The 60,948-nt window shown below is 30.6% G+C and overlaps 4 protein-coding genes across 4 annotated transcripts; 2 read left to right on the top strand and 2 right to left on the bottom strand.

Annotated features, from left to right (window-relative positions):
* Positions 1 to 1,384: 1,384 nt before the first annotated feature.
* LOC148305762 (uncharacterized) lies at positions 1,385 to 30,298 on the bottom strand. Its single transcript, XM_088266180.1, has 2 exons — positions 30,093 to 30,298; positions 1,385 to 2,612 (listed from the first exon to the last, which is right to left on the bottom strand). Exon 2 carries the CDS (start codon positions 2,555 to 2,557, stop codon positions 2,363 to 2,365), a length of 195 nt encoding a protein of 64 aa, XP_088122306.1. The 5' UTR covers positions 2,558 to 2,612; positions 30,093 to 30,298; the 3' UTR covers positions 1,385 to 2,362.
* Positions 30,299 to 37,759: 7,461 nt separating this feature from the next.
* Positions 37,760 to 39,187, top strand: LOC148305761 (whirlin-like). Its single transcript, XM_088266179.1, has 2 exons — positions 37,760 to 38,034; positions 38,842 to 39,187. Exons 1-2 carry the CDS (start codon positions 37,789 to 37,791, stop codon positions 39,061 to 39,063), a joined length of 468 nt encoding a protein of 155 aa, XP_088122305.1. The 5' UTR covers positions 37,760 to 37,788; the 3' UTR covers positions 39,064 to 39,187.
* An 8,817-nt stretch (positions 39,188 to 48,004) lies between these two features.
* Positions 48,005 to 54,383, top strand: LOC148305760 (serine/threonine-protein kinase Nek7-like). The gene is made up of 5 exons (XM_088266193.1): positions 48,005 to 48,259; positions 48,673 to 48,892; positions 50,584 to 50,786; positions 51,915 to 52,028; positions 52,972 to 54,383. Exons 1-5 carry the CDS (start codon positions 48,005 to 48,007, stop codon positions 53,155 to 53,157), a joined length of 978 nt encoding a protein of 325 aa, XP_088122319.1. The 3' UTR covers positions 53,158 to 54,383.
* Positions 54,384 to 55,103: 720 nt separating this feature from the next.
* LOC148305759 (uncharacterized) lies at positions 55,104 to 57,838 on the bottom strand. Its single transcript, XM_088266264.1, has 3 exons — positions 57,262 to 57,838; positions 57,043 to 57,114; positions 55,104 to 55,922 (listed from the first exon to the last, which is right to left on the bottom strand). The coding sequence occupies exons 1-3, from the start codon at positions 57,383 to 57,385 to the stop codon at positions 55,219 to 55,221; spliced, it is 900 nt and encodes a 299-aa protein (XP_088122390.1). The 5' UTR covers positions 57,386 to 57,838; the 3' UTR covers positions 55,104 to 55,218.
* Positions 57,839 to 60,948: the final 3,110 nt, after the last annotated feature.

Genomic DNA, 60,948 nt, shown 5'->3' with positions numbered 1-60,948 from the left:
ACCAGTACACTGCGGACTAAATAATAAGAACCAAAAACAATCAAAATAGAAATTATTTTGATTAATTCAATTATCATTCTTTAATTTTTTTAAATGTGTATACAAATACGACTAAAACTATTTTAGTTTAAGTTACTAGTTTCGAAGTACGCAGTGCATCTAAGAAAAGAGATCTAGGTAAAAATATTAATATATAAATAGGTATTATTAGATTGATTGTTTATCATGTCCGCCTCCGTAGTGTAATGGTCAGCACGCTCGGATACCATGATAGAGGTCCCGGGTTCGATTCCCAGGGAGGGTGAAAATAAATATTAGTGATTTTTTCACTCTAATATTTATTCAATATTACACTGGACTGGTACCTGAAGCGGAGGGCTGATCACCCTTCCTTCATGTGTTAACGATCAAGATAACACTGCGTTTATATGATGCAGTGCCCTATGCACCATCGGGGTGTGGATAATGGTTTGAAGAATGAAGATTGTATATCATTAAATATAATTAAACAAAGCAACAACAAAAAAGATTTTATTTTTACTTTTGCAATCATTGAATAATAAAAAAATATTTGAAATTATCCTCTTACTCAACGTGTACAATATACTCTATAGTATTTTTTAACTTCCCCATCAATTTTTCAAATCAATTCAAACCTACGTACAATATCTAAGGGATAAGAAGGTAAAAAATAAAAACCATGTGAATTTTGTTACAAAAACAATAATTGTACATTTATTTTTTAAAAATATCTTTTTACTACTTTTTAATATATAATTCTTGGATTTTATTCTACATTGCGATTTTCTTTATAAAAAAACTTACTATTTACTTTGTCCACTCGCTCCATTCATATTACCATATATACCTACAAGTAAAGTGACCTATTCACAGATTAAATACGTTTATAATATTAACTAATAGTTGTTGAAATGATAACATTAGACATTCGTGGCAGTTATCAATAAGTTTATAATCTAATTGAATCTATCCGTGCATAACACACGCAATCATAATGGATATTTATTCAATTCAAAACAAAATTTGATATGATTTTGATCTCTAAATTAAATATTCCATCAAGCATAAAATTTGTTTATTATCAAACGCTAAATGTGAAATTCAAGGCTTTTCAATAAGATATTTTTATAAATACACTCTGAAATTCATGGCTACTCAATCATATATTTTTATACATACATTGCCACACTAGTTTTCTTTTTAAATAATTTTCAATAAAAATGTGTTTTTTCTTTTCCGAATCACGTCTCAGTGCAATCTTTCGATTATGGAAGATTATTATTTAAGTTACTTAGTAAATATACGGAAAGTAAACTAATTTCACATTATGACTACTATCATAAAACCTGCCGCAGAAGGAATATTTGTTTTTTTTTCTTCATATTTGTTAGAGGTTTTTACAATACACTCATTTAATACATTTTAGGAAGAAATTAAGTTCTCAACATTTGTAATTAAGTTTTTTTTTTAAATTATAACAATGATTTTTTTTAATCGTGTCAGTGAAATGATTAATTTTGATGAAATTACGTTTAAACAAAAATTAACCCTGCTGCTCTTTTTTCAATAATAAACACTGATAAGACCATTTTTTGAGTCTATTAATGTAAACACTAGTTTGAAGAACTATGGATGTTCTTACAACAGATGAAAATACAAACTGTTAATGGTATTATTAAAAAGTTTGTATTTTCACCTATTGATGAGAAGATCTGTAGTTCTCAAAACTAGTCGTGTTTACATTAATAAATTCTAAAAAGGATATTAAACAGGGCGGCACAAAATTAATCACCCTATTGGAAGATGTTATAATTTTAGCAAATGGCGTCGTACGTCAATCATATTTGATATTTGTGAACTAGACAACTGCAGTATACAAGCAGATTGATAAAACAGGCACAAATGTGTTTCAACACTGGCGGCATCCACATGACGGATATCACTATTTTTTATCTTTTCCACTTAACAGAAAAAAATGGTTAAGCTTTAAATAAAGATTTCCAATGCTCAATTTTTTTATTCAGTAAAAAAGTTATACAAAAACAAAACCGAATGATTAATTTTGTGCCACCCTAAATTTGTTTGTACACTGTAGCCGTCCAATTTACAAATGTCAAATATGTTTGGCGTACGACGTCATTTGAAAAGAAATATAACATCTTCTGATTATCTGGTGATTAATTTACCGCCAACCTGTACAAGTGTTTTAATTTGTTAATATAATTCATCATGTTATTCCATTTCATTAATGCCAATGCATTAATCAATAAATAATACTCTAAGAGTCTCAATTTTTCTTAAATTATACAGTTTAAAAAAATACAAGTTGACGTTTGTGATATCAAAGCTTTTCCTGTAGAGTTCGTCTGATTTCTTCGGTCGCTTTGAGGATATCCTTTTCCATATCTGTCACGATTTTCTTCTTCATGTCGTCTCCTTCGTCGGTATAGTCCTTGGGGGGTTCTGAGGGATACCTGGACCCGAACTTGGGGCGGGGAATCTTCACTCTCTTGACGTCAACAAACCAGGTCTCCATGTCGTCCGGAAGAGTGTGGGCAGATACACTTGACAAACTGTCGCTGATCCCTCACCTGGAAAGATAAAAGTACCGTTTTTAATTACCGTTGCATTAACCTTTTTTTATTTACTATATAGGTTCATACATTATTATTCGAAATTTTATAAACCTTAAAGGGTAATTCTATTCCCAGTCCTTTCCTTTTAAAAAATATATATAAATTTATATATATATATATATATATATATATATATATATATATATATATATATATATATATATATATATACATATATATATATATATATATATATATATATATATATATATATATATATATATATATATATATATATTTTTTTTTTTTTAAATTTTTATTAGAAGGAAAAACAACAGTTACAATACATGATAAATCAGAATACAAAAAAAAATATGAAAACCAATTACAGTTTTTCACATTTATATATATATATATATATATATATATATATATATATATATATATATATATATATATATATATATATATATATATATATATATATATATATATATATATATATATATATATATATATATATATATATATATATATATATATATATATATATATATATATACAGATACTTTGGCACATTTTATAAACTTTATAAAATAACTTTGTTTTCAACCACATCTTTTATTGGTACATTTTTTCACAGACCGGTTTTGACAAGAACCTTGTCATCATCAGTCCCTTTTTTACCCCGATGATGACAAGGGTCTTTTTAAAACCGATTAAAGAAAAAATGTACTAATAAAAAAGTGGTTAAAAACAAAGTCATTTTATTTTATAAAGTTAAAAAAAAATAAAAAATTACATCATGATATAAAAAATAGGATAAATGGTATGTTAACATGGAATACAATGAATATAGATGTCTCACCAATAGATGTCTCTAGTGAAGTTCTAGTGATTCAAGAACAATGTTTCAAAATTGGTTCATATATATAGAACTTCCAAGAATTTGAGTAGTTAGGTTGTCAATAATGGGTAAAATTGGTGAATGTTACACGTGTGTAAAGTGATCACTTAAACCAGCTTTTGTCAGCTGGTTTAAGTTTAAACCAGCTTTTGTCCGCCTCCGCAGTGTAATGGTTAGCACGCTCGGCTACCGTTCTGGAGGTCCCGGGTTCGATTCTCAAGGGGGGTAAAATAAATATAAGTGATTTATTCACTGTGATATTTATTCAATACTACCATGGACTGGTACCTGAAGCGGAGGCCTGATCACCTTTCCGTCATGTGTAAACGATCAAGATAACACTGCGTTTATATGACACAGTGCCCTATGCATTATTGGGGTGCGGATAAGGGTTTAAAAAAAAAAAAAAAATGACGGTCGTCAGCCCCGTAAATGCCCAGACTTCCATATTCTTCTTCATCTTTGATGAGATGTCAAAAAATAACTTTTTTTAAATTACCTATCGTCCAAATGACTCTGAAGTGTAGCTACGGCTTGTGCAACACCGCTTATCATGACGCTACTCAGGCTTCAACTTTTAAAGTTTGGTTCCGACCCTAATGGCAGTGAAGCATGGAGGCAAAACAAGGATGAACGTAGACTGATTTTTAAGATTTATAATTAAAAAAAAGAATAACTCGCAAAGCCTCTAGACGCTTGTCTGCAGGTAGGATAGTAAGAATAGGGAAGGTAAATGTGACAAAATACATTACGAATATCCAGACCAATTGAAAATAAATATTTCTCGATTTTATTTTACACTTGGCGGGAAACAAACCCGCGACGCCAGTTTCGCAGCCGAGCGTCTTCCCAACCACGCCACGGCGCCTGAATGCAATCGAAAAGCGATTTCTTAGAGTAATGTGCGGCAAAACGAAGTATGATGCTCGAAGGGCGATATAAGAAAATAATGCAAGGTTGAGATAACCATGATAGATAAAATTATGAAAGGTGTGTTGAAATTATTTATGCATTTGAATCGAATTTGTAAAGAAAGAATAGTAAAGAATGAATGGAGTTGGAAATAGAAGAAGAGGAAGACCGAAGAAAAATAGGTACGATCAAGTATTTCAAATATTTAAAAGTGGTCAGGTCAAGAGTCGGGAGTAATCGGCGGGTGCGTATTAGAAGATGCATGCGGAAGAGGCAAAGATTGTTTTGCAAAGACAGATTGGTGTGGCGTTCTATTCTCCCTGCTCACCCCTGCTGAAAAACTGGTCAGTAAGTTAGTTATTTGTCTAAACAAATAATTGCTCAACAAATAAATTGCAGTCACTCAAGTGGTATTATAAAGGCCATTTCACTCCGTGTCACTGTGACCGCATTCGAATGAGTTTTTTTTTGTAATGCGGTAAATTTCTATATACATACTAAAACATTCGCATATTTCAATGACAAAAATAATATTAAATATTTTTTGACAATAATTTGTTTTCGTAGCAAATAATATTCTCAATGCCGCAATGGCTATTGGAAACGTGATACCGTTTTTTTTAATTACACCGTAATATTGGTATTTTTTTTCAAGATGTATTATATTTAGCATTATGCATGTGTATTATATAGAGTGCTCAAATGAGAGTAATTGGTTTTCCATTAGCCTCATTTGTCTCACAAGCAAATATGGAAATCGTTTTTTTTTTAAATATATATAAAACAATCATATTTTGTAACAGAATTTTGTATTATATACACATATATATACATTGTACACAAGAACAAGGTTTTTCTTTATTTTAGATGAGTGCTGATCTAAAATAAAGAAAAACCTTGTTCTTAACCAATTAGAGTCCTTCCTTAAGGTAGAGACTGACCGGAGCATTTCGTCGTAACGTAACTTCGTAACATCGCTCGCGGCGAGCATCAGCGAGCATCCGAAACTATGTATGGAGCGCTCGGCTCGCTGTACTGACTGCCTGAATGCTCGCATCGTAACGTGTTACGTTACGACGAAATGACTCCGGTCAGTCGTTACCATTAAACATTATAACTTAATAAAAACCTTGAAATTTTTACGCCGATTCGTGGTACATGATTTCTAAAATGGTTATAATTATTATGTGAAAAATATCAATTTAACTTCTGTTCTTTGATTGTTTATTTGATTGCTTAGGATATCATTCTCTCTCGCTACGGTAATAATAATAATATGTAATACGGGAAGTCATTACTGTTAAGAAGGTAGGTAATTTTTTCGTTGGTGTCTTTTTTTCACTAAATTCTGTAACCTATAATCGTGTCACTAAAATAATGGCCTCAACTGTAAATCTGTAACCAATCGGCGAATGTGTTACGGCAAGTGAAGCCAGGTTTATTGAATAAGTGGAAATACTTATTTATAACTATAACCGTCAGTTTTATGACCATCTCTGAAATATTGATGCTCTACTTAATAATAATTACACCGTACAAAGTTAAGAAATACATTACATATAATAATAATATTACTTAAACATGAACGCATACTCATTTGTAAGCGAGTCAGCAAAATTTAAAGATAATTATTGGTGAAGATTCCGCGAGAATAAATCGATACGTAATATTTAATAAAGTCCGTGTATTCTGACTATATTACGAAATAACAGTAGAATTAAATTAAAATTAACAAAAGCTTTATTTCCATTTCTTATTTTACTCTACTACTAAAAAATTAAAATATTAAGAGTAAAATAAGGCCAAAAAACTTTATTACATTTAAATATAATATTTTTTTTAATTAAAAAAAGGGAAATGATTGTGTTTTTATTATTTACACAAAAATTTCAATTCATAATATTTCTGTTAACCTACCTACGCGGCTCATTATTAGAAATAGGTATCAAATTGTGGTAGAGTGGGTTCGAACCAAAAAACTCTGACTTAAGAGTCCGTGACATTATCCACGGGACCACAACCCGACTCTATATTACTTAAATAAATACAACTTATTATTTCTTAATAAGTTGTATTTATTTATAAAATGAAAACAATACTTCACTTTCCTTATACATATAAGACAAAATCCATCATCATAATGCCTTTATTTTGCCCAGTTTACAAAATCTAAATGTTATAAATCTTTTCCTAAAGATAAAATAATGTTCAGGATTTTAACGATTGGTGTGGCAACCCACACATCGACTATGGCAACTCAAATCGAGTGAAATAGCGAGCTCCCTACACGAAGCCCGCAACCAACGGAAGCGAGCCCGTTACACTTCGTCGCCGCCCGTCCTCAGATCGACACGTATTTCAACTGTTCTCATATTAGAATCACGCGATTATTCTTAAGTATTTTCTTGATTGTAATTTGATAGAACTGAATAAATTTGTGTTAAAAGTAATCCGCTTTCATCTTGCTTCCCTTCTGATAAATTAAAGTGGTATTCAGTTAGAAACCATAATTGGTGACCCCGACGTGATTATCAAACATATTTGAATATAAAAAAGATTAATTGATTATAATGATTCTCTGTGAAAACTTGCATTTAAAAACTGTGTGATGGGCAGATTTATTAGAAATGAAAACAAATATATATTTTTTAATTCGTTACATTTAATGTTTTCCGTTTGTGAAAACTCGCATCGAAAAACTGTGCACTGTTTCTAAGTGAGATATGACGTCCCCTTTTAAGATTAAATCCATCTAACTGTAATGGTAAATGAATCAAAATGATAATCGAAGTCATGTTTGGATAGCGGTACTATTCTGTTCCCACGGCTGAGATTTATCTCCTATTTCAGTATCGATACTGTTCACGTACATTCATGTTAGTGTATTTCACAATCAGTATTTGCGTAAAGTTTCTAAGAAACCTACTTACCTGATCCAGTTGAACTATTCTAATAATACGCACACAGAGAAAATCTTAATTACATATTACAAGTAAAATATAACTTGTTCGGAAATTACTCAAAGGTTAAGTTTTAAATAATTTTGATCTGATCTTACAATAATGTACGTTTTCATTATTTCTAAACGAAATAAAGGAGAATTCTCTTACCTTCAATGTGAAATTTCGCGTGTCTGTATAATAGATTTCAAACAAGTGAAATGAATTTTATATTATTAGCTATATTAATATAATAATAAAACCCTTATCCGCAACCCAATGGTGCATAGGGCACTGCTTCATATAAACGCAGTGTTATCTCGATCGTTTACAAGTTATATTAGACACTGGAATATTCACCCTACGGATAGTATATCAAAAGAACTAGTATGTTTGTAAAAGGAATCCAGCATAGTAAATATTAATACAACTTTTAAAAAATAATTAATCAATAATGGACTGAATGGTGAACGTTACACCAGTGTAAAAAGTGATCACTGAAGCCAGCCAAATGCCAGATCGTAAGCCCTGTTAAGCTCAGACTTCCATCTTCTTTTGTATTTAAACGATAGATCTTTTATCTAAAGTTGAGACACCTAAGATTTTAAATAATTTAAATGACGTTTAAGAGTTTAAAAATGATACTTTATAAGCGATGCAGCTTTTACTGAAATATATTATTAAGATAATTTTATTGATACAAAATACATATTTTAAAATAACAACTTAGGTATTATGTTGTAGTGACTTTATACGTATTTTAAACGTTAATCTGTGAGTGTCACAAAGTTCATATAACGGTAATGTAGTCTCACAGATTCTGTATTTTGAACCTTGTCTGATAAATACAAAGCAAACAATAAACTTTTTTTTTAATTGTAAAACTTACATATAATTTAAAAAAAATATAAATTTACGTGTAACGGAGATGGTTTTGTGGATTATTTCATGTCGAAAAAACTAGTGTACTGTTAAAAATAACGCGTTTAATATCGTACATCCTTTAAATAGAGAAAAATAAATGAGATAAGTAAAAACCTTGTGGTGATAGTAAATAATAAAAATATATTTACGTGTAACGAAAATAGTTTTTGTGAATTTTTTTTCAAAAAAACTAGTGAACTTTTAAAAATAACGCGTTTAAAATTGTGCACCCTTTTAATGGAGAAAATACAATATATAAGATAAGTTGATATCTTGTGGTGATAGTAACCATGAAGTATTCTGCGGAAATGAATGCGAAGCTTTTTTTAAAGATCTTGCCTTAGTTTTGATGACCCGTGATAAGTCAATTAGTTCCGGTCGTGACAGCCGTATAAAAGAAACCAAATAATGAGTATGTGTGTCAAGACTTACAACCTATTCCGTGTTGCTCTGGTGAGAGATACGTGTCTGATGATTCAACATTTTATATGCATACAAAGCATATTTACATAAACTATTATTATCCAACACATGATCACATTCACTTCATTTGTATATATGTTATGTTGCTGTAATACCCTGTTTTCAAATATACAAGGACAATATGTCGTTTTAAAGTTCAAAACAGAATATTAACAATTAATTGTAAAGAATCGATTAAAAAATTGTGGTGTTTTTTTGTTGTTGTTGAAATGAGTTATTCGTTGAACAAAAGTTCGTAGTAAAAAGTTAGTTTCATAAGAAGATAGTGACCTCTTTTGACCCGAAGGCATTCTGAAACTAAATATAATTACTTTAATAATAACAGCCACTTTTAAAGTACTTTTTTGTTACAGGATTATTTATTTTTTGCAATATAAAATTTTGAATTCAAATAACCGTTAAATCGTCATTAAAATGCAGGAATATTCTAACTGGAAACTTTTTTTGGATATGAGATTTTTAACCTTAACATTATAAGAAATAGTTTATCTTGATTCAGGTGAAATCTTACTGGTATATTTTTTCACAAATACGTATTAATACTCTTATTGCAATTGTGGTTTTTCAAACAACAACAAAAAACAGAATATGGTTGTCAACATAATAAACGACATGGATTAGGCTAACATTATATGTGCGTTATGTATCAAAGCATGCTACAAATTCGTGAGTTTGATAAAAAAAAATCCCTATCTTACGTGGTTATGTGAAAACTATGCCAATTTAATATTTTAAGAAAATAATTGTAATTATACGCTTATTTCAACATAAAATAATACGTTTATTACACAAATCCAAATATAATGAAAATGTATTTGGAAATACATTTTCGTTGACTGTCCGTGTAAGGTAAAAAAAAATCCCTACTTGGCGCACCAATTTGTTTTGGCGATCGTGAAAACAGATCACAGTAAACTAGCAATTATAAAATGTAATATTAAAAAATATATCCATCAATAAAATTAAAGAAATACATTAATTCAAATATATTCGATTCAGCTTTCACGAAAAAAAAGAAAGCTTCTAATTCTTTATGCTACCTACTTTATCAACCCATTTTTGTACCTTAATATGTAATGTAAAAGTGAACTTTACTCATTCGTATAAGTATGTACTTATAAGTAAGTATATGTATAAGTATGTACTTATACGTCATTAATAAATTGTTACGAACAAAGAGCGCAATACGTTATTTATATGGTAATATCAATACTAAATCTCTACTTCAAGTATCGATCTCAGAGTTTCACCCGTTACCTAGATACATACTATTTATAATTTATTTACATGATAAAATCATTATTCTGTATTTGATCGAACCTAAATATTATTATTGTTTGCGGTGACATACATATCTTGGGATAATAACTACAACTTGGAAATCCATGTTTTCGAGTTAGCTACTAAAAATATAACTTTATTTTCTAGTCTGTCAAATATATTATTTATTGATTTGGCATTAACTTTGCGTAAGAACATGACTTGAATGTATAAAAATAAAACACTTGTATGTACGACCACTTTTTTGATGTTTTTTTTTTAATATGAACACGACTAGTTTCGAGAACTACAAATGTTCTCATAGGAATATCTGTAGTTCTCGAAACAAGTCGTGTTTAAATTAATAAACTCAAAAAAGAGATCTTATACATTTTTTTTACATATATTTAAGTGCGCCAAATGTATGTCAAATTATAATGTGTTAAAATATTTTGTGATCATTTTTTACATTATAAAAATACAAAAACCGACATATGAAACTGCCCAACATGTCAGACTTAAATTTCCCGATAAAGCTTTTTTAAGAGTAACCTAGATGTTACTAATTGCCCCGAGATATATCGCGTATTTCAGATAAAAATTAATCAAAATACTTTATGTTTAATATGGAATAAAAGTTTTTTGTTACTGAAATATAACAATGTAACATATTTCGTTTTTTTTTCTTCAAATTATTATATTGAAATCATAATTTTTTTCTCTGCCTTCGGGTTTCATCAGCCAGTGATAGATTTTTTCAATGTAACAGTCACAAATTTTAAGAGGTAGTAACATTTAAAAAAAAAAACAATTTTACATATTTGCATCATTTGCATCATAATTCCAAATGGTCAAAGTACATATTTTGCAAATGTGCCTTTGACAGCAATGAACTCCATTTCGATGGGATATTCCACATGCAATTAATTGAAATGCCCACCTATCTATTTGCTTAATTTAAATGTTAAATTTTATATAAAATATTAGCATTGTTACGTAAATTATGTATATTTTTAAGCGAGAGGCGTAACGCGTGGGCATGGTCGAGCGATTCAGGCGGGTCATTAATAATATTTCAGAAATAAGTCGTCAATTACGTAATTGTTGATGTTAATCTATATTTTATTTTATTTGTTTAAACCTACACTGCTTTGTTTTTAATGACTCAGTATTGTGGCGGAGGGGATCTTCTACTTTTAAGTACAATTCGATCAGCACTCGCCTGTTTAGAATAAAGATGACTAACTGAATGTCCAATTTAAAAAAGAAACTTTTGGTTCGATACCGTAATGCTAATTCACAAAAGAGACAACACAACGCATACTAATGTTTAAATACCCTGTTAATTTTTTGGAACAGAAAATTATGTGTAGTTTTTTAATTATTCTCCTTCATACCCTATTTTGAACCTAATGGTTCAAAGGGCCTGAATTAAGGTATTAATTCGATGCAATTAATTATATGAAGGTAAAGTGATCAGTCTCACGCTTCAGGTATCAGGCCAAGATGGTATGAAATAAATATAATATTATAATGAAAACCTTTCTATTTATTTAGACACTTCTAGGAATCGAACTCAGGACCTCTAGCATAGTAGCCAAACGCGGCTTCACTAGACAACTTCAACTTCACTAGAGTTTGTGAACAAGTATTTGGACACACTCAAAATGTTGATTGTAATTTTACTTCTAACACTTTATACGTACTCCATTACATTTTATATTTTTTAATAAATAAAATATATTCAAAAATATTTTTTTATAACGATGGTCGTATATATTTACAATACATACATTACAAACGTGGCCAGTTGGAAATGTATCATATTATCTAAAACATTATATATTATGGAGTATCCCGTGTAAGCGTAACTAATTATTAAACACGGGTAAGTTTTATGCCAGCCATATAAGAGGAAAAGCAATTTGACTTATCTACAATAATTAATTAATGTTCTCGAATGCACCCACACAGTTTTATCCTCTTAAATCTTTATAATAATAATTGCTTCCTTCGCACGCAATATCATTCTGAGTGCATAATAAGCGAGAATCACACGGTCAGATGTGATCTGTTTTATCACCGCACCTACTCGTATATTATAGGTCGGGTTTAATTACTGCAATAACTCGGTCGTTGTATCGCGAGAGGCAGGTGGAAGGTGGCTTTCCAGCACGCCCTTTCTTACTAAGAATAGACAGAAAATAGGTTTTGCTTCTTTACTTTTTACGTTGCACATTTTCGTCTAACGAGCTGCAGTTGCTGACGACAACTCGCGGCGAAGCTTTTATCTCTTTTTCCCAACTAAAAGAACTCACCTACCTACATACTTTAGCCATCACACATAGCTCAGTAATTATCTTCATCATTTTTGCTATTTTCCTACAGAGGTCGAGAATAGCTATAGAATGCTTGTATGCCATACCCATGTTACCTTTTTTCAACCTTGGTGATTTGCCATTACTTTGAAAATCAGCCGCCTGGGTGTTGAATACGCTATGTGAAAAAATATTTAACTAACTAAAAAAAGCTATAGTATTTTATATCTAAATATATTGAATAGTACAATACATTACTTGATTGTCAATATCTTACTCTCGCGCCTACTTTTAAATATTGTTGTACATATGCAGCATTAATTAAAAATATACCAACGACTTGTTGGCATTTGTATTTGCAAATGTTTTTTTACCTACATTTTAGATCTCTTGACCAAAAGTGTGGTTTATTCGTGAGTCATTCCACATTTCTTGAATATATTTTCATAGGACAACTGCTGTGGGAAAAAAATTGTTTTTAGTGTGTTGCAAACTAGATAATGATTTTGGTGTAATACATACTTGTAATAGTTCTAGAATGATAAGTGAAGTTCGCCACAGTTCATTAATTCTATTGACCCATATCCTACACACGGTAGTCCATAGGGCGCAGTTCGGTTCATCGTGGGGTCATCTCGATCGTTAATTTAATTAAATAATAGACTCCAGTTTCTTGGTAACAGGAATTGAATTTATTTTATGGGATAGAGAACGTATGTGAAGTAGCTCAGGGTGAAGGATATTGCCGCTATAAGGGAGAGGAACCGCTGTAGAAATCAATAAAAGGATCAATTTTTGCATCAATTTTAAATATGTTATAAGGTTACTTTCCCCTCTCCTTATTTGTAGAACAATTTTATATTTTATATTTTAGTTATTATACAGACTTGAATGATGGAAGTTTAACTTCTGAAACATGTAGTCTATAATAAAACTCAAGTGGTAAAAAACAAGTGTTTTCTTTAATCATTGTAACATGTCTTACCACAAAGTTAATGCCGAAACAATAAATAAAATGTTATAAGGTCATTGTAACGCTCATTACATATCGTACTGAATTTTCCATTATTTGTTGCGTTGGTGAAAGAACGATAAATTGTGTATTTTATAGTGAATAACATTTTTAAAACATTTTAGCAATAAGAATTTCATAAATGCTAGTTTTTTTGGATATCAGAGAATTGCTGTTATTTGATGGCATTAATAATTGCATAAGGCATTAATAGCAGAAATGGCTAGGGCACACAAGGTTGCATCCCCGTTTTCGTACACCTTAAATAATTTAGATACTGCTAATCTGTTATTTTATCCCTGAGATAAGGTACCTACTTAACAATAAATAATATTAACTTTTTCAATTCCTTCGTTCTTTATTGCAAATTTAAGGTAATTAAAAAAACCTATTGACTTACGGACTTACTATCACTAGACTTCTGATATTATTATACTGCATCCTATAAAATAAAATGAATATGACTAGTGTGAAATTTTTATTTATTACAGCACTTTGCAGTTTTTGCTCGAATCAGTGAGCGATAAAGCGTAATTAATTATTGTCAGTATTATTCATACTATGCGATTCCGAGTTTACATCTGTGAACTTGTTTTCATATTGCGGCCGACGCCAAAGGGTTACATGTCCGCGGGTGGGCCGCACATGTGCTCCGAGCCTGTCCGCGTCCTACCGCACCCACAGTAGGTGGGTCGCAATTACAATGGAAAAAATATATTATTTATTTAAACTTCATATACAGAAAAGAAAAATAGTACATTGGCGAGCTTATTGCTAAAAAGCGATATCTTCCAGCCAACCAATTAAGATAATTAAAGACAGATTTACTACCATTTGATTGTAATATTAGAAGAAGTTATACATACTAAAAATACGGTAGTATTATATGTTTCGTAACATTTTTTTCCTTAATTTTAAAAATGACCTATACTATTTTTTTATTATTTATATTTTTTGGGGAATTTCACAGAATAGTTACACCAATCAAGTCATTCGCATAAATGAGTTACACAAGATTAAATACTTGTACTATTACAGTTACAAAATTCAACTATTTACATTTATAATTGATATTATATGATGCAAAAAAATAATCTATCTAAACACTTGTCTGCACCCACTGGTGCATAGGGTACTGCATCGCATTGAAGCAGTGTTGTCTTGATCGTTAATTACACAATACAAGGTGGTTAGTCCCGCCCTTGGTGATATTAAACAAATTTTATGGTGAAAAATACTTTTATTTTTATCCCCTAGCCCCTAATCAAATACACAAAGCGGACAATAAGTAGTCGTTTTATCAAAGTCTCTATCCATGTCTTGTGAAAATACAAGATAATAATGATTTTCATCGATATATGTATGTACGTATATGTAGGTATATGTATGTACAATGAAACTTCATTGATATTTTGTATCCTTGCTAATTCAATTAGATAAAAGATGTGGTTCCGTGACGTCGCGATTCCAGATTCTCAGAAATAATGCCACTTTTGTAAAATTAAACTATATTGTTCATATAAATTGAAACGTCAAGTATACTTATTTTTGTACCTAACCACTTACAAACATTTTTTAAAAATACTTCATTACCATGAATATTATCGTGCCACCCTAACCCGTAAGCTATAAAGCAAAATTACGGATACAAATAGTTCTGCAGAAAAAAGTGTACATCCACTTCCCACGAACCTGTGGACTAGAGATATAAAAAAAAAAACAAACTAACATTAAAACGTCTACTGCACACTTAAAATAAGAAACATGTTCTTAGACTGTGCAAAAACTCAGCACCGTGGCTCGGGTAAATAATCAACCAAAATAAACCACCGCTGCCCTGTAATTTGAGTGCTCCGATAAGAGCGGTAATTGAGCAATATAACATAATGTGATGGACCAAATAATGTGGATCAGAAGTCTCAAGAAAAAATGGATGACATGGATTCTTTATCGAAGTTGAGATCCCGAAGATCGAGCTACGAGTCCCGAGTATTCAAGTGAAATAATACCAGTATTTTGATATCTCAACAGAGACAAAGAAGGATATTAAAGTCTGGGTATTTACATGGCTTATGATTTGTCATAGGCTGGTTACGTGATCCCATGATTGACCACATTAACCACAATACTCAAACTTTTAGAACTCCTACATATATCATGAATGTCATGACGCTTAATGTGTGAGTTCAATGGAGCCATCTATGGTTGGTTTGGGAACACTTTTATTTTTATATAAGCTGCATAATACCAGTATGCTGAAATGTTCCATAGCGTTCGTCTTAATTAAGTAAAATCCTTTACTTAAAAAATGTATTACAAGCATTCCTTAGGACTTAATTAAACCTTAGGAATGAACGACCATCGTCCCAATGTACGCAATTTCACAAAAATATTAACGACGTTTCGTGGTATATGGTAATAAATATAAAGTAGGTAGTATAAAAGGTTTTTGATAATATCTAATACGATTTTTATTTCCTCAAAAATCATTGTAAGTCTTATTTTTTATATCCCTTGGGCACTGTACTACATTCTACATACAGTACATACTATCTACATATCGATCGTAAATTGCAATGATGTAATTTGCTCGGTCTTGTATTAAATATTACAATGTAAAATCTCATCTAATTAGGAAGATTAAAATTTATTTAAATTACGGCACCTATTTTTTAAAGATGTAAGAATATATGTTCATTTAACAAAATGCGTAAAACATTTAAAAAAAATATGTGATTATGTAAGAAATTCAACGTTGAAGCATTTTCGATGGCTATTGCATAAATAATTTAGATACTGCTAATCTGTAATTTTATCCCCGAGATAAGTACTTAACAATAAATAATATTAACTTGTTCAATTCATTCGTCATTTATTGCGAATTTTAGTTAAATACAAATGTAAGAATATATGTTCATTTTACAAAATGCGTAAAACATTTTTAAAAAATATGTGATTATGTAAGAAATTCAACGTTGAAGCATTTTCGATGGCTATTGCATAAATTTAGATTTAAATAAAAATAATTGGCGTTTTTTTCTTAAACTGTGATATAACGAAATGGTGTTAAAATGACCGTAAAAACAGAATTAGGTGTATTATATCTGAGGGCATTAAAACATGTGTAGATTTTATTAATCAAGACAGAAAACGTTCAACAGGCATGTGAGGTCTGACCTGTTTTACAGTTTATAGTTTCCGCGTGTGCCAAAATACTATTGCGGGTTATCGAACCGAAAAAGAGAATGGAAGTGGATCTGATTGTAATTGTCATTATAATTTGTAGAAATATAATATCAATCCCTTTGTTTTGAATCACTGTTATTTGCTCTTTACTCTATACCTCTATACGAAACAGAAACAAATATATGTACGAGTATATGAAGTACTTAGTCAAACTATTGCTGTTAAGCCTTGTTTTTTACCTCACTGAAAAACTAGTCACAAACTTTTTGAACAATATTTTTACCAGAAACTTCGAATACTTTCTCATTCTTTTTCTTCAATTCAGCCCTTTGTAACTTTTGTAATTTGGTACGAATACATAAGTTTGTACATACTTTACGATATCAACTTAATGTATTTGTATTGGGTCAGACTTCCCGAGACTTCTTTTATACCAAAAAATCATTTATAATCCAAAAATAAAAATGGTCATTAATAAAATTAATAAATTATTGAAACATAAATCATGTTATTTTTTCTAATTATTATAAATCAATCATTGAATCTCCAAGACTAACTATGTAATAAAAACTTGAATAAAAGTGATCATATGAGTATGTATCTAAGGAACATATAATAATTATGCTTTTATGAAATAATATGTCCGCCTCCGTAGTGTAATGGTCAGCACGCTCGGCTACCGTTCTGGAGGTCCCGGGTTCGATTCCCAAGGGGGGTAAAATAAATATAAGTGATTTTTTCACTGTAATATTTATTCAATACTACCCTAGACTGGTACCTGAAGCGGAAGGCTGATCACCTTTCCTTCATGTGTAAACGATCAAGATAACACTGCGTTTATATGACGCAGTGCCCTATGCACCATTGGGTGCGGATAAGGGTTTTATTTATTTATTTATTTATGAAATAATCTCATTGAAAAAAATAATTTCAAGTTATTATCTTTAAAGTAATTCAATTAGAAAAACTTATTTTCCTTATAAATATGTGCATCTAGCACATCATGTAAGAGTTAGGTGATATCTTCGTACATAATATTAGAGCCGGCTTTAAAATTAATTGTACATTTAAAAAAAAGGAATAACCCGCAAAGCGTCTATTTTAGATGCTTGTCTGCAGGTAAGATAGTAAGGATAGGAAAAGTTAATGTAAAAAATACACCGCAAACACGTACACCAATTGAAAATAAATATTTCTTGAATTCATTTTGCAATTGGCGGGAATCGAACCTGCGACGCCAGTTTCGCTGTCGAGCGTTAGTTATAACATTAGATATCGGCATGTATGCGTTTACACTGTTTCACGCTGGATTAATCACTAGATTCTGAACAACAGGAAAATAAAATAAATGGTAGACGTTTAGTGAGAGTCGTATACTAGCTATTTTTGAATAATTAATATCCCACGTATTACCATTATCGCTTCTGGCCATGGGAAGAAATATCAAAACCCATGAAATTTATTATAGCCGCTTTATATTTATATCAGTTTTCACAAGCTTCAATCGAAATCTCAAAGTTAAGTGATTAATTGAGAAATAAAAACGTTATTTATTATAAATGCAGACAGTTGGTAGAATTCTTTATTGAATTGTTGGGTGATATATCCAAAATTAAACACGGTTATTGGATTGAATTCTAATTTTATTTACACATGTGATATGTGGCGCGTTTCGTTTTATTATGATAATGTGTTTTTCGTCTTATTAAATAAACGCGTCACATATCATATATGTAAATAAAAGTAGAATTCAATCCAATAACCGTGTTTAATTTTGGATATATTACTCAACACAAAAAATGTTTTTATATATGTACATCATATATTAGTAATTAACCAAATCAAAAATGTTATACGACAATAACATTATTGAAACAGTTATCACAGTTTACATTAAACTAATACATATTTTTAAATATTAAATTTATAAATACAAAGCCTCAACGTGAGATGGATTAATTGGTTCAATGATGGGCAATTTATTAAATAGCAGGATGATGTAATTATCAAATGGTTGAAGAAATTATATAATTATGTTCATCTACTGTTCGTTTTTTCTTCTTCACATATCACATTGACAAATAACCACAGTCGCGTGATCTTATAAGATTGATCGTGCATAGACTGTGAGTAAAGTCAGTATATTATGAAATGATACATGAAAAAGAAAAGATTTCCTGCTTTACTCGTCATTTTAATACATAATATACTGAAAAAAATAACGCAAAGCGAGTTTAATTTGTATATATATACAATATATAAATATATATACATATATATATATATATATATATATATATATATATATATATATATATATATATATATATATATATATATATATATATATATATATATATATATATAATAATAATAACCATATCCGCTCCCTAGGTGGAGCATATGGAGTCCACAAACTGTCTCCAGGCTTTTCTGTCGGCTGCCAGCTCCCTTGCATCCTCCCAAGTCAGATCCGGGTCGCGAAGTTCTGACGAGAACTGCCGACGAATTGTCAGCAATTTTATGTATATATATATATATATATATATATATATATATATATATATATATATATATATATATATATATACATAAATAGATCGAATAATTTCCTTAGATGTCCTTAATTATTATTATTAGTGTTGTTTTTTTTTTGCTACCATCTCTATCTCTCTTATTTTTTTATTTTTTTTTATTACAATGTATTTTGTTTGTTAGATCTAAAATCACTAGTAAACGGATCGAGGCTCAAAAATAAAAAATAAAATAAAACAAAAATACGGGTAAGGTATTCATTCAGGTATTCATACTTAGTTTTAACACATTTTCATCTACCCAAAAGTGTGTTAAAACTGAGGATGTAGGTACGACACGTCAAGTAGCAGTTGCATTAACGGCGGAACACGCTGGCATTACGATGGGGGCCAGTGCTTTAAAGTGCGCGGTCACCTTTGTGCGTGGGCACTGGTTCCCACGGACCGGTGGGCCGGCAGTACCGTTACCACTAAACCGACTCTTATCTCATCACACACCGCGTAGAGCACTGCGAATCTTCGGCCCCTCGGACGCGGGTTGGGCCAACCAGGAAGTCCAACTGGTCGGACACTTATTAATTAAGAAAAAAATCTTTATTAATGGTTTGAGAGCTGGAAGATATAATAAATTTACACTTTCTTCTAAGCGAAAAATGTACAGATGTACAATAAATATCTTTACAATATGAAATACATGTATGCGATATACAATGTTTTATTTTTGTATTTGAATTACTCCAGTCAAAAAAATAAATGTTTAAGCATATCAAGTTTTTTTTTTTAAATCTTGATGATTTATTGAGAATTTAAAATTTTTAATTTATTAATTTAATAAAAAAATCATATAAATTTAACTGCATTGAATTTAGAGTAAAATATATAGACCCTTTCACGGCCAAATATCGTTACATATAACGTATGTACAAATAGAATTATGACGTATTTCCCAGTAAATAAATCTGGAGGAAATAAACCGTCCAAAAAATCCATATATGGTTCGATATTTGTTCATGAATTTAGTAAGAAGTATTTAATTTTTTAACGCCGTAAAATTATTATTTTTTGTATCTTTTCATAAATCACCTCTTTTTCTTCTTTTCTGTGTATAAAATCATTATTGTTTAAGCTTTTAAATTATAGTTTAAAAAAATATATTAAAATTCATTTGCTGAGGCAAACAACTGCAATGAATGTAATATTTGTACATTGTCTTAAAGATCGCATCCGCATTTAGAGAGCTCGAATTACATTATTTCGTAACTGACCACACACTGAATTCACAATATACACAAAATGTTAATATGACCACATGTTAAATAACATTACCGAAATTACAATACATTTATTTTAACATAAATTAACGAGCAAATAGTAGGTTGTAGTTACGTAAAATGAGTGTGTAATCGCCATTTAAAACCCAAGCAGGCAAAAGTGTCACGATGCACGGAACCGTGGAAGGAATAACGGATTTCACTTTCGCGCCGAAAACACTGCATCATGCTCATTATTCATTCGCTTAAATGCGATTTTTCCGTTTCCTGCGCACTTCACAATATCTAATTTAGGTACCTATCTACCTACTTTAGTTGCATGCATTGTTGTTTTACAAAAATATTGATCAACCGATCAATTATTATCAAACGTCCGTTATTAGAAAATCGATTGGAAAACAAACTAATCACAAGTTAGTTGTTTTGTTCTATTGAAAAAATAGATTACTTTTTTGTTCCACCTGTTAACGCTTTCGACAATTAATGGCCCAAGTTTAAAAAAATGAAATATCGTTTGCTTTTAACAATTTATTATATATTCGAACACGAAATAAATCGGCCAAAACTTAATCATTTAAATATTGCATCCGTTTTCTTTTACATGATACAAATATTCACCGAATAAAATATAGTAACAATCATAAATCTAAACTTGACTTCATACATGTACGTTATCAAAAAAAAAGCTATTAAGAAAAACCACATCCCAAAGATCGTTTCTCTGTCTGTCAAATAAATTCTTCAATTTTAATAACGATATATATATATATATATATATATATATATATATATATATATATGTATATATATATATATATATATATATATATATATATATATATATATATATATATATATATATATATATATATATATATATATATATATATATATATATATATATATATATATATATATATATATATATATATATATATATATATATATATATATATATATATATATATATATATATATATATATATATACATATATATAAATATTTACATCTTATTACAAGTTCTTCTTATAGTAAACAAAATATTTATTATTAAATTCATTCAAACTCTTTTTCTTCATACATTCAGGCATCTCATCCTACATTTTCAAACCCCTTATACATTATACAATTTTGGGATATACGACTGTATTTTTTTAAAGATATATAAACTATAAAGGTATAAATAACTATAAAAAATATGTTGCTATTGGTAAAGACGATGACGGAGTCAGATATGCTAGGATATTACGAAGTAATAGTTTTTCCGTGACAGAAACAATGCGAGATGTTACAATAAGATAATAATAGAAAACAAATTAAAATGCTATAAAACTTTTGAGAACCTTGCGCCGCGTATGTTGTGGTAAGATAGATTTCACTTCACGCTGGATAAATACAATGGTTTCCAAACCGTTTTCCACCATTAACTTTATGAAATTAAGAGTGAGCTCCGTATACAGATCTAAAGATAAACAAATGGATAAAGTAATCACGAGAATTTTTATTTGAGCCTGATATAAATATTGCCACAGATGCGTAAAAGTATATCTATGAAATCATGAAACTTATTAAACAAATTTGGTGTACAGGACGACTAATTAAACAAATTTGGTGACTTTGTCTTTTTATAATTAACGATAATGTTGTATCGGGCTGTGGTCCCGTGGTTAGTGTCGCGGACTCTTAAGTCAGAGTTTCACGGTTCGAACCCACTCAACCACAATTTGATACCTATTTCTAATAATGAGCCGCGTAGGTAGGTTCACAGAAATATTATGAATTAAAATTTTTGTTTTAATAATAATAACACTATTAATTTCCCTTTTTTTAATTAAAAAAAATACTATATTTAAATGTAATAAAAGTTTTTTGGCCTCATTTTACTCTTAATATTTTTTTTTTTAGTAATCATTTAGTAATCATTTAGTAAGTATTTTTTATAATTATTATATTAACTATTTCTAATGATGAGCCGCTTAGGCCCACAGAAATAGTATAAAAAACACAAATATTTATCTTTTTATTAAAAAAAAACACAGTTTATTGATCCGTTGCCAATGTCATATGGCCTTTTGGGTGTATGTAAGGGTTAAAAACAACTAAGTAATCCATTCCTTCTATTCTTCAACTGTATTTAAAAATTCATATCCTGGAGAATTTCAAGAGAACCAAGAAAAACCACGCTCTGTTGTGTTAAATGCACGTTCCTTAATGAACACAGATATTCTATGAATAATAGAAAATATTGATACAAATGTAAGTTAAATGAATTAAAAATATTATTTTTTGACATCTCATCAAAGATGAAGAAGAATATAGAAGTCTGGGCATTTACGGGGCTGACGACCGTCATAGGCTGGTTTAAGTGATCACTTTACACACGTGTAACATTCACCAATTCTACCCATTATTGACAACCACACTACTCAAATTCTTGGAAGTTCTATATATATGAACCAATTTAGAAATCTTGTTCTTGAATCACTAGAACTTCACTAGAGACATCTATTGGTGAGATGTAAAGAAGCTTTTTATTTAGCAGAAACTCTTCTATTAGTATGTAATAATAATATGAAATAACTCCTGTAATTGGAGATAATCCAGATTTTGTGAACAAGTATTTGGACACACTCAAAATGTTGTGAATTAATAAATATTTCAAGGAAGTCGATTTACTTTTGTTCGAACCAGTAAAGAGATATTGTCTATCATACTAGATGTCTATCATACATAAGATATGATTCAAATTGTTTTATGTATATAATACCTGTATACGTATAATACCGGCCACGTGTTGATGTGGCTCAGTCTAATTAAATGGAAAATAAATAAATAGTAAACACACTTTTCTAGTAGGTACGTTTCATTTCACAATGCTTATGAAGCAATAAAAGAAACATAAAAAATCTATGAATAAAAAATGCAATCGAAAACGTTGATAATGCAAAGAGACAGCAACGTTCAAAAAACACGCTGTCCACCATAAACAATGTTTTGTATTGAGTGTATTACTACTACGTTCAACATATGGCGCTGCCATTCCAGTAAAAATCTGTTATTGAAAAAAAACATCTTTTATCCTGTCACAGGTTAAAATACCTGTTAAAGATAGGTTAAGTGATACACATACACATATATCGCTCACTCCTTTCAAGAACGTCATAAATCAAAAATTGTAAATTTTCAGTTGTGCATGTTTTCGGAATGCCCAGAAAATGTACTATATCCCAGCAAAAGCGGCATATTTTTAACTTAGTATTTAACCACTACAGGGCAGAAAGTGTTGTTTTCGCATTTTGAAGAAAAGGCATTGTTTAATTATTTTTTTCAAAAAACTAAATATTTTTCAAATGGAGAAAAAAACTTCAGATTTTACCTAAAAAGATCTGTTGCACAGTAAAAAGTTCAGTAAGTGGCTTGATATTTATTTTTAATACATTGTATTATATTCTTAAACTTTAAAAACGTTCTACTGAAAAATCAAGTATTTTGATTTATGACGTTCTTGAAAGGAGTGAGCGATATATAACACGTCCTTTTTCAAATGTAACATTGCGTCAAAATTTTAAAGAAATCTGTGAATTACTTAAGGAGATTTAAGATTTTGAGCATACAGATATTTACATTTCAATTCATAAACACATAAATACATATATAATAAGATATTGCGCGAAGTTTTCCAGAGCATGTAGCAACAATAACATTTGAAAAATTGTACAAATTAGCGTATAGGGAATATGATATCAACTATAATTGCATTTTCCGGATGCGAATTAAATTATAATAGTTTGTCGTAGTTTCTTGAGGAGACACTCTCACTATGGTCAATAATCACACCAGGAACAGTATACGTGCACTAAGACGAGATATACTATTTTGTAAAACCAGATTGAATGGAAAGTGCACTCTTGGATAATAACCTCACCTTTCTGCACTCACTTATTACGATCGGCTACAATCAATAAAATGATATAAAATATGTACAAATTTAATGTTGGTTCTTACATGAAAAGAAGTGTAAATCGAAGTCACGTTTAAAAACATTTAAATTCAAACCCTTATCCGCACCACAGTGGTGCATAGGGCACTGCATTATATAAACACAATGTTATCTTGATCGTTAACACGAAGGAAAGGTGATCAGCCCTCCGCTTCAGGTACAAGTCCAGGGTAATATAGAATAAATACTATAGTGAAAAAATCACTTATATTTATTTGACCCCCCCTGGGAATCGAACCCGGGACCTCCAGAACGGTAGCCTAGCGTGCTTACCATTACACTCCGGAGGCGGACGAAAAAACATTTAGAGTATGTCAAATACAGGATTAACCCCTAAACGATCCTTGTAGTAGTTTCATTTAATTTGGCTACCATGCTGAAGGTCGCTTCGATTCCCAGGGGGGATGTTTAATATAACTCTAACATTTGTTTAAAATTATCATAGACTGGTACTTGAACCGCAGAATCGATCACCTTGCTTTCATATTATGTAACAATCAAATTAACAGTGCATCCATTTGATGGAATTTTTGGGACACCTTTTGGGTGCAGAAAAGGGTGATTTAGGGGGATGGATAGGAAAAGGGAATATATTAAAATAAAATTTACACGGCCTGTGACCTGTCATCGGCTGTTTAAGTGATCATTTTATACATGAATGTAACATTATCTATGTTCCCGTGGCTGAATTTCCACATTGTTTTGACTTTTGTAAACTGTATATTAACATCAGAAATAAAATTAAAATATAAATAAATAAGTAAATATATTTTACAAGTTGCTACATCTCTGTTATTGATCTATAGAGTATCTTAAACTTAAATGTATTTTATATACTTTGATAAAAAATAATGTCATTGAAATTTTGAGTTAGACGTATGTACAATTTTAAACGTCTGATGTTGAAATCATTTTAAAAGTGATTTGTTTGAAACAAGTTTGTCATTGGCCGTTATGGAGTGAATTAGTATTAAAATTGTTTTCTTAACTGATTATCAGTATGTCAACAACTATCTCCTCTAATTTTTACAATTCTCACCATTAAAATGTCACATATATAATCTTAATTCTAATTCCTCAAACAGAACAACATTTTTTTTTTAAGTTTAGGAGAACTTTCTAAATAGCTTAATACAGGTAGGAATCCAACTCCTCATCCAAGTATCAACCCTTCTTTCTGCACCTATTTATAGAATTGCGGTCATAATTTTTGAAATGATAAAACTAGCATTCAAAGCATATAAATTAAAATATAAATAAACCATGAAATTTTGTATTTATTGTTATTATTATTTTGTATTATTATTTTGTTTGTAAGTAAAAATAATACTTGACACTGGCAGAAACATCCTTTCACTGGGTGACTGCCAAATAAATATTTTTAAAATAAAGTTTGAAGTAAGTAGATGAAACTCTTGACAACTGAACTGACATCTTAACACTGAAAAATCATGAATTTTTTTTGGATCGCTTACATATTGTGTTTACAGAATCCCAAACAGTTACTCCAAAATAGTACAGTTTGACTCGTGTACCTGGTAAAACGTGTTGTAGAAACAACACGTTAAAAATAATTCGGTCGAATAAATGCGAAAAGAAATCAATGCATGGAATCTTGAAAAAAGCAAACCGATAAGGATAAAATCAAAATACTCTACGTAGCCTTGCCATAATTAAAAAAATATATATTATTCATCGTGTATTTTTTGAACGGGCAAGAATTTTCATCAAGAGATATAAAATATTTATTTTTATATAAATTTTCTTAACGCTAAATTGCCTTAAAATTTTAAGGAAAAAATAATTTCAAATAAAAATATGAACATATTACTCGAAATAAGGATAAAATATGACTGCCATTAAAAAAAAACAGGCGTATATCGAAAAATTGTATAACGTATCAGGGGTTTGAAAATGTATGATGAGATGCCTGAATATATAAAGAATGAAAGAATTTAAAGTGTCGGGTTGTGGGTCCCGTGGTTGGTGTCGCGGACTCTTGATTGACAATTTGATACCCGTTTCGAATGAGCCGCTTAGGCTCACAGAAATAGTATGAAATTGAAGTATTTTTGTAAATAATTAAAAAACACAAACATTAATCTTTTTTTTATATATAAAAAGAAATGTTTTGTTAACTGTAAAAAGATTTAAATTTATGTATATATATATATATATATATATATATATATATATATATATATATATATATATATATATATATATATATATATATATATATATATATATATATATATATATATATATATATATATAAGAACCCTTATCCGCACCCCGATGGTGCATAGGGCACTGCGTCATATAAACGCAGTGTTATCTTGATCGTTAACACATGAAGGAAAGGTGATCAGCCCTCCGCTTCAGGTTACCAGTCCAGGGTAATATTGGATAAATATTACAGTGAAAAAATCACTTTTATTTTACCTCCTTTGGGAATCGAACCCAGGACCTCCAGAACGGTAGCTGAGCGTGCTGACCATTACACTACGGAGGCGGACGAATTGCATATTTATATATATATATATAAATATATATATATATATATATATATATATATATATATATATATATATATATATATATATATATATATATATATATATATATATATATATAAAAATATAAATAAATTTATATTTAAGTTTTCCATTCACACAGTTCACAGTTGTATACAGTCGTTGTGTCGTGTTATTTCAGTCTATTTTTATAAAACCTCGCCCGCTATTCAGTGCGCATTGTACACCGTGACGGTGTCACTAAATTATCAAAAGAAATGGATACCAATGGTAAAAGGTACAGTTTGTCACTAACAAGCACAGAGTAAACAAAGAATATAGGTCTAGAGACCGTTAGTTTCCAGCTGCAGCTGGTCGTAGCTTTCATTTCATTCACTTTCTTCTCCCATTATCTGTCTGTCATTAACCGAGCGTCATATTTCTGTCGTTTAACAGACTGACTAATTAACCGCTTCTACTCAAGGGTAGGCAGATAGGTTAGAAAACAAACCACTCTGTTTTAGGAAACATGCTTCGCTTTTTCCACGTTCCGTGAATCTCCTCACACCAGCTTGCTGATTGTTCCGACGTGGTTTCTGTTCCTGATTATGTCATGTCTTCTTATTTAGGCCTTCCTTGACCTCTACTTTCAACCATATTTTGTTTCTTATAGTTATATAATTTATTAACTACAGTTTTCACTTGTAGAGATGTTACAATAAGATAATTGTAGACAATTGTGTATTTATATTAAGTGGTATTATTTACTTATTTTTTCAAAACATATTTCATACATAAGTCATGTATATAAAATTCCCGATGAATAATTTATATTTCTCATTTATTGAGTATTTAATTTTTGTAAGTAATTATTATTCATTGAAAACTCACAAAGTAGGTATAGATATTTCTTCTAACCATTATCCGCACCCAATGGTGCATAGGGCACGGCATCGTATTGACGCAATGTCATCTTGATCGTTACTTACATGAAGGCAAGGTGATCACACCTGTGCTTCGGGGACCAGTCCAGGGTAATAATATTTATTTCACCCCCCCGTCTGGGAATCGAACCTGGGACCTCCAGCACTGTAGCTAAACACGCTAATCATCACACTGCGGAGGCGGACAAGATATAGATACTAGTAGATAATAATAGGTGCAAAGCAATGGAGAATCAACAATACATATGATTTTTTTTACATCTAACGGGAAATTTTTAAGTGCCTTAATTGAAAATTATGGAATGAATTAAGTTAATTTTTCACACAGTTATGAAGGTACCGTCTCCATAAAAATGAAAATGGTTTAATGTACCTATAATGTTATTCAACATTACATGCATATTATATATGGGATTTATATTCACGTGATTAAGTAAAAAAAAACCATTGAAATGAATGATGCATTTAATAATAAATTAACAATCTTTTGTTCAAAGTTCATATTACTCGTAAGCAATGTGAACTTAATTATATTAAAATATCTTAAATCAATCACTACCAACGAATAATGTTGGATCTGAAAAATCCCCACTTTACGGAACGCAGATCTTAAGTATATCGCTCACTCCTTTCAACAACGTCTTGTATCGAAAAACTTGATAAAAATATAATATAATATATTATTAAAAATAAATATCAAGCCGCGTATTGATTTTTTTTTACTGTGCAACATATCTTTTTGGGTAAAACCTGAATGTTTTCTCTCCATTTAAAAAATATTTAGTATATTTAAAAAAATTTAACAAAATATTTTCTTCAAAATGCAAAAACAACACTTTATGCCCTGTTGCGGGTAAATATTAAGTAAAAATATGCCGCTTTTGCTGGGATAAAGTTCATCTTCTGGGCATTCCGAAAACATGCACAACTAAAAATTGACGATTTTTTGTATATTTTAAGATATATAAACAATAATAAAATATTATATTTATATTATTTGATCATATGTTTACAATGGATATAATTCCTGTAGCCCATATTACATATATTATGTGTGTGGGTGTGTGTGTTTTTATGATTTTAAAGAATTTAGGCGATATGGATGTTTAATAATGGCCAGAACGGTGATCGTTGTTACAGAGTATAAACTTAATCACTTAAGCTAGCCGATGCTAGATCGTAAGCGTTATAAGTGTTCAGCCTTCCACATTTTCTTCGTTTAGAATATATTTTTTATCTGCTAGGACATTTAAATAATTAAATAATTCGCAGAGTATTGAATAGATCTAAATGTATTTTTTATTCAGCCATATTCAGCTAAATATATTGGGCGTTTCAATTATTATTACTTTCAATATTCCACAATGATATAAGTTCTTATAAGGTTGTAGAATACACAAATATGGTGATCATATTTTTTTTTCAATTTTATTTTGTACATATTTAAAAATACACACAGTTTTAAATTACCTTTACTTCAAATGTTTTTGATATTCCGATATTAATTTAATGTTTCAAAAAAATTAAATCGTAAACAATCGTCAGCTGGTGATATCATTTTTCTAAATTATGCACGGCAGTATGTCATTCGCTCTTTTTCTAGGCGTTTCTTTACAAAATGTAAAGAAACGCCTAGAAAAAGACGTTTAATAATATATTTTTATTAAACGACAAAACAATCGCTTCGCTGACTTATTATAGTTTATAATTATTATGCAGCATTATTTTTGCCATCTCAACATAGACGAAGAAAAATATGGAAGTCTCGGCATTTACAGTGCTTAAGACCGTCATAGGCTGGTTTAAGTGATCACTTTACATACGTTTAACATTCATTAATTCTACCCATTATTGACAACCACACTACTCAAATTCTTGGAAGTGGAAATATATGAACCAATTTTGAAACATTATTCTAGAATCACTAGAACTTCGCTATTGGTACTATTGGTATTTACGTAGCTTACGACCGTCATAGGCTGGTTTAAGTATACACACATTCACCATTTCTACCAATGATTGACAAACACACCACTCAAATTCTTGAATCTTCTAGATATATTAATTAAACTCGAAACACAATATGCGAAAGTTCATTACAACTGTTGATTAAAAATAACTCTTAATTAAAAATAACTCCTAATTGGGGATAATCCAGATTTGTGAACAAGTATTAAGACACACTCAAAATGTTACATATTATGCAGCAGCCTCAATACACGAAAATCACGATGAAAATATCCACACAAAAATATATAAACATAACCTCAAAAAGTAAACAAACTTACGTCAAGGCTTCTCGTAGCGGTGTAACCTGCGAGTAGGTACTGCAGTATGCTCTGAATAGCTATACGTTGCCGCTAGCTGATTGTTGAGATTGTCGATCTTGTATATGGAGCACTGGTGAGATTCGTGAGGTTCTGAGGATGCAGCAATACAGGCTGTAGTCTGAGACACAAACGACCGAAGCCACGATACAAGTTTAACTGATACATGACCGTTTTGTTGCCGTTCTCCGTCGGTGCTGCCCCCCTCCGCCGCCGCTGGAACTACTGCCTTCGCCGGGTCGCTCTTTGTCTTCTAACCCACTTCGCTCGACCAGGATCAGGTGAGAAAAACCATCTTTTTTACCCTTTTAACCTAGTATTTGAACCTAGTATTTATTAAATTGAAAACAAAATAATTTTTAAATAGGTTAAAATGATGAATTTACGTGAAATTACTGCCATTCTTATAAAGAAAATTTTTAATTTACACGAAAAAAATAAAATCCACTGCATATTTTTTAAATTATTCTTCAAACCCTTATTCGCACCCCAATGGTGCATAGGGCACTGCATTATATAAACGCAGTGTTATCCTGATCGTTAACACATGAATGAAAGGTGATCAGCCGTTCGCTTTAGGTACCAGTCCAGGGTATTATTTAATAAATATCAGAGTGAAAAAATCACTTGTATTTATTTTACCTCCCCTTGGGAATCGAACCCGGGACCTCCAGAACGGTAGCCCGGCGTGCTGCTACATTATTACATTACAGAGGTGGACGAATATTTTAAGGATATAAATAAATATTAGTCAAAAATTAAATCGAACTATTTAATATTGTGTATTTATTTATTTATTTACAAGCTTTGGCATTTGCAATAATCACCTAAATCGTAGACTATCCAACAACTCAACATTTAATTTCTAAAGTTAAAATAAGTAAAAGAAAACAATAATGAAAATGCCGATAAGAGTTATTATTTGTTTAACTTTAATTTTGGTATTAAAGTTTAGCATTGCAGTTGACTATTCTTAATTATATTTTAAAGTATTATTTATTTATTATTTTTTTAATTTAATTTCTTGTACAGAATAAATGTACATCGGGCTTATTGCTAAAAAGCAATTCCTTCCAACCAATTAATTATCATATCGCTATCATAATTATATTTATTAGATCTTAAATGATTTTTATATTGTTAGTCTAGTTTCTATCAATCAAAGTATAGCTTGAATATAATATATAAATTCACTGTCTTTAGTGCTTAAAGTAACATACAATAATTCCCCCATTTTTTAAAAGTAAAAATAATGAAACTTCAATATCATTAGATTTTTAGCCAACCCTGTATTACAATAATTTAAAAATACATAGATTAAAAATCCTTAGAAATTTGTAGGTTGATAATAAAGGTTTACTTGAGTACAGCTAAATTTGAAAATCTATTATTAAAAATAGGCATATATAAATAATACGAGTGTATCTAGTAATTTTTATTAATCATTCATATACTTCCGAATCACATAATTTCTAAGTAAAATAAATATTAGCTATATTATTACCATATTATTATCCCACTCACTTGAAATAAATTTCTTTTATTTTTTTACAATCCCATAAAAAATCAGATATCCATTATTTTGTGTTATCCAAAATGTAAAGCTTATGGCACTTCCCTCGAAACATGGAAATCACGTCGCCGACGCACACCGTACACTCTTCGAACTGCAAATGTCGTTACTAGTTGCGATGGTGCAAACTCCCCTTAATTCTTTTCAAATACGTTAGAAAAATGAAACGGGCTTATTTTCGTTTCCAATCCAAGTTATCTGTTATGTTTATTATCGTGGCTTCAATTTTGGAATCGGGAATCTAAAACACCATCTTGAAATGCCCGTCAAACGTTTACTGCTCTCGCATATATGCCTGTGACTATATAATGTATAAAAGTGTTAGTGCCTACAGATAAAAATTTACTTTTATTGGTCATAATTTTCGCTTACGTCTCTATTTTCTCTACCAATCACGCTGGTGTAAAGCTGAGCAGTGCAACCATCACCAAAAGATGAAGAAAAAAAATCGAAATTATTCTCAGCAGGATTATTATGTTCTCAGTCGATCCACACAAACATATTCAATAAAAGGAAAAGAGCTTACTATTTTAATGTCAGTAGAATCTTGATTAGAATAAAAAGGGTAAGATATAGGATAGACTATAAAAAAGGGTGTGTCATTTTTGTAAGCTTTCGAATTTAGCTAGCAAAGGGGTCTCAATAGTTACCTTTTGTAATCGAACCAAGATGTATATTTGAAAAAGCCTTAGCCGTCTAAATTACTAAACAAAAAATCTTTTTTATTGACTTGATATTTAGTGATTAACATGATGATTATAATACATAAATAAACCACCTGTAAAATACCGCTTTTGGAAGTCTTATATAAGTGTTTTGTTCCTATGTATAAAAAAGTATTTAAAATTAAATTACGTTACATATTTATTTTCGATTTTTAAAGGGGATATACCATTATTAAAACTGTCGATAAAACATCTTTGTAATGATTATTTTTTTCAATTGGAATATTAATGTAATTTTTGCCATTCTTTGAATGTACTTCTACATGTAAAACGAATATTAAGAAACAAATATGAAGATATATTTTTTAATTATTTTGTAAATGGATCCCTTTAATACGAAATATTTTACTAAAAATAGTGACACATCCTTTTGAGTAGTACTTGCACTGGGAATCTTGAATATCCTCGTTAAATTGCGTTGTTTAGCTTAAATATATGTGCTTCGAGGCATACCTGATTAGGTTCTTTGGATCTACGTTCACCTCTATAAGCAATAAACATAAGTCACGCGTCACGTGTTCGTGGAGTTTGTGCGAGAGCAGCGAGTCCCCGTTTTGCGCGTTTTGGAGTGTTGTTAAGTTGTGCTAAGCGGCGGTGTGGTTTCAGTGCGGCTACCTCGATGGGCTGCGGTCGTCACTCGGTGGCTGGACGCAGAAAGTGAAGTCGTGGTACTGGGGAAGACCTCTAGTAAGTCCCCTAGACCTGGCGGTGGATAAGCATATCGACTTTTCTCGCACTTTGATATTCAATGCACGCCGCAACACTAGTTGAACGTTTTTTTTATTCATTAGCTTCAGTAATTCTTTATGTAGTCTTCCTGTTGAGAGTATTTTTCTCTGTCGATTAATACAGTTTGAAACTCGAATTGTTAGATCAATGGTACCGTAATATGTTGCCCTTTTGTTATTTCTCTGTTTTAACTGTTCGCACTTCATATTTTCTGTTTTCAGACATTTCGAATGTATCTTCTTTCAGTTTAACGATCGTACCCTCGTGTTCTAAGGCGGGTACTTCCTAGAGTTTCGTTAGAACGCGCTCACGAGCTGCGCAGTTTGTCGCTTTCTTGTTTATTGCTACCACACAAATTGAGTTTCAAGGCTCTGCTGGGAACTATCGATACGTTCCTGGTAAAAGCGCTTTAAGTTCGAAGGAAAGTAGTAGAAAAGCACTCACCGGGAAGACAGTAGTAATATTAGGTCAGGACATTTGGAAAACCTTGTATACTAATTCCCTCTCGAGCACAACAGCATGATCATGATCTAGTTCACAATATTACCATTTTCACCGCATTCATAGAATCTCCAACAATCTCGGTGTCTTTTTGTAAATTTGGCTTTCTTAGCACTTTTTTGGTTCTTCACATCGCTTAACAGAGAGTTTCGGTCGCAGTAAATGAAATACCTTTGAATATTTTCTGTATTGTCTTTGGTCTGGGCACATTAGTTTATCGTGTTAAAATCTATGCTGGAATACAATATGAAGAAAGTAATAGCTTATCGCCAGATTAGAGTTTGTTTTCGCGGACAATGCAGGAGTACAGTCAATAGTCTAGACCGTGGAAACATCTATTGTGAGTCACCACAGTATTACCACACGTTACCGAGTCACTTCTCCGTGGGAGACTTTCTTTCGGTGTGAAGATTTGACTTTCTCCAGTCCACATACACAGCTACACGCGTGGCGGCCGCTCCCGCCACCCTCCACCGCCCTACCGCCACACATCCCGCTCTTCCGCTACTTCCGCTACGTCCGCCACTTCCGCCACTTCCGCCACGCGCCACCCGCCACCCCACTCGCTCGGCCCCACCCTCCCCACCCGCTCCAATATTGTACAGGAATATATTATACTCTTTAATTGGTTCGTCCCGGATATCATTAGACACTCTTACTATCTTTCCAGAAAGGTACGAGTAACATGACGCATTACGCTCACTCTCTATAACTTTTTACTTCTTTATATTAAGTATTTATCATTTCTTAGGAACCCAGTGTTATTTCAATATCTTTTATGTATCTACACACGCATATATATGTATATGTATATATATATATATATATATATATATAAAAATATATATATATATATATATATATATAAATATATATATATATATATATATATATATATATATATATATATATATATATATATATATATATATATATATACACATATATATATATATATATATATATATATATATATATATATATATATATATATATATATATATATATATATATATATATTTATATATTTAAATGTATATAAAGTGTGTTTGTATATAAATATACGACTTTAATATTAAAGTGTTTAGATTGTACATCTTATTGTTAAAAGTGTAATAGTTAATTAAAACTAATGTACCTATTTATTTTACTTTTATTTTGAATTTTATTGATTTTTGAAAATAATTTCTTCATCGTTTATACCGACAGTACATATTTTTTGTTATTGTATAAAAATGATGATGCATCCATTTTGCATGAAAACCGACAGTTTTATGAAGTGTTTGTTTTTCTATAATTGTACATCTAAATTTTATCAAGATCCATATAAAACGTGCACTAAATACAATAGTTTGGCTTCTGCACGACATTTGGGTACCAATTTTCTCACAATTAGTTGGTATTTTGCTTTCGAAAGCATGATCGTCAATAATTTCCGAAGAGTAGTATTTTATATCGCCTAATCGCTGGCTGAATTTAAAATTTGAGAAAGAAAAATCTTGTCGGAATTGGATTTAATATACAATTCCTTGTATTCTTTGGTTTTGTCCTACATCCGTTATTTGTAATATAATAGTTTTTATACCTATATGTGTGAGATATTTAATTGCATGGAAAATTTAATGATCTCTTTGGTTTAAAATTTCTTATATAGTTTTGTAGTAAAAAAGAAATTTTTTCATAGTGTAAATCAGAACTTGGATCACTCTTTTAATTGATTATATTATAGTTGGTTTGAATTATACGAACTTGAATTGTTATTTGTGTTTTAGGGTAGATAGGAATCAAAATGTTTTATAGTGATTTGAACATTTATTTGTGTGTTATGTGCTCGTGTAATTATTGTTGTTTATTTTTTAAATTAACTGCGTCAAAATTAAGTACTAATTGTATTTAATTGAAATAAATACAGGTGGTTATAGTTACTAAGAAATATAAATGTAGAAATATGAAAGTGATTCCCAGCTAATTAAATATTTACATGATATTGGCGTACTATTTATATGATTTAATTTCTATTTTTTCTTTGTATATATGTAATAAAATACCTAGGTACCTACCTATACATTTTATTAAGTACTTACAAATAGTACCGACATAATACAGTTCTACTACCAGATGTCGCATGCGTCGCACAGAATAAAACAAAAGACATCCGATAGAAAAAATATAATATTTTGAACTGTCAGAATCAGATAGATAGATAGAAAAAATATTATAAAGATAAATTAAGAATAAACTTTAATTATAAACTTTAATTACAAAGCAACACATTGTTTATTTTATTATTATACACCCACTTTACATATTATTTACACCCAATTTACAAAGAAAAATATTACCACGTTATATATATGCATGTATTACTATTTTCTTATGAAAGTTACATGGATTCCAGTTTATTTACACATATGTTATAGAATTCTTAAAATATGTATAATATTAATAGATACAATTTATAATTTTAAGAAGAGCTGTAAGTGTATGTCCTAATCGATATACGATTAATATCAGATCTAAGATTTCACGTATGTGGAATTTACATTTTGTTGTTTCAATTTATGTAAAGTTTTAAATTATATATTTCTTTACTAAATATTCATACTTTAACTTTTTTGTTATCGAAAATAATATTCCCTTGCATTTTCTAATGAATATATTCTGTAATTACAGTATCTTATTTTGTTGGAGGCACCTTTTGCTCTCCTAGATTTCATACATGAGTGTTAGCTGTCATATTGTTATCTTCATCCCTACGAAAAAAAATGAATGTGCACTTTGTGACCCATTTCCAGAAATCAAAAAAATCTCAAAATATGAAATGACCGTAGACAGAATGCTGGTTTGAAAGATTCCTTGTTATAGAATGATTCACGCTGACATAGTAAATAATATAATTCGTCACTCAAATGAAGATATTGTATTTTATCTCATTATTTTCGTGAAGATCTCATATTCACAGAACAATTCTACCTTGTTGTCGTACCATTTATCGAACAATAATACATTTTTGATATCTCAACATAGATGAATAAGAATATGGAAGTCTGGGCATTTACAAGACTTACGACCGTCATCATAGGTTTTGTTAAGTGATCACTTTACACACGTGTAATATTTCCCAATTCTACCCATGATTGACAACCACACTACTCAATTTTCGGAACCAATATATATATATATATATATATATATATATATATATATATATATATATATATATATATATATATATATATAAATATATATGTACATATATATATATATATATATATATATATATATATATATATATATATATATATATATATATATATATATATATATATATATATTGATCAAACTCGTTACACTGTTCATGTGATTTTACCACCCCGATCTATGCTGGAATAGGGAAAGCGTTATGTAAAGACTCTTTTATCTGTATGCAAGGTCCAATCTTTGATTAAATTCACGTACTTGAACCCCATCTGAAAACATGATTTTCAATTTTTTATGTGGCTTATAATTTTACCAGTTATTTTATTTGCAACATGTTGAGATGTCAAAAATGTGTAAAATAACTCCTAAGCGGAGATAATCCAGATTGGTGAACAAGGATTTGAACGTAATCGAAATGTTGTAAACAAGAATATATTTAAGCATGTTGTAAAAAATAATTTTCTTATAATTTATATTTGAAGCACTAACTTTGTGATTTTCCAATTAATAATTAAAATAAAACTTTGTTTTAGAATCATTTTATTTTATTTATGTTTTGTTTTGTTAAGATATCTTGGTGGAACTGCATTTTATAGAATAAATTAACAACTTTTTATTTTTTCCACATGAATTTTATTTGAACAGCAACCGGGTTTTGTCGTGACCGACATCATCAGACCAGTCTGTTGGTTGCTGGTCAAATAAATTAATGTGGGAAAAATTACATGGTTGTTATTTTATTCTAGTATCAATCAGCCTTGATAAAGAAGCGGTTAGCTTCGAAACCGGTAGATATTATAATTAAGTTGTGATAAAATATTTATAGTGATTTTGTTGTTTTAATTGTCAATAAACAATTAGCAAAAAATAACAAAGTTGTCGCGACCGTGTCTAGGAGCTGGCGCACAAGTTGTCGCGCAGCTTCGACATGAAGGAGGAGACGGGGGCCCTGCTGGGGGATGGAGGTCCCGGGGGTGCCGGCGGGCCCCTGCGGCGCCACCAGTCCATGCAGCGGCTGCCGCTGGGCGCGCCGGAGCCCTGGCCGGCGCGCGTCATCCCCGACCACCACGGGAACCTGCACATCACCGTCAAGAAGACCAAACCCATCCTGGGCATCGCCATAGAAGGCGGCGCCAACACCAAACATCCGCTTCCCAGGATTATCAATATACACGTGAGTTTTGCACAGTCTTAAATGTAGTGTCAAGAACAAGTATCAAGGTAGACGGTATGGTTTGGACATGCGGAACGAATGAGTGAGGAAAGAACGGTAAAACAAATACATGAGGGGAATGTAGTAGAGGAAGTAAATAAGCCCATTTATTAGTTTATTTTTTTATAAAAGAGAAATAGTTTGTGTTTTTTTTTATTATTTGCAAAAGTACTTCAATGTCATACTATTTCTTTGAGCCTAAGCGGTTCATTATTAAAAATAGGTATCGAATTGTGGTAGAGTTGGTTCGAACCCGTAAACTCTGACTCAAGAGTCCGAGACACTAACCACGGGACCACAACCCGACACCGATATAGATTCGGCAGTAACTTTGTAGTACCCATACATTTTAATATAAGTTTTACTTGGCAAATACCATTTTTTCTTAAAATACACGTGGTTCGATATGCGTTGTTTGAAAATTATACTGAATGCATCAAAACACGTGTCACAATAGATTTTAAGAAATAGTGGTATTTACCAAGTAAAACTTGAATTAAAATAAAGAGCAGGGCAAGCCAAGGAGAATTTGACGTAATCAAGTAGTTTAAATATTCGAAAGTCATCAGATCTTGAGTCGAAGTTATCGGCTGGTATGTATGATGAGATCCACGAATGTGGAGAAGAATGTTTGCGAAGGCAGGGTGGTGTGGCGTTCTACTGTCGTGATGGTTAGATGAAATGATACATCCCCGTTTGCATGTTTGCATGTTACCTCTGAGATTCTTGTTTCGCTCCGCTTTGTGATGACGCTCGTTCGTGACGCAGGAAAACGGAGCTGCTCACGACGCGGGCGGACTGGAGGTGGGCCAGCTGATCTTGGAGGTGGACGGCAGGAGGGTGGACGGGTTGCCTCACCAGGCCGTGGCGCGCCTCATCGCGGAGTCGTTCGCCAAACGAGACCGCCAGGACATCGAGTTCCTGGTGGTGGAGGCCAAGAAGTCCAACCTCGAGCCGAAGCCCACGGCGCTCATCTTTCTAGAGGCCTAACATCTACTTTCCCTCCCCGCCACCGACCCCGGCGAACGGACGGACCCGGCTCGCCAGGGAGTCGACCTCACCGCCCGCATCACGGAATAAGCTCCACGCAGAGCAATGTGCGCTGCCACATGCTCTTCTGAGGGCCGCAGGCTGCAGGCCTCGCGAGGCTCCGCGAGATGCGCTACCGACTCGCTCTGAGAAGGCAACAGAGGGGCTACTAGCCAAACTGACCGTTTGGATGATGTTATAATAATTCTCTATATATCGGATCCAGTTTATAATCTCAAACCGAATAAACTGACCATTCTCCTTATGTTGATACGTCGACTTTTTACAAATCTCTTAAAAATTTAAAATTTTATATATTAGTTTAAATTAGAATGAAATCATTCCGTAGTTTTTCCATAACGTTGGATTTTATCATCTGTGCATAAAACACCTTTTTAATATCACGTACGCATTTTGAAAATTCTAGAATGTTCGATAGAACTGAGCGGTCTCCGCGACCGTCTCGCTCGTCACTAGTTCATTTTAAATAATAATCTACTTTTCCTTAATAGACTTAATATAAGTTCATAGACTAATTATACAAATTTGCAAGCTTACAGAGAATAAATATTTTTTTATTAGAACTACCGTTATTATACTTCATCGTGATTGATTAACACGTCATAGAGCATCGCATCGAGTAGAGCCGAGTACATAATGAGGCGCCTGTAATATTATGTAACGTGATAAGTGATGTATTCTCTAAGCAAGCCGTCCCAATTCTCACGACTTGGGAAGGAGCAAGTAGTGCAGGCTCACCCTGTTCCCGTGACGTCGCGCCGGCCGCGTGACGTCACCCGACACCCGAGCCTGACGTCACCGAGTGCTTGCAGTTTGCTTAGCGATCTTATTTTATTATACGCAGAAACATCCTTGCTATAGTAATTTGCGGTGAGCTATAAGGAAATTTTGGCGGAGAGGGATTTATGTGCCCGATAAACATTGTAATATAATATTATAATAAATTATTGTACATTAATCGATGTTTAACTGTGTAACGAGTGATTTTCTGTTAGTTTAGGACTTACGTATCGCATTATTCATTTGTGAATAAAACTTCTTGAGACTTGATACACTTGCAATATATTATATAATACAAAAACCTGTTGATTGATGTTTGCTAGATTTTACAACTTACTTTAGTGTTTAGCGAGCTCACGATTGATTTCCCCAATTACTGTATATATACGAAGGATTTAGATGTGTACAAATGTAAAAATAGTTACGTTTATTTTACTTATATGTAGATACAGTAAGTTTTTATCTTTTATTTCCTAAATATTTAACATTAGTGCCAAAAGTGACATGATGTGCTAATTGACAGTGTACTATTAAAGGCTTATGGCTAACATTTGTATTATAAGCAAACTATTTTAACATTAAATGTCTTTATATTTATTTAATAGCTACAATTCTACTACCTTGAAAATACATGTTCACTGATATAAAGAAAACTGATCCCCAATATTTATCGTAAAAAAATATTTTACTTGGGCTTTAATAATTTCTCTTACATTTACTTATTCAATCATTTCTGTAATGAATAGTGGACATTTTATCACTAACCGATGAAAAAATACATTGATATTTATGTTAAGTTGATAATAAAGTTTATTGAATATCTCAAATTATTAAAATTCCCATAAAATACGCATAAATAACTTATCAATAGACTTAAGACATATTGACAATCGGAAATCAAAATTTTAATTTTTTTTCGAATAATTTTTAATGCATTTTTTGAAGAGTAAATACTTTGAAATTAAAATGTTTGTATTGACACATTTTCTTTGAATATTTAATATTAATTTTTGTGACAAAAAACTATGAGATAATTACTATAATAATGAACTAAAAGACACGTTTTTTCTACTTGAATCAAACAACTATTTGAACTAATATTATAAAATATAAGTCCATAAAACAATAAAAGTCAATTAAAATGTATTAAATTGGGTACAACTGAGCTCACTTATCGTTTTATTAATCAAATATCTTAATTTATAAGCGGTTTGGTGGATATAATTTTTAAAACACTATACATATATTGATATATTGCTATTATTTTAACAATCATTTATCTAATGTCTTAAATATTTATTTGCAGAAGTCTATATTATACTTAATTCATTCCAAATTTACGAATCTACTGAATAATTTGATGAAAAAATCTGTGGCTGCTAAAGTAGCTAAAGCTACTGGTGAATTTTTTAAACTGTTGGAGACTAAAATATTTAAATAATAAAAAAAAAACTAAAATTAATGATTCTCTAAAACGTTTGAATGAAATCCAAGGTAATTTTAATGAAATTTTAATGACCAAGCAGATTCGTAAATATTTCACATTATTTCGTGTTTTTTTTTAAACTTTTTTATTGAAATCTGGATTATCATGATTGTTTAAAGTTTAAATTTACAATTCATTTTCTTACTTATAATCCCATACTGTTTTATTATACTAATAATTTATTGATTGATTTTTCTTATCATTTTCAATTTTCTTAACGGTGTCGCTTATATAATTTTAAAAAACATGTGTTGACAACAATAAAAATAAATAGCGTAGTTTCCAGTAAGTTTCTGATAATATTGTGCTTCCAATGAATTCTATAGGTAATTACTAATTACTATAAATATTTAGTACAAATCATGCAGTAAGAGCTGTATAAATAGCTTACTTCAATGTCGTGTGAATTTTAATAAAGAAAATAATATTGCTTTTATAAAAATTATCATTCATTTCGTCAAAATTAATAATAATAAATTATTATAACCACAGGATTATGACTATTAATTGAGATAGAAATTTGTAGTTAAATATATACTTGCAGCTTTAAAAAAGATTGCAGTCATTTTGTCGTCGCTTGAAAAAACGCCTCCAACTTCGTAAAAAACGTTTTTAGTTTACTTTTATTTTAAATTTGAATAACATATTTGTTTTTTTTTATACCCATTTTAAGTTATAATAATAGGCTATTATTTTTTATTTGAGCAATTCAAGTTTGATATTGGTATTTGTTTATAATTAAAACTAAACGTCTTGAAGTTACAAAAAGCTTATTTTCGCCCCGGAAACCTTTAAAAACTGAAATATTTTCCAACCAAAAATGACGCTCTTATTAAATTTATATTATTCATATTTGTATATCAATTCAGGAATTTCGATATATAATAAAATTTGTCTTTAAAAGGTTAACATTTTCTGCAATTTTAAGGAAATAAAGTGAAAATTTGGAAATAAAAAATAACTCATTCATCGCTTGGTCTCAAATAATTTTTCACTAAATACAAATGTTTTTTGTAAAAATTTAAAGAAAATATGGGCTAAACGATTCGATTTATATGTGTTTTTATATCTGTTAATATAAATACGAATATACGAAGTTATTGAGATGTTTGTTTTCATGACCTAATATTTTAAACTTTAAGTGTTGTGAAATTTACAAAAAAATACGGATTGAGCAATAAATTTTACACGTGAATAGAATACTCTCCGTCCTAATGAGCTGATGACTTTTTTTGCTATTTGTAGTTTCGAATTGAATGCAAACCATAGAAATGATGAAAGGTTATGTAATTTCAATAATATTGTTGAGTTTTTTGGCCATTATTTATTAATAATTTTCTCTAAATTCATTGCTGAAAAATGCTTAATATAAAATGGGGTAAATCTAAATGGTTTGCTTAAAATTATAATATAAAAATTTACGCACTTGACATAACATTTATTTATCTTTTCACATATTTCTAATCGCTTGTGAATATACAATTAATTCTTGTTAAAGTTGTTGTTAGGAATATTGTTATATTGTATTAATCACCAAAATGTGTATAAAATATAGTTTTGGTAAGACACGCTTGTTAGGGTTTCATTTTGCGTAAGATACTGTACTGATTACGGATGACACGTGTTACTGAGCTGTTGATACAAAATATGACTGTTTAAATGCTAAGTGTAAAGATTTTTGATGAAAACATATCTGTCATTGCCTTACGCCTCATTTCGGGCGCTTTATTCGAGGGTTGTCTTCTGCGAACATTCCTTGACTTCACTATTTTGGCAATATAATGTATTTCACATGATTCCATTATATTTCTGTCCCCAATAAAACTAATACATTACCGTTCTACATATTACCTTTACATTACTGTTCTACATATTACCATTATATTTACGTTCTACATATAACGATTACATTCCCGTTATACATATTACCTTTACAATACTGTTCTACACATTACCATTATATTTACGTTTTAAATATAACGATTATATTACCGTTATACATATTACCTTTACATTACTGTTCTATTCATTACTATTATATTTACGTTCTAAATATAACGATTACATTACCGTTATACAAATACAATCTATATATTACGAAAGTATGTCCATTCATATTCATCTTAGATTGTTCAGACACTCACCACCGATCAGATGGCTTTTCTCAACATTATCAAAAGAGAAATTGGCATCTAATATTAATCAAATTAAATCATTTTATCAATATATTTTAGTATTTCACTTTTTTCTTTTTCAATAATTTATGTTTTATACTGAATTTAATAAGTGAAATACAATGAATAACCTGTAATTAATTTTTTAAAGAAAAAAATAAACAATATTTTCTTGACTACGGTCTTTCAGATACAATATCATAATCATTCGCAAAAGTACATATTTTTTAGTACGTTGTATGGATTTTTTTTATTAAAAAAATTCTGTTGATTTAAATATAAAATAACAAAAATCAAATTGTATTGCTGAAAAACAATGATTTTTTAATATCTATTTTCAGGTAATTCGTTATTTTCTTACTAATTGAAATCCGCACGAATTTACTCTCGATCCTTTGTTCTTCGCGATAAATTGTTTCACACATTCAGAGAAAATTAAAACGTATGAACAACTGATTTCTATACTTTTCAGTCCGACCTTCTTCAAAAGCGAAGGTAAAAATAACTAAAGACTTGAAGTGAGTAAAAAGGCTACAAGGCTCATCTCTGACATCAATATTAACGGTATTGAATTAAGTATTCCGTCCGAATGTCGTTAGATAATATAGCTTAAACGTTTCAAGACAACACCATTCAATATGATCATTATGTTCAGTTTCTTAAATCATGACTGCTATACGGATACCATATTCTTTTAACATTCAATTATAAAAATATGATTTTTCTATAACAGTTTGTATTTTACGAAAAACCTAGTATTTTGAGGCCTTTTCAACAAACAAAGAGTAATAAAGATTTGTAAAAGTTATAAAGACTTGTAAATTTGCATGTGAAACCATTTTTGAGATATTCGCAAATATTTCAATTATTCTCAATCTATCAATCAATCAATGTAGTTAATGCTTAATATCTTAAATATGATACAAACTTTCCTCTTTTGATTTATTTATCATATATTCCCTTTATTTTATCTTCTCCTCTTATTGCTAAACTTTGACTTTCTTACCAATACTTTGAGAATCAATAAAAATCAATCCACAATATTTTTATTTATTAAATAATTTACTGTATATTGTAACTTCTTTCAATTCTTGTAATTTTTTTCTCACTCACGTGTACAGTCACTGTCTGCCCACTAATTTCAAATATCTGTTTAAGGTACCAATAGCATACAATAGAGTAAACAATTGTTTCACCTTGTTAGGGCATTATCAAACGATAATGACTTAACAAGGTGAAACAATTGTCACGTATTTTATTTTTATGTGTTTTTAAAAATAAAAACATACAACTTCGTAGACCCTAAAAATCAGTGTTTAACTTAAAACATAAATTATTGAGTTCTACAAATTAAACGCAAAATGACTAAATAAATAAACTGTTATTATTTTTCGTATCACAAATCTACTAATACTCATGTTTGTTGAAATAGACCTCAGTTAAGATTTATAACTCTTCAATGTGAATTATTATTTCTACGATATCACAAAATATGCTTATGCAATATCAATATGGATTTGCGCTTATTATCTGATAATTTTGAAAACCGTTCTCTGTTTTAATAACCTCCCATTGTCATCAATCATCTTCACACAACTGAATAATAAAGTAGATTGATGTGTTGCAAATAGTACTTTATGAACGGAACATAGAAGGTCCAGTAAAAACTTCATGTACGCTTAATTTACATATAGAAAAATCCTTCTTATGCGTGGAAATTTTGTAAAATAAACATTGTAAATATGAACCATTTTATAAACAAATAATATATATAATACAAACATATAAACACAATCACCCACTTGTCACTTGTATTTTTCTTAATTACGTATTAATATTTCATATGCATTTATATATTTACTAAAACAAATTTATATATTAAAAATGCAGCGTAATATTTTCTGCTGATATATTGCAATATTCTAAAATATTTGTAATAGGACAAATTCATTACATTCCAAATACGCTATACATCAATGTCTTTAGTTAACAAGAACGCCTCGGTAAATAGAAACTAACGTTAAAGATCGATGTGTAGCTGATACTACCTATGGCATACCTAACTATGTGTTAAAGTTTTTTGTATTTAATAATATTTAACTCATAAGTCGTTATATGATGTAAATTGTTACATAAATAATTAAACTAGAGAATCAATGCATTATGTAAAATAAAACAACAATCATATTAAAACAATATTAACGGAGTAAATCATGATGTACGATCACTTTTAACAAAACGACAAATTAATGATTGTGAATTGTCAATACCTAAAGAAAAATAGTAAAATTGTTTAATTTTTGAAACGGAATTTTTATTTACATCACTTTTGTATCACTTCTACCCGTTTTTCCTTTCATCCCCATCCACACCAACATGGTGCACAGGTGCAACATCGAATCTAAGCGGAGTAAGCTTGGAGAGGAGTGGAATATTTTTGATGGGATGCAGATGACGTATGTAAGGGAGCTCGAGATATAGGGCATAACTGTTATATTGGAAAAGAAATGGAGGAGAAATACTAAGTAGGAAGAAGAAAAATAGCAGCAAGGACTTAAGCACAATGAGTTACAAACCCGTATTTGTACATATTAGTTACATTTGTCCCCGGTTTTCTCTACAGTATGGAGGGTGTATTCTAAGAAGTGACAAATGAAAAAAAAGCAGGTAAAGAATGCAATTGCATTTTATTAGTCTGTATATTTAAAACCACAGAAATTCAAGTGACCACAGAAATTCAAGTGATGATGAGGATGTCTATCGATGTATACAGATTATAAATTATATATCGATCATTTGGTCCATAAACAATTTATTCTACGAAAGATTGTTTTTCTCGGAAAAAACAAAAACAAAAACACAAAAACCAGGGTTTTTAGCCCGTCGTGTATTATTTATATATGTAAAAGTATAAATTAAATATGTAAATTCACACTTTGTGATACTGCGCCTGCCATTTTTAGCACGCAATCTGTGTAACATAGTAGAACATAACAAAGAATGTTATAAATAAACATACAGTCGAACCTTTCATAACGAGTAATTCGCATAACGAGCAAAAAAATGTGAAAAATTTCCTCACTTAACGAGCGACATTTCGCATGACGAGTTAGAGAAAAGTCACGTCCCTTTTTCACAACATTAACTTGTGAGCCGGGACTTCTGCGCCAGTCAAAACAAAAATGTTTCGCATAACGAGTAAGATTCCGGAATGAATTATGCTCGTTATAAGAGGTTCCTTTGTATATAAAACATGAAATTCAAAAAATTGTTAAATTTAAATAGAAAAGTAATAAAACGTGGTAATCATACTTTTTATTTTATTTTAATAAAATAACATTGAAAAAATACGATACTGGAATTGATTTTTAAAGGTCAGAGATTAATATCATGGCAAAAACATGAGAATATTCAAAGTAAGCGTATGCACGCTATAAAACAAACAACGCTCAATGTGTAAAAATATTGATTAGTAATTATTATAATATTTTCCTATTGAGTTATTCTAGACATGTCACTCGAGTCTCCAACTAGTACCAAAACACACGTTTTGTAAACTTAATTTGCATATTATTTAGTAAGGTCTAATGAACATTAATTTATTTTATTTATTGTTTCGGCATTAACTTTGTGGTAAGACATGTTACAATGATTAAAGAAAACACTTGTTTTTTACCACTTGAGTTTTATTATAGACTACATGTTTCAGAAGTTAATCTTCCATCATTCAGGTCTGTATAGTAACTAAAAAATAAAATATAAAATTGTTCTATAAATAAGGAGAGGGGAAAGTAAGGGGAACGGGTTAGTCAAGGGGCGGAGTTTGAAAACAAAGGAAAAATGGAAAGCAAAGGTGAAGAATTTTGAAACAATATATTATTTAATAAATTATTATTAGAATTTAGGTTTTTTTGGATTTCTAAATTTTCAAGATAATTCATAATTTGGCCTTTATATGGAACAAGGTGTAATAATTTTAATTTATGAGAGTGAAATGAGATACTAATAGATACTAATCACTTATTTCACTCTCATAAATTAAAATTATTACACCTTGTTCCATATAAAGATCAAATTATGAATTATCTTGAAAATTTAGAAATCCAAAAAAACCTAAATTCTTATAATAATTTATTAAATAATATATTGTTTCAAAATTCTTCACCTTTGCTTTCCATTTTTCCTTTGTTTTCAAACTCCGCCCCTTGACTAACCCCTTCCCCTTACTTTCCCCTCTCCTTATTTATAGAACAATTTTATTTTTTAGTTATTATACAGACCTGAATGATGGAAGTTTAACTTCTGAAACATGTAGTCTATAATAAAACTCAAGTGGTAAAAAACAAGTGTTTTCTTTAATCATTGTAACATTAATTTAAATATAGGTGATTCATAAAACAGGGTTGATTATAATATCAACATATAATTTATCATCATTATTATGATTACACCGACAAAGTTCACGGAAGATAGCGATGACGAGGTCGAGGAGCTTGCCTTGTCTTGCAGAGGTAAATATCGCTCATTGGAGCAATTTCACATTGAAAAGAAAATTGGACGGGGCCAATTTTCCGAAGTGTATCGTGCTGTTGTCATAGAAGAAGGAAGACATGTTGCAATAAAGAAAATACACTTCTATGACATGGTAGACGCAGTTGCGAGGATTGACTGTCTCAAGGAAATTAATTTACTGCAGGTAGGTACTATTTAAAAATAATTAATACGATAAATATTTGTCAGCCTCCTTAGTGTAAGGGTCAGCACGCTCGGCTACCGTTCTGGAGATCCCGGGTTTCATTCCCAGGGGGGGTCAAATAAATATAAGTGATTTTTTTTCACTGCAATATTTATTCAATATTACCCTGGACTTGTATTTATTCAATATTTATTCAATATTACCCCGGGGTGGTACCTGAAGCGGAGGGCTGATCACCTTTCCTTCATGTGTTAACGATCAAGATAACACTGCGTTTATATGATGCAATGCCCTATGCACCATTGGGGTACGGATAATGGCTTGAAGAACACTGTCAGAAACGTCCTCTCACTGGATGACTGCCAAATAAAAAACAAACATCACCAAATAAAATAGTATATTCTCGTACGTAGCAACTGTCCCATGTTAACATCATCTCGTACCTGGGGTCGTTCGTATCCTCGCGCCGCCTGCACGTGGTGCTGGAGTTGGCCGAGGGCGGGGACCTGGGGCGGCTGCTGCGCACGGCGCGCCGGCGGCGCCGCCTGCTGCTGGAGCCCGTCGTGTGGCGCTACTTCGTGCAGGTCTGCGCCGCCCTGGACCACATGCACGCCAAGAGGATAATGCACAGAGGTGATTCAGTCAAATCGGGATACAATTTCGTTTCACATTTTCAATAAATTTTGCTACTTAGTTTAAAAAAATGCTTTGCAAGAGAAGGTCTGTCAGGAAGCCTAGATGCTTCTGTATCAGATCTGGGAATGCGGTGGGACAGCTTTCAATATAGTTCATAGAGGTCCGCCTCCGTAGTGTAATGTTCGTCGCACTCGGCTACCGTTCTGGAAGTCCCGGGTTCGATTCCCAGAGGGAGGTATTAAATATCATACTATAATATTTATTAAATATCACCCTGGATTGGTACCTGAAGCGTAGGGCTGATCACCTTTCCTTAGCGTGTTAACGATCAAAGATAACACTGCATTTATATGATGCAGTGCCCTATGCACCATTGGGGTGCGGATAAGGGTTCGAATGAAATGAAAACATAGAGGTCAGTGGCGTGCAAAGATACTTAATTAGGGTAGGCAGTGTAATGGTCGGCACGCTCGGTTACCTGCCGTTCTGGAAGTCCCGGGTTCGATTCCCAGGGGGGGGGCAAATAAATATTAATAATTTTTTTTACCCTTATATTTCATAGTACTCTGAACTGGTCCCTGAAGCGCAGGAGTGATAACTTTACATTCATTTAAGTAATGGTCAAGATAACACTGCGTCAATACGACGCAGTGCCCTATCCACTATTGGGTGTGAATAAGGGGTTAGAGGCAATCGAGGTAGGTAGTAAGGTAAGCTAGGTTAGCTAAGTTAGAATAGGCACAGCTTTTGTGCCTATTTGAAATACAAGCCCCTGACAGAGGTATATATATCTTTCTCCTCATTACTGAAGGTTATGACCCTTGTCGAAGCAATGACTCTTCTCTAGTTATCCCTTGACTGCGCTGCACGTAGCGCTCCAACCACCGAGATGTACTAGCTTGGTTTATGGTACCAATGTCTAAACAACACAAAATGCCCTACCCTCTTCTACTGATGCAGAAGGTCTGCTGATGATTGTCAATAGTCCGGCTTCTCCTGAGGAGTTTTACATGGCTTTTTCCCAGCAATGAGCAAATGCTGAGAAGTTCCTGATTGGACCACACTAGATTATCCATCCTGTTCCCAACACAGAATAAAATAAAACATATTTTTTTTTAGTTACAAGAAACAAAAATTCACTTAATGATCTATATTATAGATCATTCAGTGGATTTTTGTTTATAGATTCTATAAACCTTGTACTTGTTAGCAAGGTAAATAATAAATGCAATTCACATTTTTAAATAAACAGCAAGGTATATATTTTTCATTTTACTTATTTATTTATTGAACGGCTAATGCCTTTAACATATATACATATACAGTATCTAATATACAAAATAATTTTCATTCATCCCCTTTTCCGCACTTGATGGTGCATAGGACACTGCATCATATAACTTTGGTTTTGATTCAATAAAGGGAACTTAATCATAAACGCAATCGTTTTGAACGAAAGATTGATACCCATTGTCAACTAATACAAGCTTTTAATAATAAAAAATGTGAAAACCTCACATCATTTTAATATTCACTTTGGAATGCGTAGTACAGATATTTTTGCTTTCATGTAATTAAGTTGTTATGAAGACAACACTGTATTCGATATAGTGCCCTTTACAGTATTGGGTCCAGATACACCAGGGACAAAGAAGCAAAATGTTTTGATATTGATTTTTTTCATCCAGATATAAAGCCTGAGAACGTATTCATTACTTCCGAGGGAGTAGTGAAACTCGGTGACCTCGGTCTAGGAAGGTTCTTCAGTCACAAGACGATGGCGGCACATTCCCTCGTGGGGACTCCTTACTACATGAGCCCCGAGCGCGTGAAGGAACAGGGGTACAGCTTCCAGTCCGACATCTGGTCACTAGGCTGCCTGTTATACGAAGTGAGATAACACACTTATGGCTGTATTTCACAATTTTGATCATTAAAATATATTTGTTTTTAAACACAATGACAAACTTACCACTCACAAAACTTATTATTTAATATCTTCTGATATTTTTTGTTATTTTCACCATTGAATATTCGTCATATAATTTATATAAATTTAATGTAATATTTGAAGAAATAACTTTGTGATTTTCCATTTTATAATTAAATTATAACATTATTTTATTATAACTTAATTATAATGTCTACTGGTTTAGAAGCTAACCTCTTCTTTTTCAAGACTGATTAATACTTGATTAATACTATAAAAGTATTAAATCAGTCTTGAAAAAGAAAAGGTAAGCTTCGAAACCGTTAGGCATTATAATTAAGTTACAAAAAAATATATAGTGATTTTAAAACAAAGTTATATTTTCATTATAGAATATAAGTCAAGTATCGATCATAAAATAATTATCTTTATAATAATCAGGGTTCAAACTGTTACTGTACGATATACGTATGTACAAATGAAACCTTACATTAGACGGATAAAGTAAATTGTCAAACCAACCAATTTAAATTTTAAAATGTTCTATGGAAAATTTCTGAAATATTTATAGCAATTTCTCCTAAAAGAAAAAAAAGTTAGATAAGATTTAAAATAATACAAAATAATTATTATCAGGATGGACATATTGAAAGAATAGCACAAAGGATACAGGATAGTAGAGGAAATAATGGATGTAATATGAATAAGACCAGGATACAGTGAATGAGGATCAGGGTGTGCATACTCGGTAAATTAGTCAAACTATTAACAGATTCGTAGAACATGGTAGCTTATATCAAACAAAAATTCTGTCATGATAAAAGCATTCTACACCAAATCTTTACTGCCAAAATATTAACCCTTTTTCAGAAGAACAATGTATATGCCGATTTGCAATGAACCATTTCGATACATTGCGAGAATCAAGTAATTGTGTAAGGGAAGTGGAGTATTTTTTGACAGTAAAATCTGATAATGCAAACAATAATAAACTTACATTATCAAATAAGTTGTATATAATTCTTTATGAAAAAACAAATAAAAACTTGATTATTTTTATAACATAAGAAAAACTCTCATGTTTTCTAGATGGCTGCATTAAAATCACCTTTTTACGGAGACAAAATGAATTTATTTTCACTTATACAAAAAATAGAGCATTGTGACTATGAACCATTACCAGCATATGCTTATTCAGAACAGGTAAATAAATATTTTATTATACTTTTAATATTTATTCATCAGACACTGGATTATTGACCCTATGGGTGATATATTAATAAATATTATAGGTGTCTCAACTTCGAGACGAAGTATCTATAGTATTTTTAAACGAAAAAATATGGAAATCTGAGCATCCCAGGGCTTATGACCTGAGGCCTTAGGCTTATGGCTTATAAGTATTTAACTGGTCAAATTGTCGTGAAAAAAAAATAACATCATGTTTTCAGCCGTTTTTCAGCATGTGGATATAATCCGGGATTTAGATCTTGCATACAAATAAAAGGATCTCTCCTAAGTAAAACCTTTTCTCAATCCAACATAGATGACTGTTGTGAGCTCATATGTACAGCGTCACGAGATTGATTAATATATATATGTATATATATATATATATATATATATATATATATATATATATATATATATATAATATATATATATATATATATATATATATATACATAAATATATATATATATATATATATATATATATATATATATATATATATATATATATATAATATATATATATATATATATATATATATATATATATATATATTATATATATATATATATATATATATATATATATATATATATATATATAAAAGAGTTCCAAAAATTCGAGTACTGTGGTTGTTAATCATGGCTAGAATTGGTGAATGTTGCATGTATGTAAAGTGATCACTTAACCAGCCTATGATAATAGGTCATAAGCCATGTAAATACACAGATTTCTATATTATTCTTCATCTTTGTTGAGATGTCAAAATGATTTTCATTTCATGTTATGGTGCAAATTGACTACTATACACAAGAATTTATAGTTGCATTAGTAATTTTGCTTTTATATTTTGACTAACCACAAATGATTCTTTTTGGACCTAATATCTGATTGGCGGCATTACTATTCTTAGTACCGGAGCTTGGTGGCCGCATGCATCAGAGCAGAGCCACTCGAGAGACCGAGTATAGGTTATGTGTACACCGTGGCCAGACAGATGAACTCCTTTCCGAATACCGATCAGCCGACATCATCCACCAGCGAACCGAGGACCTCAAAACCTTACTCATTTGCAAAAAATAACTACGATAATAATTAATCAATGAAAAAATCTACACAGAACAAAAACTAAGATATTAGTTTTCATCACTTCATTGTTTATTGTTTCATATACCAATATTTAAAATTGTATTAAATATACCACCAATATCTTAAATATACACATCAAAATTTATATAGTTTTAATTTAAATTTCCAGTCACTAAAAATTTGTGAATAAACATAAATAGACCACAAAAAATTATATTACACAAGTGTCCCTACAAAACATTTTCATGTAAAATCAGGTGAAAAACTGCATGACTAATATTACAATTAAAATATGTTTTATATTTTGGTTGTCACATACATGTGACGTTTTTATTACAAATGCAAATAATTATTTCCATCCGTATTTGTGATTCTCAACATTAATAACATTTTTAAATTTTTATTATTAAATTTATAAAAACCACTATTTCTTCAAATCTATTGCGAAAAGTGTTTGAACGCATTCAAATTTGAAATCAAGCATCTTTATATGATGTACGATAATGATGAAATAGTGGTATTTACCAGGTAAAACTTCAATAAATAATGGATAGATATTACCACAAAGTGACTGCTGAAATAATTAATAAAATAAACAATATGTTTTTATATTGGTTTGACTAATATTTGTTTTCTTCTAGATTACTGCTGGTAGGAAAACTTAGGTTATGATGCATTGCAATTATACACATGTTTCAACAACATTTTAGACTGTATTTCAGAATGCAATTTCTCATATATTTCCAGATCTAAGCAGTAAGCATCTAAAGATCATGAAAGTCAAAGATGCGCAAGTCCCAGACAAAAACTCCTGTCAAATTTTAATTATCTAGATAAATAATTTAATTATCTAGATAATAAAAGTACATAAATTGAATCACATATTATTTTTATTTGCCTATTGAATTCAGTAAATGATTTCATGGTATGTTTCTAATTTTTTATAAGAAAACATACTATGTTACATATGTTTTGAACATTAACATATTTAACTGGTTAGTGCTGTCAACAAGTTGACTCTTTGCATTTTGCAAATTTGTAAACATTAAGTGTCCATATAAAAAATTTAAAAAAGTATTGGATAATAAACAAAAACATTAAGCGTGTGGATAAATATGGCCTTCATCTACAGTGGAACCCCGAAGATCCGAGGTCGAGGGAAATACAAACAAGGTTTTAAAGAAAAACATTTGTAGAAAAACATTTTTCAAAAAACACACAAAGACTGAAAAAAGAACACATCGCTCACTCCTTTCAAGAACGTCATAAATCAAAAATCGTCAATTTTCAGTTGTGCATGTTTTCGGAATGCCCAAAAAATGTACTATATCCCAGCAAAAGAGGCATATTTTTAACATAATATTTACCCGCTACAGGGCACAAAATGTTGTTTTTGCATTTTGAAGAAAATGTATTGTTTAATTATTTTTATAAATAAATTTAATATTTTTCAAATGTAGAAAAAACCTTCAGGTTTTACCTAAAAAGATCTGTTGCACGGTAAAAAGTTCAATAAGTGGCTTGATATTTATTTTTAATACATTGTGTTTTATTTTTAAACTTTAAAATCGTTCTCCTGAAAAATCAAGTATTTTGATTTATGACGTTCTTGAAAGGAGTGAGCGACATGTGTTACTCCATTAATTATTATTTATAACCTAATTTACTTTTAAAATTATTAAAAGTTAGTAAAATATACAGTACTGGACCTGTATTGCTGCTTAGTACTTCGCGAGGGGCCGATAACCAGAAAGTCTCTAATGACTTTACATATCGTACGCGGAGCGTATGTTGAATATTAGGCGGCATAGGGTGGTACGTAAAACGTAACTGCTTAGTTTAAAGTACTATGTATGACCTATATTACAAATTTCTCAGCTAATCCAAACTTTTCGAAATCCGAACAGACCACAGTTCCGATAAGGTAGGATTTCCGGGGTTCCACTGCATATAAATTTTAAAATTGCTCCATAAAAATTATTCTTGAAATTTACCATCAATAACTGGTATTCAAAGTGTTTACACTGTTTGATTAAAACAAAAAACATCTTAGGAGACACATTTAAAAACATTAGTCATCATTTTGCAATATTTCCATAACATCACTTTTCTTCATATTATTGACATTAAGTAAAAGGTCTTTTAAAATCTTATTTCGCTCCCGTTGAATGTAATTATTTTCTAGCATAGATTGCGATATTCTGTTGAGAGCTTCGAGTTGTCGTTCTTGCACGTTTATCCAGTTTTCATTCAAACTGAATGATTCATCTTGCCCCGCCACTTGCTTGGGAGACTTGGGAGAATTTTGAGGAGATGAGAAGGTAACATCGGCATTCATTTGTTCTGATTTTACTCTGGGTGAACTCCAGATGTTAGGCAAAGCGGTGTTTTCTTCGCTGATCGGTGAAGCGGGTTGGGCTAGATCCGTAGACTTCTTCTTTTTGAAGGGGGGAGGAGCATTGTAATTGTGCCTCTTCAAAAGATCGTCTCCAAAGATTGTTTCCAAATAATGAAAATGTTCCCAGTTAGTAGAATTAGGATTATCTTTGTCTCTGTAAATAGCCGATCGGTATCTCCTCTTGAGGTTTCTCATTTTGCGATCTAAGATCTCTTCGGACACCGAACCGAAACCATTTTCTTCAAATTCTCTTTTTACCTCGGTCCATAAAGTTTTTCTTTTCTTTTCTGGGTCACGAAAATCCCTGCAGCGTTTTATTATCATGTCCAGAAGAAATTTTGTAGCTCTCGGGGACCAACGATGCTGCAGGTCGTCCTCTGAAAATAATAGATTTAATTATTTTTTAGACTAACGTAACAATAATTACATAACTAACATGATAATAATTTGACAACAACTTTTATAGAAGAGACTGAACTGATTGTTCTTCAGCGTGTACCTAGACTTCCATTTTCTTATCTTAATAAAAACTTACTTTTACATGTTAAGATATTAGTGTAATATTTACATTTCCCTTAAAAATTAAAACTTTTAAGGTTTTTAAAATGAATATTTTAAAACGCATGAATTACTTGTCAATAATTTAATGAATCGTCCGACAAACATTGTAGCTGCCAAAAAATCATAAAATTTACAAGCATCTAAAGTGGGCTTGCATATAGCAGTACATTTTTTTGATAATTAAAAAAAAACTTAGTGCACTTGCAATGTTATTCGAGCAACACATTCAATTGTTGTTTATTTATGTATTCAGTATTAAAATGATCGCCAAAAAAATGTTATAAATCCATAAAGAATTGATTAATATTGTGAGTTAATTCCATAAATCACTCACTCCTTTCAACAACGTCATAAATCAAAAAACTTACATCGTTTTTAAAGTTTAAAAATATAATAAAATATATTAAAAATAAACATCAAGCCACTTATTGAGCTTTTTACTGTGCGACAGATCTTTTTGGGTAAAACCTGAAGGTTTTTTCTCCATTTGAAAAATATTTAGTAAACCTATTTAAAAAAATAATAAAACAATACCTTTTCTTCAAAATGCAAAAACAACACTTTCTGTCCTGTAGCGGGTAAATATTAAGTTAAAAATATGCTTTTTGCTGGTGCAGTACATTTATATAGTACATTTTTTATTATTGTATGTATTATAGTACATTTTCTTGGCATTTCGAAAACATGCACAACTGAAAATTTATGATTTTTGATATATAACGTTGTTGAAAGGAGTGAGCGAAATGTTTAAATATAAGTTTGAATACAAAGGTTCAATAACATAATTAATTGGTAAATTTTGATTAGACCAGAAAAAACATAAATAATCACGCAAAATAAAGAGATAATAACCTCTAGTAATTTCTTAATTTTTGTAAGAATTCATGCTATAATTTACAAGAGGTAACATTATTTTTTAATATCAATTTCACTTACCAAATTTATACTCTTGCTTTGGTTTCGGCTCATCTACATGTTTTCCAATGTATTCAATAAAGTAGTCTGAATCTAAAAATAAAATATATTTGGGTTTTAAACAATGGCATAGTTATAACACGATGGAATATTCAACTTTATTCTCGTATTCCTTAAACGATGTTACGAGTTATGATGCCAAATAATGGTTTGTATCGTATTATTACACAGTCAACTAACCTTTTTGAAGTTGATCGTGAACATCAGCGCTTTCTGTAACACTATAATATACTCCATTATATTCGTAAATATGTTTGTATACTATTTCACCGGGTTCTACTTTTTCCTCGATGTCTCTTGACATGATCGAATAAAAATTGGGAAAATTAAACGACACAAGACTAAAGTACAAATGTTTTGAAAACAAACGTCAAATTTTAAATGTCAGAATAGCGATCAGAAAGTTTGGTCCAAGATCAGTCCATGGTGATCATGATCAACCAGATTGAACAAACACGATCACCTCAAAATGGCGACAAGCGTTCATTTGCGATGGTCACGCAATCGACGTACGATCGGGGCTGCGTTCAAAATGAATGACGCCGGTAAACGATGAACGCCCGCCAAAATCAAAACGGATTGCACTAAAAGCCTCACTTTTGAGAAGAAAGAAAAATGTTTCAGTACATGTATTCTAACGTTTAATATAATTAATCGCTAGCTGAATTCCATTTTTTAATATTTAAAATAAATAAACAAGCATATACATATGATCAAAACTGACAATTCAGCGATCACGATGAACACAGGTGACGATGAATTTGACGCAACTTACGTTACACCGGATTTCGATCGACCAACTCCGCGCATGCGCCGCCCTTGCAATTTTATCAAAAAGGTTGCGTTTAGAAAGAAATCAAAGACCGTGTTTACGTCATATGTCCACATTTGAAGGTACCAATATTCAAAATATTTTGTGGTAAAAAACTTATTTAATGTTTTTATCCTATCCTACTTTCACAGATTCTTTAAATATAAAGTTTATGAAAAATTATGAACTTTTTTTTAAATTAACTAACGTCCAAGTGATTCTGAAATCTAGCTACGGCTTATGAAACACCGCTTATCATGATATTATTTTTAATACTTTTCTCCAAAAAAAAACTTATTGGAAAAAATAATAAATTTATTTTTATTATTTTTATTATTTTAAGGTCATAATCGAGTTCAACAGTCATCTAAAATAAATTGTAAGATAATTCATCAGTGTTTAATAACAGGATTATTGCAGTATTTATCATGATTTCGACTTCAGCAAATTATAGGTCAAAGTAGAAGTTTCTCAGTCTCGTGTAGATATCTTTTTAACATTTAAGATCATTTATCCGAGATGGAAGTTTGAAATAAAATAAATGAATTTCTTTCTACTGTAAATTGTTATTGTATATATTGTATGTAATGTATAAAATCTAGTAATGATAAATAATATATAAATACAAATATATATATATATATATATATATATATATATATATATATATATATATATATATATATATATATATATATATATATATATATATATATATATATATATATATATATATATATATATATATATATATATATATATATATATATATATATATATATATATATATATATATATATATATATATATATATATATATATATATATATATATATATATATATATATATATATATATATATATTAGGGGGTTGAATTAGTTCTTGCCATTTATAAAAATTTAATATTTCTCTGTGATTTAAATATATTCCTTTCGTTTTTTTTGTTTTCCTGTCCCCCTCTACCTCAAACACCCACGTGGCACTTTCAACAGCCTCAAGCCGCCTCAAAATTAAGGCTATGGGCCTTGTTCATTGGCAGGGAAACTGGGTCCCGTATGCTCTGAAGGAGAGAGATATGGAAAGTCGACTTTGCATGTGTGATTCACTCTTGCAACGGCATCACAGAAAAGGTTTTTTGCATCGCGTCATCACCAGCGATGAGAAATGGATCTTCTTCGTCATCTGCCAGCCAGGTCAGCCACTCCCTGCTGAAGCCAGCATTGCAAAACGCAACATTCACGGCTCAAAAACGATGCTTTGCATTTGGTGGGATCAGCAGGGAGTAATTTTTTTCGAGCTTCTCAAAGCAAGCCAAACAGTCACAGCAGAGGTTTACAAGCAGCAAATGATCAAACTGAAAACAGCAATTAAAGAAAAACGTCCAGAATACGCAGCCAGGGACGAGTCGATTCTCATTCTGTACGATAACGCGCGCCCGCATGTTGCCAAAGTGGTAAAAGAACAGATAAACTCCTTCGGCTGGGAGGTTCTGTCACACCCGCCCTACTCCCCTGACGTCGCACTATCCGATTATCATCTGTTTCGGTCCATGCAGCATGGATTATCGGGAGAAATTTTCAAAAGTTATCGAGAAGTCGAGTTATGGGTTGAAAATTAGATTGCCTCAAAAGACAAGGTTTTCGTTTATAGGGGAATACGACTTCTTCCTGAAAGATGGGCCAAAGTAGTCGAGAAAGAAGGGCAATACTTTGAATAAATTCTTACTTTAAATAAAAAAATATTTTCAATTCAAAATACTACAAAAAAACGGCGAGAATTAATTCAACCCCCTATTATATATCTATATATATATATATATATATATATATATATATATATATATATATATATATATATATATATATATATATATATATATATATATATATATAATATATATATATATATATATATATATATATATATATATATATATATATATATATATATATATATATCGTATTAACATTTACTTATTTCGGCTCAACACAGGCTATGCCTAAAGAGCCGTTATACATATAATTTTTTTTAAATGTATCTTTGTAAAATAAAAATATGCTTAAAGCCCAACCATGTAGGAAAGGAAAGGTGTGATTGGGTTATTTGAGATTTTATGATGAATTGATGATGGCACTTATTATATGTTAAAATTAAAAGACAAACTTTAACAACTTTAGAAAGTAAAAGGAAACGAATATTTTAAAATACAAAAGAAAAAAAGGAATTCGCCGCATCTATGGTGAAATTAGTAGGTATTCAATGTTGATCGTCATCTAGAATACTCACAAACATAGTGTATAGAGTCCATCTAACTTATTTCTAACATCATTACTGAGAAAGATATAATCTCGGCTCAGATTTGCGACGCATTTTTTTCTAGCAAACGTAATCAATATTATCGTATGGAACTATTTGAATATAATATTTCGTCAGATTCTTGATAATGAATCGCGCGCAAACTCTTTATTATTACTAAAATATATAAACAATACATTTTGAAGCGTCCTGAATACATCATCATTATGACGTGTGCTAAGCAATACATTATTGTTCATCATTTATTAAAAATACGAAGTAAATACGTGAGGACTTGAGCATTTTATTATGTATCTCTTTTATAATAAATACTTTAACAACAAAAGGAAAATATTCATTTTTGGTATTTAACTTATCTTTCTTCTTCTAACCCTTACCCGCACCACAATGGTGCATAGGGCACTGTATCGTATAGAAGCATGTTATCTTGATCGTTAAATACACGAAGGAAAGGTGATCAGCCTTCCGATTCAGGTACCAGTCCAGGGTCATATTAAATAAATATTAGACTGAAAAATCACTAATATTTATTTTGACCCTTATGAGAATCGAACCCGGGACCTCCAGCATGGCAGCCTAGCTTAACTTATCTACAAATACAATACAATATACGTATCTTGTCCTGTGTGCTTTCATCCATGTGCTTTTTTAGTAGGTATATTTAAAATAGTGTGCCCTTTTCTACGCTCGAATTCCGTATGCGCTATTTGTATGTGCGTTTCTTTTTCAGGGATCTTTT

Source organism: Brachycentrus maculatus, unplaced genomic scaffold (assembly GCF_059751285.1).
Source record: "Brachycentrus maculatus isolate JH-2025_06_01 unplaced genomic scaffold, ASM5975128v1 h1tg000263l, whole genome shotgun sequence".
Lineage (NCBI taxonomy): Eukaryota > Metazoa > Arthropoda > Insecta > Trichoptera > Brachycentridae > Brachycentrus > Brachycentrus maculatus.
This window is presented reverse-complemented; position numbering and strand designations above follow the sequence as displayed.

Excerpts from the sequence above, each read along its gene's own strand:
- LOC148305762 (XM_088266180.1), bottom strand. The coding sequence starts at position 2,557 with ATGGAGACCTGGTTTGTTGACGTCAAGAGAGTGAAGATTCCCCGCCCC.
- LOC148305761 (XM_088266179.1), top strand. The coding sequence starts at position 37,789 with ATGAAGGAGGAGACGGGGGCCCTGCTGGGGGATGGAGGTCCCGGGGGT. Across the intron at positions 38,035-38,841 it reads CCAGGATTATCAATATACAC|GAAAACGGAGCTGCTCACGA; the intron begins GTGAGTTTTGCA and ends TTCGTGACGCAG.
- LOC148305760 (XM_088266193.1), top strand. The coding sequence starts at position 48,005 with ATGATTACACCGACAAAGTTCACGGAAGATAGCGATGACGAGGTCGAG. Across the intron at positions 48,893-50,583 it reads CAAGAGGATAATGCACAGAG|ATATAAAGCCTGAGAACGTA; the intron begins GTGATTCAGTCA and ends TTTTTCATCCAG. Across the intron at positions 50,787-51,914 it reads TAGGCTGCCTGTTATACGAA|ATGGCTGCATTAAAATCACC; the intron begins GTGAGATAACAC and ends CATGTTTTCTAG.
- LOC148305759 (XM_088266264.1), bottom strand. The coding sequence starts at position 57,385 with ATGTCAAGAGACATCGAGGAAAAAGTAGAACCCGGTGAAATAGTATAC. Across the intron at positions 57,115-57,261 it reads TCACGATCAACTTCAAAAAG|ATTCAGACTACTTTATTGAA; the intron begins GTTAGTTGACTG and ends TTTTATTTTTAG. Across the intron at positions 55,923-57,042 it reads AAAGCAAGAGTATAAATTTG|AGGACGACCTGCAGCATCGT; the intron begins GTAAGTGAAATT and ends TATTATTTTCAG.